At 48.6% G+C, this 70341-nt stretch overlaps 6 protein-coding genes across 13 annotated transcripts in view; 4 read left to right on the top strand and 2 right to left on the bottom strand.

The window, feature by feature from the left end:
- Window positions 1-3072, top strand: part of LOC122372442 (forkhead box protein E1-like) — an 11825-nt gene extending 8753 nt beyond the window's left edge. For both annotated transcript variants that reach the window (XM_043349608.1, XM_043349609.1), the window contains exons 7-8: window positions 1-132; window positions 2046-3072. The exon at window positions 1-132 is cut by the window's left edge and continues 988 nt beyond it. The gene's annotated coding sequence lies outside the window, so the exon portion shown is untranslated. The remainder of the gene's footprint in view (window positions 133-2045) is intronic.
- A 15333-nt stretch (window positions 3073-18405) lies between these two features.
- On the bottom strand, window positions 18406-38407 carry LOC122372433. 3 transcript variants are annotated; one of them, XM_043349586.1, is made up of 2 exons: window positions 38399-38407; window positions 18406-19746 (listed from the first exon to the last, which is right to left on the bottom strand). In XM_043349586.1, exon 2 carries the CDS (start codon window positions 19696-19698, stop codon window positions 18652-18654), a length of 1047 nt encoding a protein of 348 aa, XP_043205521.1. In that variant the 5' UTR covers window positions 19699-19746; window positions 38399-38407; the 3' UTR covers window positions 18406-18651. The 3 variants fall into 3 exon arrangements, with proteins under 3 accessions (XP_043205521.1, XP_043205522.1, XP_043205520.1); XM_043349587.1 differs by lacking the exon at window positions 38399-38407 and adding an exon at window positions 19924-19981; XM_043349585.1 differs by lacking the exon at window positions 38399-38407 and adding an exon at window positions 19877-19952.
- Window positions 38408-42398: 3991 nt separating this feature from the next.
- On the bottom strand, window positions 42399-51953 carry LOC122372440 (40S ribosomal protein S15a). Of its 5 annotated transcripts, XM_043349605.1 has the most exons (5): window positions 51942-51953; window positions 47871-47872; window positions 43537-43688; window positions 42953-43118; window positions 42399-42551 (listed from the first exon to the last, which is right to left on the bottom strand). In XM_043349605.1, the coding sequence occupies exons 3-5, from the start codon at window positions 43667-43669 to the stop codon at window positions 42458-42460; spliced, it is 393 nt and encodes a 130-aa protein (XP_043205540.1). In that variant the 5' UTR covers window positions 43670-43688; window positions 47871-47872; window positions 51942-51953; the 3' UTR covers window positions 42399-42457. The 5 variants fall into 5 exon arrangements, with proteins under 5 accessions (XP_043205540.1, XP_043205541.1, XP_043205538.1 ...); XM_043349606.1 differs by lacking the exon at window positions 47871-47872; XM_043349603.1 differs by lacking the exons at window positions 47871-47872; window positions 51942-51953 and adding an exon at window positions 45734-45767.
- On the top strand, window positions 50334-51959 carry LOC122372434 (nose resistant to fluoxetine protein 6-like). The gene has a single exon (XM_043349589.1). The coding sequence runs from the start codon at window positions 50334-50336 to the stop codon at window positions 51765-51767; it is 1434 nt and encodes a 477-aa protein (XP_043205524.1). The 3' UTR covers window positions 51768-51959.
- Window positions 51960-55908: 3949 nt separating this feature from the next.
- LOC122372439 (E3 ubiquitin-protein ligase RBBP6-like) lies at window positions 55909-68091 on the top strand. The gene is made up of 2 exons (XM_043349602.1): window positions 55909-56162; window positions 67281-68091. Exons 1-2 carry the CDS (start codon window positions 56087-56089, stop codon window positions 67964-67966), a joined length of 762 nt encoding a protein of 253 aa, XP_043205537.1. The 5' UTR covers window positions 55909-56086; the 3' UTR covers window positions 67967-68091.
- A 1298-nt stretch (window positions 68092-69389) lies between these two features.
- LOC122372438 (probable low-specificity L-threonine aldolase 2) overlaps window positions 69390-70341 on the top strand; it is a 15009-nt gene continuing 14057 nt past the window's right edge. Inside the window, exon 1 of the mRNA XM_043349601.1 lies at window positions 69390-69483. The gene's annotated coding sequence lies outside the window, so the exon portion shown is untranslated. The remainder of the gene's footprint in view (window positions 69484-70341) is intronic.

The following is a 70341-nucleotide window of genomic DNA, read 5'->3' as shown; positions in this document are numbered from 1 at the left end:
AGCCTGACTTCCTCCTCCGCCTGTGGTCTCCCGTGGTCTCTGAGGCCGCCGTGTCTGTCATCAAGAAGAGAGGCATCTGGGGAGGTCTCACACCGTCAGCCAGCCGACCGACTTGCATCTTCATTGAAACAGGTGAGGAGGGAAGCGGTGGGTATGGCCACGTCAGTCTGGAAGGAAGCACGATTGGCTTACGTGATGCTAGTTAGAGGGTGGGGTCTATTGTGTGCTGGCACACATACCGTCAATATAAGATTATATGATATCCTCGCCATTCAATCCTTAGTGGTTGTGATTTGATGGATAGCTGTGAAAGGGGAAATCGTGCCCATTTTTTCTTATGGTCTACTTTAAACACGCGAGGTTGTACATTATTGCAAAGTTGTGTAGCCAATCCATGGTCAGTTGCATTCAGTTAAAATGGTGATATTCGCGAACCACTACCAATCGCGTTGATGGCTAAAAGGTTTCACTGGAATTTCTATGTGATACACGCTCACTACAACGCCGTCCGAAAAGAATTAATGAACTGAGTTACGTAGGTCTCAGTCCCTATGGAGCGGGCGCAGTGATAATATTTAGTCTGAAATGGTTTGTACCTAACTTTAGCCGGCCAACCTCAGCACATGATACTGCGGTGAAGGATGAGTTGGGTTACCTGCGTTGTGTATTAGCTTTATAAAACGTTGTGTTCGGCGGTTGGGGCCAAGATTGTTGGGGCTATGTCCAAGTCACACAAAGCGGATGGCACTGCTACTGACATTCTTGGTATATAATTTGATGATTGTTTTTGCTATCCCGTCCCTGAACTGGCTAGTTTGCGTTTGCTGGCGATTAGCCGTGACCCAACAGTGCGTGGGAGACTCGGGTGGTCACAACATCTCCAAACCGCTAAATGAAGGTTCGGGTTGCAAACAATGTCCCGAACCTATATGTCAAGTTTCGAGTCACAGACTATTGGCTAGCATCATTTACTACACGCTGCAGCAAGCGCTGCGTAGTTGAGCTCTGACGGTGTAGTCAAATGTTTCCAGCTAAAACCACAGAACCATGGTCCCACGCTGAAACACAAGTGTTGTTATCCAGCCTTTATATCTGTGTGAGAAACCCAACGCCTCTTTATTGTTTTTCTTTCTTTATTTTGCCTCGTTGTTGATGCCTATACGCTCACGTCATTCCAGTGAATCTCATCGTGTCCTTGCTTCTATTCACAGATATTTTGGCTTTGTGTTTATCCTGAACTGCCGTTCTAATTCAAGGTACTTTGCTCGAGCACCTTTGTGAAATTAATTGTTGGACCTTTAAATTATGTTTATCGAAAGGATGTCGCAACGACCACGCTAAAGCAAATCGTAAAAAGTAACCGCAACACTATTTATGTGCATTAGAACGAGTTTATGCATGGGTCTGCACTAGCGTGGTGCTGCTCGGAGTCAGTTGTCCTTCCGCCAGCGGTTAGCTTGGGAATTCCTACACGATTGCGAAAAGAGCAGTTCTTTATTCATCCCTGTAATTTCCCAAACCACACTGGCCTGATTGTACTGTGTGAAAATTGCCGGGGTGAACTTTAATAACAGTGTGATAATATTGTCGAGGAGGAATTTGTACAATTTGTATTTATCGCTACCCTTGGAATCACATAACTGCCCCTCCAGTGAAAGTGAATGGCTGCTTCTTGCAGATTATAAACGCGTTACCCATGGAAACATGTTAAAAATGACACAAATGATGGATGTAGTGGAGTTTTGACTCAGTCCTGTATACCTTCACATACATGAAGGTTTCATGAATGTCACGATTCGTATTTCGTCAGTATTTCAGCATTTTACGCTGAATATTTGAGCGACCGATATCCAATGAAGCGTATAATGCAAAACTTCTCTAAATGTGGCCGTCGGGCGAAAATATTCTATTAATTCATAGCTTCGATGCTTTCTCGCTTTTTATCTCTATCAACATTGCATTTTTTTAACGATTTTCAGTGTGTGATATGAAAGCGGCGCATGTTGGTCGTGCTCGATGCTGACGATTATTTTCTCATGTTTCAGTTACATCATCACCCGGCCTCGTCAACTCGACTCAAAAGCTATGCGAGCATCATCAACACCATCTGTAGAACACTCGGGAATAGTGGCCAAGAAGATCAGCAGCATGCGGTGACGTCGGCATGCCTTCCCATTGGCTGCCTGGGGCGACACGCTGCGGTCACAAGTGGGGATGGCAGACGGGGGTTCCTCTCTCAGTCGACGGAGCGACACGCTGCGGTCACGGGTGGTGACGGCAGACGGGGGTTCCCCTTTCAGTCTTCGAAACACCGTGGTCGGAACTTGTTGGCGGGCACCGACATCTTGTGCCATGCTAAAAACAGCGACTGGAGGTTGTTCAGGTGAACATATCTCTTTCCTAATAATCTTGAGGTACTTTAATGAAACAGTACTGAATATCGACTGGCGTTTTTGGCGGATGTTAACTTAATTGTCGGCATATGGTCGGAGGCAGGAGTTTACGGGCAGAAAGTCATCAGAAAGTCAACCTTAGAATGGCTGGTGACCTGGCGAATGACTGAAGACGATACGCGGCTAGTGGCATCACCCATTTCCCATATCAATAGCTAGCGTGTGCTTGTCTGTTACTACCCTTTTGTGTGGTAGAGAGGGGCAGGTGTTTTGGGCGCCAGTCAAAACACAGGGGCAGGGCAGGCGTCAGCCGAATATGTGGGCTATCGGATCTCACCCCACACAATTCGCCCAATGTGAGCTTCCACCACGTAGGCCCGTCTTTCACCCCTCTGCGGGCCGAACGGGGTCAGATCTGGGGTCAGAGGTCACTCTGGAATATGTCCCGGGGCGCTGCACTGAGAAGTCGCTGTGTGGCGACCTTTCACCTGTTATCGGCTAGCGTGCAATCGTGTGTTTGTGTGATCCAGCGTGTGCGTATGTGTGTGTATTGTTATGACATCATGTTACTCAGCGATGCCCGATGGTGTTATGCTTGTGGGAGGAACAATTTATACGGCAACTGATAGGCCATTTTGCCGAAATGTTGCGCCGTTTTGCAATACAAAGCATGTTATGATGACGACTTATGAGTTACCAGAACGTTGAAGTTGTGTGACATCTTTTGGTTACTAATTCTCGTAAGATAACTTGCACTGGAGCCTAACTTATCTTGGAAGCGCATCCACCACTGAATAGATTATCGATCTGTAGGAAGTAAAGATGGCACATATCGATAGCGGGGCCTTGTGCCAGTTCAGTTTTGCACATCCTTGCGCGATTGTTCTCTAAGCTCGCCTTGTATGGAGTGATGGCATTCTAGCTCCCCTCTATAGTTTGACAGGTCTCTGTTGGACAGGCTTTATCCGTGTCAAGTTCTCGGCTCGGCACACGCCAAGGTCGGGTCTTCCTGTATTTGACGCCAAAGGTCATTGAATGTCATTGTCTATTCATTGACAGGGGACTGGGTACTTTGGTTACATCACGCCCGTAAATAGGTCGAATGACTTGCTTGTGTTGAGCTAGCGTACCCAAAACATACACACACCATATGAAGCTTCAGAATCTAGCACTCGGAACTAAAACTAGCTAAACACTCCGCTGGCATATCAAGGTCCGCTATTAGCACTGCAAACCGGACGTGGAACTCCAGCTCCGGATATAATCGTATTATAATCGTATTGGCGACACCGGCAGCTAAAATCCCTGCGATGCGGGCGGAGGGGACACTGCCATTGACGGCTGCGGCCTTGGTTCCCGTCGACCGCTCCTGCCGGTCTGTCGTGTTGTACCGTTTCCGACTTCTGTTGGTTTGGGGCGGCGGCCTGGGTCGTGGTGTGCGATAGACGGTCGCGTTTGCTACGTTGGCCGTCTAACGCTATTGTTAAGTCATTAGGGAAAATCGGGCAGTAATGTGTCTGAACCCTGATGTTAGTTGAGCGTGAGAGTGAGGGGATCCGACGATCTAGAAACGTTCCGGCGAAGGGGGAAGCGAGCGATGACTGAGGAGAGCCTCTACTCGACAAGGGCTAGCCGATGTTGACTTATGAATAACTACGTTCTGCACAAATGCTGAATAGAGTTTTTAACAATGTGAGCACGGGAGAAGATTGTGAAAACCGGAATGCGGATTCATCAAAGCTAATCCAGAACGGATGAAGGGCAGTCACGATACCAGCTCAGCTTTAGATAACGGAGTAGTTTCATTTGAAACTGGGGGTACTCTGTTTTCTGGCATGCGCCGCGGTGCAAAGTGGCTTTATCCGGATCTGTAATCTGAAGAACAGTTGGGCAAATCTACCTACTCTCTTCGGGGAGATTAGGAAGATCCGTAAACGTTAGAGCGCTGCCTTATGCATAATTCTGTGGTGTGGAGTGGTCTTTTGCTCGAGTGGAGAGGAAACTTCTTTTGATTTTGGTTTACAGTGACTTGAAGTGAATAACCGTGCAAATCAGATTCATCAATGCCCGTGTAGGCGTTTTTGCCCGCATGGCAAAGGAGCGTCGATTGAGTGATACTGACGTATCCGCCGACCTACGCTATTTTGACTCAGCGACTAACATTTACGGCCAAAAAAAGTGCGCCACGTAGGCGTATGGTAGGTTGAATGTACCTATTCACCCGCAACCCAACCTTTCAGGCCATAAAACGCCACGCCTGTCGTTCGCCTACGCAATCGGCAATCACTGAGTGCATGGTTATTGCAGTTACACCCTGTTCCGCCCTGTAGCTCGGCTAAAATTAACGCCCGGACCACAGCCCCATTCCAGAGGTGTGTTGCACCAAGGTTACTAATTTCAGCTGACGGACAATTGGCGCTGTAATTGGCCGTTCGGCTCTGATGCCTACAGGTCTAGGTGACTAACAATCTGACTGTAGGCATATGCGCAGCGGTAGGCGGCCGTTGTATGGGAGAGCCAGAACAGTGAACACTTCCGTTTGTGATGTGAGTGGACCGACGGGATCACTATAGGTGGCGAGATGTTGCTTCTTGCTGCAGCGGTGGGGGGGGGGGGGGGGGGTCTGCTATAGGTGGCGTGAGCCGTGACCTTACAGTTTACGGGGGTCATGGCATGAGGGACTCCGCCACGGTTTCAGGATCGGTGGTCCAACCCAAAAATTGACACCCTTTATACATTAGCATGCCTTACGGAAGTGAAATCGTTGGGGTGTCCGAACCCCCGCAGTCCCCTTAATTCCCCCGTTGGCGGAGCTCCTAGTCAATGGAGATCAGCAGGCTCTCCGCAAGGATCCGATAAAACGGGAGGGATACCCGCAGAAGCTGACCGTTCGTTTGCGTTTTTAACCGCCCTCCCCTTCAGCCATCGCATCACTGTCCTCATTGCATCAGTGTTTTGTCAGACATGCTGAATAATGACTTTGCACTGGGACCCGCCTTACCGCCCAGCTCTAGTACAAGCATGGATCAGCAGTCGCTCAGCACTCAGCAGGGCGTCTCTGATGGCTCAGCAGTCAGCACTCAGCACGGCGTCTCCGATGAATCAGCTGCCGGCAATACTCACCACTCACCAGTCAGTAAGACGTCTCTGATGGCTTTGCAGTCAGCAGGGAGCCTCTGATTGCTAGTCGCCTTTGATGGCTCATCATCATCGCGCCTCCACTGCCGGTGTGACCTTGACCGAGTGTTCCGCACCCCCACCCTCCGCCCTCTACCCTCCGTCCCTCCCCCCTCTGTCCCCGACCCATGACAACAGCCCCCCCCCCCCCGTCGGCGACCTTCCGCTGCAGCCCGGCGCGGTCCCACAGTCGATATAAGCTCCGCACGCCGGCCGGACGGCACAGCCGCCCCGACACCACTGGTGCCGCACCATGGCCCGCCGCGCCGCTCTGCTCTCCGCCCTGGTGATGGTGATGGTGATCGCCGCGCTCACCACTCCTGGTGGTGCAATGCCGTGTGCAATCTGCAAGGACGGCTGCCCGAAGCTCAACTGTCCTCACGGTATCGGGCTGAGACCCAATCCGTGTGACTGCTGCCCTCCGTGTGCGCTGCCGGAGGGAAAAGCGTGCAAGAATCGGTTCGCCTGTGCCGCCGGACTGGTCTGCCTGCCATCTAGCGACAAGAAAAAGAAGCAGAAGGTCTGCCAGAGGTTGGGTAGAGTGCGCCACGGGAGGAGTTTGCCGGTGTTCTAGTGAGCTGATGCCCGTGTTTTAGTGAGCATGAGCTGGTGCCCGCCGTTCGGATCACTGTAATCGGACGGTGTGGAGGTTTTCCTGGCTGCTTTTTGCAGCCCTCTACGAGCTTACTGACATGTGTCGTGTGTTATTGTAACGTGCAACTTGTGCAACTGTTCATCACCCGCCCATGTCCTATCCTGGTCCCACTGATCCCGGGATTACGGACTGTCGCCCGTGACTGAGTGCATTTCATTTGGTCTCAACTGGTCTCAATACATCCATACAGCACTGTGCAAAACGGACCATGAATTCTAAGGATCAGGTGCTATTTTCGTACCTGGGGCATTCCACGATAGATAGATCGCACCAGGCCCGTCACCCTCATCTCTCAGATTTGAATGAAAATTGGTACAAGGGGTAATCATAGGCTCCAAAAACAGCTGCTAAAATATCAGACTTCTCAGATGAAAACTTTTTGAGTTATATTGCATAATATTTTCTAAACTTCAGATTGTAAGGGTGAGTTTGATGAGCTATAACTCAAAAACGAGCTAAGCAAGCAACAAACGGTAAACAGCTTTGAACTAACGATGAATCAAAGATTAATACAGTATTTTTAAGATTGGAAAGAAAGGCTTTGCATATTGAAAAAAGTCGTAGTATTTTTTAAATTGTCTATAATAGCCCTTGGGACCAAAATTTTTGCCATTTTTATTTCTTCAAAATAAACCTCAGGTCCTTTAAAATCGATTTGCAAAAATTAGAAAGGTATTCTTTCTAAAAGTTCCTCATTTAAATGTATACAAAATGGGTTTCCGGGGGGTCGGTACGACCCCAGCTCGCTGTTTCGCCTCTAATGGAGCTAGAACCTTGCGGAAAAACGAGCATGTGCGCCGTTACAAGATGCATCAAATGATACCACATTTTAAGGTCTCGGGTTCATTGGTGACCCCTGAGGTCATTTCAAGTGACCAAAATTACGGGTCCGGTTTTTGATAGATAACTTCGCAACAAATGGTCGCAGAGCCGCGATTTTAGCATCTTTGTGTTTGCCTAGCTCCGGCGCGTCGAATGGTATACTGCTTTGTTCTTGTGAAGTCAGCTTAAAGGTAGTGTCTGTGTGCCACCTTCGAATGATTTCCCATTTTATTTTTCCTAGGATAAGAAGCTTCTGTTTTTACCTAATATCGAAAAAAAAATCAAAAATGGGCCTAAAATAGTGCTTTTTTCGCCTAAAAGTTTATCGGTTTTTCTATATGTATAACAACTGTAGTGGGCTGACCTGCAAACAGGCGTCGGCAACAATCACGAATGCGGCGCACATGTGACAATAAGCAAAGGTCATTATCGAGTTACGACGTACGGGAATGAGTTATCAGCTGTCTAATCGTAGACAACACAATGTCGAATTTAAACTGTAAGCCTGTATTGGTATTGCTTCTTTAATTTGGCTGTCGAACATTAATTTATGGTTTGAAATATTATTTTATGTAAAATAATTGATATGAAACAGCCGTCTCTAAAGTTATGACCCCATCTCACCACATGAAAGTGGCAAAAATGACAATGATCAGCTGACGCATTTTTCTTGGCCGAAGTCAGAGCGCGCGGCCCGACGCACCACCACCGCACCACAAAGTGTAGACTGCGCCCAAAGCCAGGGCCCCGGTAAAGTGAGGTAGCCGAGTCGGGGCAGCGTGCGCTGACCCAAGCCGGGGCCGCGGCTTTGGGCGCGGTCTACCGCATCCCCGCGGGCAGCCCCGGGCTATCACATGACACCGGGAGGACGCGCGGCCCCGGCTTGGGTCAGCGCACGCTGCCCCGACTCGGCTACCTCACGTTACCGGGGCCCTGGCTTTGGGCGCGGTCTACCGCACCACCTAACAGGCGTGTTCGAAACCGCAGGAGATGATGATGAACGGGTTTATCGAAACTTGATTGGATGAGCCTATCGGTAATAGCGATTTCAGTGCGTGCATTTATTGTTCATAGTGGTGTGAAATGTGGTTGGGGTACGACCGACAACCCATCGGGGCGAAATTCGCACTGGGGTACTCAAAATTTGAAGAATTTAAGACGTTTCCATGAGTTTTGAAGGTATGGATAAGTTCTAAAAATCCGGTTCTCCTTATCTGGGCCATTAACTCCATACGGTCCAGGAAAGCTGACACACTACCTTTAAATCGCTGACCTCGGGTCAGCACACTGCCTTGTATTTGGCTCCGCGCCCCGACCGGGCGGCCCAGCCGGCAGCCAGCCCCCGGGCATCACGTGACCGCCCGAGTCCGCGGCAAAGCCAACCAGCGCGGCGCTGGACAAACAGCGCAGCTACAGAGATGGTTAACAGTCGGGTCAGGCCACGAAGCTGGGTGAATGAGATCATATTGCACATCATTCGATTCGCAAGGTCTTCCCGAGTCCATTGGTAGCTTTCCCGTCTCTCTAGCTCAATTTGATCGAGAGTTATTGACGAAAAACTATTATGACCCTAGTGACGTACGAATGACGTCACGCAAGGTCAACAATGCAAAAGTGAGGCAAAAATGACTTCAATTGAACTTTCAGTAACCAGTGACGTTACTAGGCAGCTTTACCACACCATTTGTAGGCTCTCTTCCGAAATCATAATTCGAGACCATTACGGTGACGCAAAATAAGTACATTTATAGAAAGAACACCTTCCTAATTTTTTGCATACTACTTAGAAATGATCCAAAAATGTTTTTAAGCAAATAAAAATTCCAAAAAATTTGGTCCCAAAGGCATAAAAATGCAAATGAAAGGAAACTCGAGGTGTTATATATCAAAAATAGTATGCATTTCAAAATTTTAAAAATGCATATTATTCTTTGATTCAATGCAAGTTCAATGCCGTTTGGCATTTGGCATTTGGTTTATCCGTCTTAGAGTTACAGCCCGCCAAACTTGGCGCTGCAACGCAAGATCCAAAACATGTTATACACCTTAACCAAAAAACCACTCATCTGATAAGCCTGAAATTGTTACAGGAGGATTCAGAGCCCCTGCTTACCCCTTAGACCAATTATCGTTAAAATCCGCGAGATGAGGGTGTCAAATTGGAGAAAAGTGGTACGATCTATCGTGGAATGCCCCACCTACAGAGACGTTTTGAATCCTCAAAATTTCTTTCACGACTGCATGCAAAGTTCATCAAGCTTACATATCGGGGAGGAACGCAATGCAAATACGATTATACTGAGCTCCTCTAGTCGGCCAAGAAAGAACTGCTGCATTACCTTTGGTTTCGTTAACACGCGCACCGACGGGGGGGGGGGGGCGGATATCTACGATTTAAATCTTGAAACATAATCGGAATCCTCAAATTCTCTTCTTTCGTTTAACATCCATTTTTGCCGGTTTTATGCGTCCTGTGGTCCTCTGCAGCACTTACTTTGAGATCACTACACATGTGCCGGTTTTTGCCTTTGACCTTGACCTCTGACCTTGAAAACCGACCTAATGTCAAAAACTTTAGGTGCTTTAGAATCTCCCCGTAAAGAACATTCGTTTGGTACCGCTTTTGTTTCCGTAGCTTCCTTATTTACGGAGTTAGACGGGGGGGGGAGCGTCCCCCTCGGGCTGCTGTGGTTCGCGGATTATACCCACCCAGCCCGGCCGGGTTAATGGCGCTGTATATATGGTACACAGCTTTTCATTTGCCAGGGTGTGGCCCCGTCTGTATGGGAATTAATGGGGTGAGGGGTGTCGGGCGACGTCACGTTCGTTGGCTTGTGAAGACATCCATAGAACTTCTCTTTGCCCTACTTTTACAATCAAACGACGCCTTCACGTGCTTCAGAGAGGCAAGGGTCAATGACTTTCAATCATTTCCAGTGTCTTGCTTATTCAGGCAACACCCATTCGTTGTTTTAGCAGAGTGCTGCATAGAGGACAGTAGTGTCCTTACATATTCATCGATTTTTGTGTCTATCTAAAACAAGCTGTTTCATCGCTAATGTAACGTTCTTAAGATATCAGATAACGTAAGACGATGATATGTATTCAGTAATGTCAGATAGTCAGATATACAGTACTGACCAACCCTAGCTCGGGTGTCTAACTCTACAACCGTCTGGCTGCCGCGCCCTCACTTGCCATCAACCACGAGTTCGCTTTTCTGCCGTTCGATGACAGCACGTCTCAGGACACTACACATTACAATACGCCACATCCCTTCTCCTGCGACAATGAGATATCGAGATCACGGACATGCTGGTGTCCGTACACGAACACACATGTGCAATGCACCACATCAAATGCTACGCAAAGCTACTGTGCGACGAAGCTATACCGCGGCACTGAAGGACTGAGCACTGTAACACAACTGGTAATCGCAAAACAGTATAAAGCACAACAAAATATTTACATTGCATACCTCTCATGACGCTTGGTCATTCTACCGTTTGCTGATAAGTATGCAGCCACATCCAGCACGCATTGACACGAACTGACAAGAACAGTGAACACGAACTGAACTGACGCGAACAGTGATTCATCTAACGTAATCGGACAGATAGGCGGGCGGGCGCCTTTCGCGCTGGGGACGGCGACTTATGACCGGCGGTGAGCCTGCCCCGGTCAGTGGTGCGTAAGGCGCATGGACGGGGGACGGCGGGAGCGGAGGAGATGACGGCACATCCATCCACGGTTCGCCAGGAGGCACGGGCGGGACGACGAGCGGGCGCACGCCCGTGCCGGTGGCGACGGGAGGAGTCTGAGGCGGCTCTGGTAACGCGGTGGGTTCCCGTGGCGGACCGAGCAGGTCTGGGTCCGAGTGATCACTCTGTACAGGCAGAGGGTCATTGGTGGCTAACAACTGGCGGCGGTTGCGACGATAGGTCACTTCATTCACGCGCACCCAGTAAGATCGCGGCCCAGCTATTCCTGTACAGACGCCAGGGGTCCATGTGCGCTGTCCAGGGAGGCGCATCCGAATGGGCTGACCCACGACCAGAGGGGTCAGGGGCTGCGTCCGACGATTGTAATATTTCGCCTGGCGCAGTTTATTGTCAGCGAGAACACTCGGGAGAGGAGTCGGGTACGCGGGAAGCAAGTTTGACCTGGGAGTAGGCAAAAACGTCCGACAGGCACGTCCAAACATTTTCTGTGCCGGCGACATGTCTGACCCTTCACTGGGCGAATTACGCCACGTCATCAGCGCCCAAAGGAAGTTTTCACCGGAGGCGATAGCCTTACGCATTAAACTCTTCGCCGTTTTCACGGCGTTCTCAGCCTTGCCATTCGACTGCGGATAGCCTGGGCTGGAGGTAACATGATCAATATCCAGCGAACGCAGAAATGCTTTGAACTCACAGCTGCTGAACGGTGGGCCGTTGTCACTAACCAGCGTTTCTGGAATGCCATAGCGAGCGAACTGGGTCGCTAGAGCTGAGGTCACATGTGTCACAGTAGTCCGAGTCAGGCGGTCAATCTCCATGAAGTTGGAGTAATAATCTACCAGCACGAGGTACATTGACCCATTAAGTTCAAAAATGTCCGTTCCCAGTTTCGCCCATGGACGGGAGGGGACCTCATGCGACAATAGCGGCTCGGCCGTCTGAGCCGGGCGATGGGCTAGGCAGGTTGGGCACTTCAGAATCGCTTCTTTTAGCTGGCTGGTCATTCCGATCCAAAACACGTTCTGCCGAGCAAGTCGCAGTATCGATGACAAACCAATATGAGTACGGTGCAGGCGCGAGATAAGGTCCTGCTGAAGAGCGCTGGGAATGACCACACACCTGCCTTTGTACAGCAGTCCGTCCTGTGTGAAAAGTTCGTCATGAAAGCCATGATACGGCCGGAGTGCGTCTGGCAACTGGCGCCGATGCTTCGGCCACCCTGCCAGTACCTGTTTGACGACCCGTGGGAGGACCAGATCCGACTGATACGCGGCCCGTATGGCTTCTAGACGCTCTGGAGACACCGCGATCCCACTGGACAACTCTAGGGATTCGGTCTCCATTGCGAACAGTGAGGATGGTTGCTGAGTTGGAGCACGACTAAGCGCATCAGCAACAGGAATCTCTGATCCTGGTCGGTACACAATGTGAAAGTTGTACCTCTGCAGTGTGAGAAGCATTCTCTGCAAGCGAAGTGGTGCGTCACTGAGTGGTTTGTTGTGTATCGCGACCAATGGCTTATGGTCAGTCTCGACTGTCACTGGCCTACCGTACAGATATTGGTCCAGGCGAGTGAGCGCAAAAGTAATGGCCAATAGCTCCTTCTCAATTTGCGAGTAGGCTCGCTCCGCTACCGTAAGGGAGCGCGAGCAGTACATGACTGGGTTTCCCCGCTGCAGAAGGACAGCGCCGAGGCCATGGCTCGATGCATCGCACTGCACTGTAGCCTCGTCATGTGGGTCATAGTATTTGAGCACTGGCGCTGTTGTAAGCAGCTGCTGAATGGTTTTGAATGCTGTCTCACACTGGGGGCTCCAGTACCAGTCGAAGCTGGCCTGTGTGAGCTGACGGAGAGGTGATACAGTCTGTGACAGGTTGGGGATGTAGCGGGCCAAAAAACTGACCATCCCCAGGAAGCGTTTGAGACTGGGCACATCCGTGGGGGGCGGATAGTCACGCACCGCAGACACTTTAGCTGGGTCTGGTTTCAAGCCGTCAGCCGACAGGACGTGACCCATCCATTTCAGTTCTGTCACTTTGTACCTGAATTTATCCGGGTTCAGACGAAGGTTCCTCTCACGTGCCCTGGCTAGAAATGCCGCTAGATTGCGGTCATGATCCTGTTCGGCCTGCGCACGCGTGTTGCCGCGACCAAAAACTACAAAATCATCAGCTATGACCTCCACACCCTCAAGACCCCTGATGAGCTCATGCATCATTCTCTGCCAAATTTCGGAGCTGCACTTCACGCCATATGGCAGCCTGTTCCAGATATAGCGTCCAAATGGCGTGTGGAAGCAGCACAGGCGCGCCGACCTAGCTGATAGCCCAATCTGCCAAAATGCACAGGATGCATCCACGAGACTGAATACTTTGGCTCCCGTGAGCCGGGCGGTTACCTCGTCCACAGTGGGTGTGGGATAGTGTTCTCTCCTCACAGCTCGATTTAGGAAACGGGGGTCTATGCATAGGCGAATATCCCCGTTCGGTTTATCCACTATCACAGGATTTGAGACCCAGTCAGTTGGCTCAGTGATGTGAGAAATGACGCCTAGCGTCTCGAGATCGTCCAGTTTTTTCTTAAGTTTCTCACGCACGTGCACTCTCACTCTGCGGGGAGCTTCCACTACCGGGATAGCGGACGGATCTGTCACAATTTCATAGTTGTCCGCCACAAGTCCCACGCTACTTTTGTCAAACACGTCATGATACTCAGCTTTGATGCGCGACTGACCGTCAGTCACACACCCCGACCGCGGTGGCCCGGGCGAGGGACGAGCTCCGGGAGGGCCATGACCCGGTTCGGTAGCGAGGTCACCCCCTGGGGTCACGGCCGGCGGGGGCGGGGCAGGGACATAGTCCAGTGGGTCACAGTCGCGGACGTCAATCAGGCCCAGCTGGACTGACGTGTTCAGGCTCAGTATGGAAGAGATAGCACTGTTCACAACTTTACACTGAAGGATGTGCCTACTCCGAGACACGGGATTAGTAAAGCACAGGGACCGTTTCCCCTCACATGACACGAGAGCGCCGTCATACATGCGCAGAACGGTATGGCACGGTCTCAAACATGCGCCCTGTGGATCGTCCGTGATACGCACGTAGTCTGTCCATGTCAACACGTCACACTCGGAGCCGGAATCTATCAGAAACGTTACCGATTTTCCCGAGGCGGTCAAAGTTTTGTGTGCTTTTGTGGGTGTCTCACCGGAATGGCCAGCTGTCGACAAAACGTCCCAGTGCTCATGTTGATGTGCACCTGACGCGCCGGGAGGCGGGTCGCGGCGCTGGCCGGCTGGCGGAGTCGCAGTCAGCTGATCGCGGCCGGCTGGCGGAGTCGCAGTCAGCTGATCGCGGCCGGCGGCGGCGGCGCCCACGGTGGCGGCGAGAGACAGCGGCCGGGCCGCTGGCTGGCGAACTGGTCCGCGCCCGCCAGAGCCGGGCGGGGGACGCCGGGAGCCGCAGATAGTACTGCATGCGAAATGGTTGGCCTGCCCGCAGACGAGGCAGGCTTTGCCCCATGCAGGGCAGCGAGATCGAACCATTGGGTGATCACGGCCGCAGAACTTGCACTTGCGGGTCGGTTGGGACCGGTTGTGTCCAGAGACGGCGGCCAAGTTGTCTGTTTGCTCACTGTGGGACTCAGTTCCAAACACCTTGAGATCACGATTGGCGGCTTCTTCGGATAGCGCTATGTCGATTGCCATCTGAAGGGTCAAATCAGCTCGCTTCAGCAGCGCTGCTTGTATTTTCTGGTCACGGAGGCCGATGCATATTCTGTCTCTTAGCATGTTGTCCCCGTCTGGGAAATCACACGTTGCTGCCAGAGATCGAAGGGCCGATAGATATTGGCTGACCGACTCGTCTGGCTTCTGACCGCGAGTGTAGAAATTGTACCGTTCACGGACAACATTCTGGCGGGGCACACAGAACGCCTCGAAGCGTGACACTAGCTCATCCAACCCTTGTTCTGCAGACCACCCAGAGAAATGAGAGGCGACTTCTTGTGCTTCACCACCTGCACAGTTGAGAAAAACGGCCACTTGGACGGCCTGGGGCTTGCCAGCGAGTTCGACAGCCACAGCGTAATTCTCCCATTCACGCCGCCAGGTCCGCCATCTTGTTGCTAATTGCGGTGATGAAATCTCGAGCTCTGCCGGTGGGCGAAGATTCGACAGCATCGTCGGCACCTTTGTGTTACGTTAACTTCTGACACCATGTAACGTTCTTAAGATATCAGATAACGTAAGACGATGATATGTATTCAGTAATGTCAGATAGTCAGATATACAGTACTGACCAACCCTAGCTCGGGTGTCTAACTCTACAACCGTCTGGCTGCCGCGCCCTCACTTGCCATCAACCACGAGTTCGCTTTTCTGCCGTTCGATGACAGCACGTCTCAGGACACTACACATTACAATACGCCACAGCTAAATTCATTATTCATTATCAAATAGCGCTGAGCAAAACTACAACCTTTGAAAACAAACGTCACGAAAAAAGAGGTCTAGAGGCAATTATCATGTTTCTGCGCGGACTTATGCTCTTTTGGATGTTTTGGGTGAGGCAGGCAGCTGTTTATGAAGTTTTATGCGCTGCTGTTGGCTGCTGCAGATCAGATCTTCCCAAGTACAGTTTGGCTGATATAAGCTACGTTCCCGCGTACAGAAGGTTTGGATTTCAAGTATCAGAAAAGCGCGAACAAAAAGAAGCTGATCACCGATTCATAAAAGGAGGAAATGATCCGGGAGTATCAAGAAAGTTATGGCCAGTACTGAAAAATATGTCGCTACAGGAAAGACTATCGAAGCTCAGCCTAAAGAAGGGTGGTGAGATCCCGCCTAATAACGGCAGTGGCGCACCTTTGCTCCTACCGCGGTCTGGCTCAGCGAATGAAACACAAAATACCACGGATGTCCCTGACGCGAACTCCACCTATCCCGAGTACGAGTACGGCTACTTTGGACCAGTGCAAGACCCCGAAACTGGCTGCGGATTCTACGAGATGTCTTATCGGGGGAATTGTTACTACGTCTCTAAGGAAGTGGCTCCCGGCTACCGCGCTGGCATTGTTTGTGCCAAAGAGGCTCCTGGCGGCGCGTGGGCGAAAGTTAATTACTACGAGCTTCATGTCGAGAGTTACTTCTTCGTCGAGTGGTTAAACGTTAAGAGTGACAAGACCCCTGACCAATATTTCTATAATGTTTACATTGACATTGACAGCAGGGAACGCAACTTCTACCACCCAGAAGGGAATAAAGAAATCTTGTTAAAAAAGTTATACTGCAATGACGGCTCCTGCCGTTGCACCGTGCTAAACTGGCTGTCTGGATTTTGGCACAGCCGAATGTGCAACACTCGTCACCACATCTACTGTGAGCGCCCACAGAAGATGCATCATGAGCTGGAGCATGACCATCACGAGGAGGAGCATGTCTCGACAGAGTCGTCCGTGGTGGCTGTGTTCCAGCAGGCCAGTGCTGGGACGCCCGCGGCCACGCTCGGCGCGACATTTGTGACGCTGCTGTCCATCCAGCTGGTGTTGGTGTTTGCTTTTCGTTCGTGAAACACTTGTTGTTGTGTTTGTCGTGTTCCTTGATTTATATGTATAGAGCGGTGATATAGCTGTAAACTCCAATCCCTTCTGTTTTGTCAATGATGGTGTGATTTGATGTGTTATGGAAGGGAAATACACCTACTTACATACCAGTTAAGGTAACGGTTACTACTTACAACCAATGGCTCCGCCACGGATTCCTTACGTGATTAACCCTCGCCCGCACTGATCTTTTGCCAGCTGCGAACGTATAGGGGGGGGGGGGGCACGTTAAGGCCCTTGCCGTTTCGCCCCTGATCGAGCTAGAGCTTAGCGGAAAAACGAGCGTGCTGCCCGTGACGAGAGGAAGCCGATGATACCTAATTTTAAGGTCCTTGGTCATTGGCTGATCTTCCAGGTCAGGTCAATGACCCAAAATTCGGGAAAATCGGGACCTGTTAGAACGTCCTAAAGTGTGGCTGCTTTGTTTTTTTTTTCGGGATGCTGATCACGAATATCATGTTAGTTTTGATCAAAGATGATGGCTTCATGTATTTGGGCCAGGTCAGGTCAGGTCAGGTCCCCTATACGGGCGAAGGTTAACCCTCACCCGTATAGGGGGGGGGGTCGAACGGACCCCCCCTCGGTTTTTCGCGAATAACTCGCGTAAAAAACGGCTGATCGCGACGAAATTTTCAGTACCCTCGCGTTCATCAATTTTACACCTACCCTAAAATTTTCATGACCCTGACCTTAATGACCTTTGACCTGTGACCTACTTTTCGAAACCATGTTTGGCCGGAATCGCGATTCGGCGTATGTCACGCGCGTTTGCAATCTTTTCGTGGTTTTAAGCGTTCAAACATGGGATATGATGTTGCTCCCATGCATTAGGGTGAGTGTCAAGGTCACCGGAAGGTCAGGTCAGGTCATTGATCTTTGATGACCTCGGTTCACTTTTTCGAGTTTTACATGTTTCCTGGCCAGTTTTTGGAGCTGAATTCAAATTCAACAACCACATGAACATTTACGAAGTAGTTTTGGTGCCTTCGTAACATGTTACGAAGCTGTCAGAGGTGGTTGCTACCTACTACGAATACCCTTACTGGTTGACCTGACCTGACCTGACCTGGCCTAAATGCATGAAGACATCATCTGTGATCAAAACTAACATGATATTCGTGATCAGCACCCCGAAAACCCAAAGCAGCCACGCTTTACGACTTTCTAACAGGTCCCGATTTTCCCGACTTTTGGGTCATTGACCTGACCTGGAAGGTCAACCGATGACCTAGGACCTTAAAATTGGGTATCATCGGCTTCCTCTCGTAACACACTCGTTTTTTTCCGCGAAGCTCTAGCTCGATCAGGGGCGAAACGGCAAGGGGGGTCCAACGGACCCCCTTATACGTTCGCGGCTGGAAAAACACCAATACGGGCGAGGGTTAACGGAAATTTCTGAGTATGAGCGGCCGGCCGTGGTCTCGCTTCTGCGAGGCTTACCTCTCAGCAACCACTTGACTGATTTACATGCGGTAATTTTTGTAGGGTAGCTTCATTCCTTCTTCTACCAAGCATTGGACTATTCCCGATGCCTTATGCAAGTGCCACGTGTAAAACGAAAGGTGTCAGTTTTGTAACAATTGCAACATCTGGGTAACTACTGGACCGATTGCGCTGAAAGTTGGCATGTATGTAGGCAGTAGGCAGTAGGCACCAACTAGGTAATGCATTTTTATGTGCCACAGTTGGGGTGCTGCTGCACCTGCGCACGTGCAGGGATCGATTCCAGATCTCTAGAACGGCTGAACCGATTGCTCTCAAATTTGGTACATGGTTAGGGATCGGTTAGAAGAGTGCCTTGCAAAAGTCAGTTAAAACCCATTTTGCACGTGCGCACGTGCAGGGTGCCGCTTCCGAACGGCTAGGCCGAGTGTGCTCAAATTTGGCACATCACTAGGGACCGGTTAGTAGGGTGCAGTGTACAAGTAAGTTAGAGGTATCCCCTCGCAATTTCGCACGTTCAATGCCCACCCTTTCGCTCGCTCCGTTGGTCGCCCCAAAAGGCGTTCTACTGGTTAGTTATATAGTAAGTAAGCAGGTGAATGTCCACTTTATAACGCATCAAATCGAACTGATACTAACAAAATAAAGGTATTGAGCACGTAAAAGGCACCAGTTACCACAGCGAATGAGAGCACAACACAACGAGGTAACGACGATAGACGGACGTATTAATTAGCTAGTAATCCGCTTCTTGAGACTTAGAAAAGGTAAAATACCGACACAGCTAAACCAGCACTGACAGAAGCCGCAAATCGCACCTACTTGTCAGCAAGTGTTTCACGAACGAAAAGCAAACACCAACACCAGCTGGATGGACAGCAGCGTCACAAATGTCGCGCCGAGCGTGGCCGCGGGCGTCCCAGCACTGGCCTGCTGGAACACAGCCACCAAGGACGACTCTGTCGAGACGCGCACCTTTTCGTGATGGTCATGGGGCATCTTCTGTGGGCGCACACAATAGATGTGGTGGCGAGTGTTGCACATTCGACTGTGCCAATGTCCGTACAGCCAGTTTAGCACGGTGCAACGGCAGGAGCCGTCGCGACAGAGAAACTGTTTCAGCCAAAATGCTTTTTCCGACTCTGGATGATACCAGTTTAACTCTCTGTTATCGATATCAATGTAAACATTGTAGTAATATTGGTCAGGGGTCTTGCCACTATTTATGTTTAACCAATGTGCGAAGTAAAAGCTCTCTCTCTGCAGCTGAAAGTGGTCAATTTTCGCCCACTCGCCGCCAGGAGCCTCTTTGGCACAAACAATGCCAGCGCGGTAGCCGGGAGCCACTTCCTTAGAGACGTAGTAGCAGCCCCCGTCGTAAGACATCTCGTAGTATCCACAGCCAGTGTCGGGCAGTTGGTTCGGTCCATAATGTCCTAGCGCCTTGTAAGAGCTCACGTACTCTGTAGTTGTGGAGTTCACGTCAGGGACATCCGTGGTATTTTGTGTTTCATTCGCTGAGCCGGACCGCGGTAGGAGCAAAGGTGCGCCACTGCCGTTATTAGGCGGGATCTCACCACCCTTCTTTGGGCCGAGCTTCGATAGTCTTTCCTGTAGCGACATATTTTTCCTTACTGGCCATAACTTTCTTGATACTTTCCGTACATTTTCTCCTCTTATAAATCGGGGATCGGCTTCTTTTGGTTCGCGTTTTTCTGATGCTTGAAATCCAAACCTTCTGTATGCAGGAACATAGCTCATATCAGCCAAACTGTACTTGGGAAGATCTGATCTGCAGCAGACAACAGCAGCGCATAAAACTTCATAAACAGCTGCCTGCCTTACCCAAAACATCCAAAAGAGCATAAGTCCGCGCAGAAACATGCTAGACGTGCTTCTATTGCCTTTGAAAATGACACTCAGCAGACCTCTCTGAAAAACAGGTATCCAAATCAGGACTCCATTTCCGTAAAGGTGAGTACGTTTACAGTTTCTTATAAGTTATGTTCTGCGATGCTAATTAATCGATCAATGCATTTATTCAAAAAGCTTCTTTAATTACGTACGACATATTGGCCCAGATACATAGGGTCAAGCATACGGCTTCACCTGAAACACCTTTGAGCAAGTACAAAGATTGCAAATAAGCTTGGCAAACAAGATTGCAAAATGCAAATATCGATTCAGGAAATGACATTCGGAAAGTCTGGAACCTTGCTGTCTAGAAAGCACGTGGAAGAGTGATGAGAGAAACTCTATTTACGGAGCGAGCGAAGCGAGCGGAGCTTTACGTAGAATAACAACCAGTAACACGCCTTTTGGGTGAAGAACGAGCGAGCGAGGTAGTGAGTCCTGCACGTGCGGAAGGGCGAGAGGGTGCTTCCAACGGGCTTGCGCAAAGCACCCTTCTAACTGGTCACTAGCGGTGTGCCAAATTTGAACGCAATCGGCCCAGCCGTTCCTGAGATCTGGAAGTGGCATGCTGCACGTGCGCACGTGCAAACGGGGTCCAAAATGACTTTTGCACGGCACCCTACTAACTGGTCCCCAACCGTGTGCCAAATTTGAGCGCAATCGGCCCAGCCATTCTCGAGATCTGGAAACGCCCCCTGCACGTGCGCACGTGCAGTAGCACCCTAACCGCAACACATGGGAATGCATTGCCTGGTGGGTGCCTACCTGTATGCCAAGTTTCAGCGAAATCGCCCCAGTAATTACCGAGTTACTGAAATGGGAACAAATTTGGCACCTCTTATCGTTGTATTTTGCACGTGCACTGGGGGTGACCCACATGCATCGAGAGTAGGGGAGAGCGGGGCCAGTTGAAACACGGGGTCAGATGAAACATGGCTTTATTTTCAACAGTATGCAACATATGGCGTTGCCGACACCACTGCGCATCCGCGCTCGACCACTTCCTTTGTCAACGGCGTTTGGGCGGCAAACGGACGGTAATTTTGATTTGACACTTGTTTTTGTGTTTTTGAGGGACGTTTGGGAGAAATCGTTTTTATGGATATTTTGTGATATCTCATATACCTTTGTTTGCTGAAAGAAGAACTCCTGGCTCCGGAATAACACCTTATTTGGCCCTTCCTTCAGCATGATGCCGTCCCTTCAGCTCGTTTGACATGTGCTTTACGGCGCGTGCGAGATGGCGGGAGCGGATGGGGTCAATTGAAACAGGGCCACAGGCCGTTTCAATGGACCCCGGTGACCTTTGCAATGGTTATTGTTCAGAGGCTGTAAACATTAAAGGAAATAGTCCACCTTTGAAATGAGCTTTTAAACTGAAATAGTAGTTTAATACGGCTCAATTTTTAACCCCTTTTCTCCAGCCTTTTGCTTGAAAGCACACTATAGCCTGAGATATTTCTCATTTTCCTCATCCACCCATTTTACCATAGTCTATGTACTTTATGTCACCTATTATGAGGAACTTTGCACTTTTAGCTTCCCAACGACCTATTGAATGTAGCATTTGGAAAAGTAAACCGGACAAAATATATCCGTAAGAAAGTGGCCTTGAAGAGGAAAACATCCCATTGTTAAGGATAGGTGCAATTGACCCCATGGGCTGGTTCAATTGACCCTCGCATCGGGGTCATTTGAAACGGGCGTAGAGCTCTTTTATAAGCATGCGTTTGGCAGCAAAATTTGTTTGAAACATAATTTTACATATCTTAAAATAAAGCCAAAAGAACATATTTTTTCATGGTATTGTGCATTTTTCGATATGACAACTAGATCTCGCTGTGCATGTCAATATATAAAAAGTGGTTCAACTGGCCCCGCTCTCCCCTATCCTATTTTGGGTAGAAGGGATGCTGCTACCCTACAAAAATTTCCGCAAGTCAATCGCCCAAGCGGCTGCTGAGATATGAGCCTCTCAAAATCACTACTTTTGCAAAACAGCTTGAACACCCTTGACTTTTCACGTGGCACGTGCCACGACGTTCACTGAGATGTATCAAAAGTAGTCAATTACGGGGTAGAAGGGATGGGGCTACCCAACAAAAAAGACCGCAGGCCAATCGGTCCAGCGGTTGCTGAGATATAAGCCTCTCAAAAGCGTTACAGGCCGGGCCGGGCCGGGCCGGGCCGCTCATACTGAGATTTTTTCCGCTATGTTGAAAAGACTCACTTCGCTCGTTGCGCTCGCTCGTTCGTAAAAACGGAAATTTCTGAGTGTGAGCGGCCTAACGATTTTTGACACGATTTTGCGACGCTTATATCTCAGCAACCACTTGACCGATTTACATGCGGTAATTTTTGTATGGTAGCTTCATTCTTTCTTCCAGGTATTGATCTATTCCCGATGCATGTGGGTGACCCCTTATGCACGTGCCACGTGCAAAACGAACAGGTGTCACTTTTGTAATAGTTCCAATATTTCGGTAACTACTGGGCCGATTGTGCTGAAAGTTGGCCGAAAAATCCAAAAAAGCTTTTTGAATTTCGAAAAAAACGGAATATGAGTGATAGTCCCTACCGCCTTCTATTCACATACCAAATTTGAGATCGATTCCTTTTTTTGCCAAGTTATAGCGAGAAAAAAACTGTTCAAAATTGATGACGCCAAATTTTCAAACTAAATTTTTAGCAATTCTAGACCTCGTAGCGCAAGACAAAGACCACCATTAGACTCCCCGTGACGAGCTGCAAACCGCATTTTTGGGTCATGTCAGGTCACTGACCTATGACGTCATAAGTGAACCTCTGCACGGTCTTCAGATGTCGCAACTTCGCAACGCCCTCACTGCCAGAGGAGATGTCACAGGGAAATGAAACTTGCAGGATCTAGTATCCATTATGAGTCTCACAACTTGTATATCTCGGATTTTTCCTAAAGGTCATATGAGGTCAGGTCATTTTCGTGACCTCACCATTTTAAGTCAATGGGGAAAAATGAAAACTGCTATTCTGGCGCCGGGAACGATCTCCAACTATCTCACGCACACAGAATCTCGTGATTTGATGCACTCCTTGCAAGGTTAGATGCGTCACTTTTGCAATGTTGACCTTGCGTGACGTCATTTATGACGTCATCAAGGTCATATTAGTTTTTCGTCAATAACTCCCGATCAAATTGAGCTAGCGAGTCGAGAAAGCCACCAATGGACTCAGGAAGACCTGCCGAATCGAATGATATGCGACATGACCTCTTTCGACCAGCTTCGTGACCTGGGGGTGCTGACCTGACCTTGACCTGAGGTCAACACCCTAAGTTGACCTGACCCGAACAAAAAGTATATCATTCGACGCGCCTGAGCGAGGCGAACACGATGCTGCCAAAATCGGCTCTGCGGCCGTTTGTTGCGAAGTTATTCACCAAAAACTGAACCGTACCCTGGGGCACTTGACCTGACCTCAGAGGTCACCGGTTGACCTAGGACCTTTAAATCGGGTACCAATCTCTGCGTCTCGTAACGGCGCACACGCTCGTTTTTTCCGCGACGCGCTAGCTCCACCAGGGGCGAAACGGCGAGGGGGGGGGGGTCGTACCCGCCCCCCCCCCCCTCGGCCGGCGCGTATGTAGAAAACCAATAGGTCCGGCGAGGGTTAACAATATAACACACACATGACACTGCAATAAAGGCCATTTCTACCATACGACACATTACGCTTCTGCCCCACGCGGCGCCCCGCACCGCTTCACGAATCACGAGTACGATCGTCTCGCTGGAGCGATGCCCCAGGCAATCCGCCGTGCCCGAGGCTCTTCATCCTACTTTGTTGCTTTCTGCGCCTTCCTGATTCCCCAGAAACATTTATTGACGCAGCCAAATATATCAATATTTTTGGGTCATGCAGAGGCTTACGCATGATCTTATAGGTAATCGGTTAGTGACCTGACCCAGCCTGACGATAAGATAGGTGCAACTCCGGCTTAAATAAATGTTCAGAGTCCAAGAGTCCATCTATTTTTCCTTCTACGGCCGGTTCCATTCCAATAGATCCTACCTTGATTCTGATCATTCTGAATATTCTGAGCTGGTTCGACGTTTAAATACCAAAATAAGGAGAAGAGGACACCAAATGCCCTCGAACGGATCATTTTTGGCTTTCGTCCCGAAACAACTTTGCCAGCTTCAGTTGTCTTCAGCATGTGGTCCCGCTGCGACCTGTCCGCGGTGCTGACACCGACTGAAGCGGCATAGACCCATCACGGTCACGGCTAGTGGGCGGAGCCAAGTTGAGCACGGCGTAACGTGATTGGACAGCGCTCCTATCCAATGCGGTGCGGTAGCGAGCGAGCCTCTATCCGGGTGCCAAAACTGATTAACATTACGAGCCAACGACAAGTGCTCTAAATTTTGATATTTTGTTAAGAGACCATATTGACAAAAATTGGCGCTTGAGCTGAAATGTCGTCTGCCAAAATTTCAAGCTAATTGGACAGAAATTGAAGAAATTATCGCCGAAAAACAGGGTCTCATGGGGTCTGAAATGCATAGTAGGTCATCGGTTGACCTTCCAGGTCAGGTCAATGACCCAAAAGTCGGGAAAATCGGGACCTGTTAGAAAGTCGTAAAGCGTGGCTGCTATAGAGTTTTTCGGGGTGCTGATCACATCATGTTGGTTTTGATCACAGATGATGTCTTCATACATTTAGGCCAGGTCGGGTCAGGTCAGGTCAGGTCAACTAGTAAGGGTATTCGTAGTAGGTGGCAACCGCCTCTGACAGCTTCGTGACATGTTACGAAGGCACCAAAACTACTTCGTAAATGTTCAAATGGTTGCTAAATTCGAATTCAGCTGCAAAAACTGGCCTAGAAACATGTAAAACTCGAAAAAGTGAACCGAGGTCACCAAAGGTCAATGACCTGACCTGACCTGACCTTCAGGTGACCTTGACACCCACCCTCATGCATGGGAGCAACATCATTACGGAGCGAGCGAAGCGAGCGGAGTCTCATACTGAATTAAGGGAAAATCCTGAGTATGAGCGGCCGGCCGGCCGGCCGGCCGTGGGGACGCTCTTCAAAAGCTAATATCTTAGGAACGTGACATCCGATTGACAAGCGGTCTTCTTTACTGAATGTCACTTGGACGTAAAAGTTCTGTGGTGTGATGGCCACCATGCTTTCTTGCCAACCACCGCACGTGGCGCGTGGTAAAGTTGGACATTTTGTAAGAACCCCCAAAATTGCAACCTCAATAACGGCACAACGGTTGGGCCGATTGAATTGAAACTCGGTACACAGTTAGGTCTCCATCAGATAATTCATCTGCATGTGTTAAGGTTGGGGTGCTACAGCACGTGCGCACGTGCAGGGGGCGCTCCCAGATCTCGAGAACGGCTGGGCCGATTGCGCTCAAATTTGATACACGGTTGGGGACCAGTTAGTAGGGTGCCGTGCAAAAGTCAGTTTGGACCCCGCTTGCACGTGCGCACGTGCAGTGTTCCGCTTCCAGATCTCGAGAACGGCTAGGCCGATTGCGCTGAAATTTGGCACACCGCTAAAGACCGGTTAGTAGGGTGCAGTGCACAAGTTCGTTGGAGGTACCCCCTCGCAATTTCGCATGTGCAAGGCCCATCCTCTCGCTCGCTCCGTTGGTCGCCCAAAAGGCGTTTTACTGATATCCCATGTTTGAACGCAACCACGAAAAGACTGCAAACGCGCTGGTAATGCGAGCCGACATACGCCGAATCGCGATTCCGGCCAAACATGGTCTCGAAAAGTAGGTCACAGGTCAAAGGTCATTAGGGTCAGGGTCATGAAAATTTCAGGGTAGGTAGGTGTAAAATTGATCAACGCGAGGGTACTGAAAGTTTTGTCGCAATCGGCCGCTTTTTACGCGGGTTATTCGCGAAAAACCGAGGGGGGGGGGGTCCGTTCGACCCCCCCCCCCCCTGTACGGGCGAGGGTTAAAGGGACCCTCCCACCTTAACATTAGTTTTGAGTTGAGATAGCCAAATTGGTGGCCATGGCCTGCAAATACCGGTTTGGGCACTCACAACATCGAGAAATGCTTTAATTCGAAGATATGGAATTTCAAACTTGCAGTTTTCGGATTCTAAGGGGCTAATGCATTGGTATGCCCCCTTAGAATTTGTGACGTCAGCGGAGATCTAACGATTTTTAAATCTTAGACTAAAACCATCGTTAACACGTGGTGCTATACGCTGCTTTGCGCGCAACGTCTGCCGCACTTTAAGGCTGCCAAATTATTGCTTCCAAATAAAGTCGCTAGTAACAGGGAGATCCCAAAAAGTAAACGAAAGTAAAAGCCTAATATCTTGAAAACCAGTGAATATTTTTCGGTGAAATTTGGTAGATATTCGTTTTCGCTCTTTCTGAACCAAGGGACATCACTTTCATGCCAATTCATTAACTTTTTTGAAGGTGGGAGGGTCCCTTTAAACGGTTGTTTCTCTATGTGGCGGTCATTTATGAAGCACGCTTCACTTACCTAGTTACCAACAACGAGCGATATCATAATAGCTCCATTTTTGCCAGTAGGTATACTGGCTGCGGCCGAGTGCGACGGTGCACCGCCGACTACCCGCGTCCCACGGGGGGGGGGGGCTATTAGCCCCTCCTTATTATTTATTATCTATTATTAGCCCCTTCTTCCAAAGCGCTTGACGTATCGACGCCAAACTTGCAGTACCTTCCACAGTAAACATGCCGACGTCGGCCGACGTCGGGGTGACGTCGGCATCTCGGCATCGGCATGCCGACGTCGGTCTAACCTCGGCACGACGTCGGCTGGATGTCGGATATGCCCGCATGCACCGACGTCCAGCCGAGGTCCAGCCGACGTCGGACCGAGATCAATTGCTGAGGTCCAGCCGACGTCAGGGCGACGTCGGACCGACATCGGCCGCTGTTTTGACCGTTAAAATAATATAAATACATGTTTCATGTTTCATAAAGAGCTTCTGTATTCAAAATATCCTCAGGAAACTCAAATCTTCCTCCACGCCGCAACCCCCTGATCCGGACTGGACGGGAAACTTTATCCCATTACTACATACACTTGCACTTGATACTACACTTGCACAGCTGTTTTCGAGTAGATTGTAGAAGGATTGGCTGAATTCCACGGGGAAACGGGGTCACATATCAAGAAGCGGTTTTTAACCCGCGCCGGGCCGGTGCTCTGAGATTCCGCGCCGGCCGGGGCGGGGGGGGGGGGGGGGTCTGAACACCCCCTTCTAACTCGACTCCTGGGCCACGTAGCGACACGCGGTATGCTGCAATCGAAAGAACGTCCAAAATAATGACGAAAAAGCTTCGGTCAATTTTTGGGTCAGGTCAAAGGTCAGGTCACCAAAGGTAAAATGTTGACTATTTCAACATTTTGAAAACTGCCTACGGCTATCTCGGGAACCGATAGAGCTACAGCGCCGCGGAAAAGCGCATTCGATAGCCCTTTCACTGACCTTTCTGTATAATGTTCTCAGATTTGACCTCAGGTCAACGGTTTAGCCTCCAGAGGGCAAAAACTAAAAAAAGCCGTTTTTACGAAAAACGCTTTTTCGGCAATAACTTTTGACTAAAAAAAGCCAAGACATTACTTTTGCCAGCAACGTGTTCCTCTTGTCGAGACGCGTCGAACAAACTATAATTTGACCTTGAAAGGTCAACTTTTAAAATTTGACCTAAGGTCAAGGTCATGACCTGACTGGAAAAGGTCATGTTGCATATCAGTCGATCCGCAACGTCGAGCCGAACACATCTAAGGCGTTTTCAGCGCTCTAGCACGCCTCTATCAGAAGTTATTAGCAAAAAATTGTTAGATTCTGTTCGTGACCCGAGATGACCTCGGGGACATAACAAGGGGTCACAGTTGCCATTTTCCGGTTCAGTGTGTCAATCTTACCTACATTACGATGTTTTAGAGTGTCTAGAATAGCGTTCGTGCAAAACAGACGCTTTTCAATTTTCTCCCATTGACATAATAATGGAGAGGCCGCAAAATTGACCTGACCTTAGGTCACGGATACCTATCAAAATTCCGAGATACACATTTTATAGATGTTTCTCTTATCAATCGCTGAAAGATTCAAGGCAACCGATCAATCGTTGTAGCAATGACGAGCATTCTTATTTTTTCTGAGGTGAGGTCACTTGGCGTGACCTGGGCCTCGTTTCATAAAAGGAATTACTTACGGCGTTGCGTCAATTATGCCAGATTTGGCGTATTTGATGCCAATTCGGTTTCATAAAGCCGGAGACCGGAGTAATTCACGCCATCGAAATTACGGAGCTTCATTTATGGGTTTCATAAAACGACGTAATTAACGCCAAATATTTTATCAAGTTCTTGATAACCGCAGGTTGTTTGAAGTAGACAAACACTATTCGTTAGAATTGTGTTTTTCTATTGAAAAACAACCGGAGCGGTCCTTCTCCGGGCTATGTTTTGCAAGTCTGGCAGCGAATTGGGGCAAGTTGAGCCTCTCCTAAACGAATCCCTCAATCTTCGTAAAAATTTCAGGGTATGGGCTCCCGCAGGCGATCTACCTGATGGCACCGGTCGCTACTCGCTTAAAACCTCGTGGCACGTGGCACGTGCGATTCCATTTTCCCCATGTTAAGTCAACGGGGTTTTGGACACTTTTTGCGCGATCGGGAATAGCGGAAAAAATCGCGGATCAAGGTATGGCTTGCTGCCCACCATTTTATGACCGACACGTTCAGGTACACGCCATTGTGTGCCGTATACCCGTCAGAATTCGTTAACTTGAGTTGCACGAGTTTGAAGTTGAAGTTTTTTTGCTCCCCATGTTAAGTCAATGGGCGTTTTTGCAGAGACATTTTCATTTGTTCATTGTACAAAACTATATGATACGATTTTGTTTAAACTGTCAGGACCTGTTGAGAAACGACCATAGAACATGCTGTTATGCTTCGTTAAGCTCTCAGAATTCGTTTGGTCTTTTTAAGCTCGTTTAGAAATGAAAAATTTTAACATGGAAAGTCAATGGGGGCGTCTTTGGTGCTTAATAACTTTGTACGTTGAAGATATATTTAAGTGAAAAGTTGATAGGATATATAACCGCAGGTTGTTTGAAGTAGACAAACACTATTCGTTAGAATTGTGTTTTTCTATTGAAAAACAACCGGAGCGGTCCTTCTCCGGGCTATGTTTTGCAAGTCTGGCAGCGAATTGGGGCAAGTTGAGCCTCTCCTAAACGAATCCCTCAATCTTCGTAAAAATTTCAGGGTATGGGCTCCCGCAGGCGATCTACCTGATGGCACCGGTCGCTACTCGCTTAAAACCTCGTGGCACGTGGCACGTGCGATTCCATTTTCCCCATGTTAAGTCAACGGGGTTTTGGACACTTTTTGCGCGATCGGGAATAGCGGAAAAAATCGCGGATCAAGGTATGGCTTGCTGCCCACCATTTTATGACCGACACGTTCAGGTACACGCCATTGTGTGCCGTATACCCGTCAGAATTCGTTAACTTGAGTTGCACGAGTTTGAAGTTGAAGTTTTTTTGCTCCCCATGTTAAGTCAATGGGCGTTTTTGCAGAGACATTTTCATTTGTTCATTGTACAAAACTATATGATACGATTTTGTTTAAACCAGGGATGCGGAGCCGGAGCCGGAGTCGGAGCCGGAGCCGCCGGAGCCGGCATATTTTGCCCGGAGCCGGAGCCGGAGCCGGAGCCGTGAAACAATATAGCCCGGAGCCGGAGCCGGAGCCGGAGCCGCCAAAAAAGGGGGCGACTCCGGCTCCTTTTTATTTTTTGAAGAGGAAAAAAATAATTGACCTAGTTCGGTTTGACAGTACAAGGCAGTAAAACATATGGTACTTACGTCATGGGCCATCAAGTGAATGAAAAAATCCGAATGTCCCCAGTATCCCACAGTACGCAAACAACTTCCTGTTTGCTCTTCCCCCCCCCCACGTCTACTGCATCCCCAGAACATGAGGACCAGTCATCAGGTGACAGCCATTGTTTTCAAACCAGTGCAGTGGACTGCGACTCCCAGCACCGTCTCATCCCACACCCCCCCCCCCCCACCCCTCACCCCCCAATGCAGCCGAGACGGGTGTCAGCTTACGATGGTTCACTGAACTCCGATTCGCGGCGACTGCGTTTCCAATGCCATGCTTCCTAGCCCTTTGTTCTGCCAGTTCTCTCCGAGGTGCGTTTGCGCGGGGACGCGGTGAGCCGGTCATGGCAAAGAGTAACGCGTATAACCAATCCAATTTTTCTTCCACCCGTACTTAATTGATTGCGTAGGGGATGTACTGAGTCGGAGCCGGAGCCGCCGGAGCCGGAGCCGCCGGAGCCGGACCATTTTACTCGGAGCCGGAGCCGGAGCCGGAGCCGCCATAACATTTCACCCGGAGCCGGAGCCGGAGCCGGAGCCGATTTTTTTCTCCGGAGCCGGAGCCGGAGCCGGAGCCGTCTGCAATTTCCACGGCTCCGCATCCCTGGTTTAAACTGTCAGGACCTGTTGAGAAACGACCATAGAACATGCTGTTATGCTTCGTTAAGCTCTCAGAATTCGTTTGGTCTTTTTAAGCTCGTTTAGAAATGAAAAATTTTAACATGGAAAGCAGGGATGCGGAGCCGTGGAAATTTCAGACGGCTCCGGCTCCGGCTCCGGCTCCGGAGAAAAAAACGGCTCCGGCTCCGGCTCCGGCTCCGGGTGAAATGTTGTGGCGGCTCCGGCTCCGGCTCCGGCTCCGAGTAAAATGGTCCGGCTCCGGCGGCTCCGGCTCCGGCGGCTCCGGCTCCGACTCAGTACATCCCCTATGCAATCAATTAAATACGGGTGGAAGAAAAATTGGATTGGTTATACGCGTTACTCCTTACCATGACCGGCTCACCGCGTCCCCGCGCAAACACACCTCGGAGAGAACTGGCAGAACAAAGGACTAGGAAGCGATGGCATTGGAAACGCAGTCGCCGCGAATTGGAGTTCACTGAACCATCGTAAGCTGACACCAGTCTCGGGTGCATTGGGGGGTGGGAGTGGGGGGGGGGAGGGGAAGAGACGGTGCTGGGAGTCGCAGTCCACTGCACTGGCTTGAAAACAATGGCCGTCACCTGATGACCGGTCCTCTCCTCATGCTCTGGGGATGCAGTAGACGTGGGGGGGGGGGGAGGAGCAGACAAGAAGTTGATTGCGTACTGTGGGATACTGGGGATATTCGGCTTTTTTCATTCACTTGATGGCCCATGACGTAAGTAAAGTACCATATGTTTTACTGCCTTGTACTGTCAAACCGAACTAGGTCAATTATTTTTTTCCTCTTCAAAAAATAAAAAGGAGCCGGAGTCGCCCCCTTTTTTGGCGGCTCCGGCTCCGGCTCCGGCTCCGGGCTATATTGTTCCACGGCTCCGGCTCCGGCTCCGGCTCCGGGCAAAATATGCCGGCTCCGGCGGCTCCGGCTCCGACTCCGGCTCCGGCTCCGCATCCCTGATGGAAAGTCTTTGGTGCTTAATAACTTTGTACGTTGAAGATATATTTAAGTGAAAAGTTGATAGGATATACAACTTTTGATGCTCTTTCCAATGATATATAGAGCATTATTGCACGTTGTGCCGTTTTTGATAAATTTAGTAAAAAAGCACGACATTACCGAGATTTGAGCTCACACCTATATATGGTCTTGCTCAGACAGTATACGAACAGGTGACGGGGATACCTCCCATTGAAGGATGCGATTTAATGCTAAATATTAGCGGCCGGCCTCCGTGGGGACGTTTTTGCACGACTTATATCTCCGCAAGCAGGGGACCGATAGACTTGCAGTTTTTTGTAAGGGGTAGCGTATACCCTTCTTACAAGTACTTTACTATGGACGATGCATGCGGGTGACCCCTATTGCACGTGACACGTGTAAAACGGAGAGGTGTCAGTTTTGTAATAAGTGCAATAACTCGGTAATTACTGGGCCGATTGCGCTGAAACTTGGTATGGAGGTAGTCACCTACTAGGCGATCCATTTTTATGTGCCACGGTAGGGGTGCCGCTGCACGTGCGCACGTGCAGGGTGACGCTTCCAGATCTCGTGACCGGCCGGGCCGATTGAGTTCAAATTTGGTACACCGCTAGAGACCGGTTAGTAGGGTGCCGTGCGGAGGTCAGTAAGGACCAATCTTGCACGTGCGCACGTGCAGGGTGAGGCTTTCAGATCTCAGGAACGGCCGGGACGATTGAACTCAAATTCGGCACACTTCTAGGGACCGATCAGTAGGGTGCCGTGCACAAGTCAGTTAGTATGTATTTCCATGTGCCCAGACTGGGGTGCAGCTGCACGTGCGCACGTGCAGGGTGACGTTTTCAGATCTCGAGAACGGCCAGGCCGGATGAGCTCAAATTTGGTACACCGCTAGAGACCGGCGAATAGGGTGCCGTGCAAAAGTCAGATGGGACCATTTTGCACGTGCGCACGTGCAGGGTGTCGCTTCCAGATCTCGAAAACGGCCGGGTCGATTGCACTCAAATTTGGCACACCGCTAGAGACCGGTTAGTTGAGTGCAGTGCACGTCAGTTCGTAGCACACCCACTCCGATCTGCACGTGCAAGGCTCATCCTCTCGTTTGGCGGCGGGAGTTTTTGCTGCGTTTTCAAAGGTGCTTGCTCAAACAACCTGCGGTCCCGCGATGCGGAGCCCAGCATCGCAGATGCTGGTAACCGCAGGTTGTTTGAAAAGACAAACACTATTCGTTAGAATTGTGTTTTTCTATTGAAAAACAACCGGAGCGGTCGTTCTCCGGGCTATGTTTTGCATGGTTGGCAGCGAATCAGTACATTTTGGGTCAGGCCTAAACGAATCGCTCAATCTTCGTAAAAAGTTCAGGGTATGGGCTCCCGCAGGCGATCTACCTGATGGCATCGGTCGCTACTCGCTCAGAATTCTTTTGCGCGTGGCACGTGCGATTCCATTTTCCCCATGTTAAGTCAACGGGGTTTTGAACACTTTTTGCGCGATCGCGAATGGCGGAAAAAATCGCGGATCAAGGTATGGTTTGCTGCACACCATTTTATGACCGACACGTTCAGGTACACGCCCGTGTGCGCCGTATACCCGTCAGAATTCGTTAACTTGAGTTGCACGAGTTTGAAGTTGAACTTTTTTTGCTCCCCATGCTAAGTCAATGGACGTTTTTGCAGAGACATTTTCATTCGTTCATTAAACAAAATTATATGATACGATTTTGTTTAAACTTTCAGGACCTGTTGAGAAACGACCATAGAACATGTTGTTATGCTTCGTTATGCAATATAATGGCCCGTTTTGGGGTAATCGGCACGTGCATTTTCCCATAGGGTTAACATGGGAAAAAATTATAATGCTATTTGCGAAAAATTTCGTCAATTATATTTGCTGATATTTTTAGGGTCGGATCTCGGGCTGGCATCCCAACTGACGGTGGTAATTATTTAAAATATAATTGACAAAATTTCGGGTAATCGTCACAAACAGTTACCCCATGTTAAGCTATGGCGAATTCGAAAAATTATTCTCAAATCGATTTTGCAAAAAATTTCCACGTTAGATTTTGAAAATGTTCCAATATGTTGTGCCCCGGGGTGTCGGCTACCACATGGTATGGGCCAGATATGGGGCGATTGAAAAGCACGTGCCACGTGCAAACGTGTTTGATGGGGTAACCTCCGGGAAAATCCGACATTGGCCAACTGGGGGTCCTATGGCGTGGAAACGACTTCAACTAGCGACACCAAATCAGTGCAGCCGGTGAGCAGATGAGTCAAGCTTGTCGCACTAGTGGTCACATGGCGCACGTGCTATTGCACGTGCCGTGGCACGGGGTCAATTTTGGTGCTTAAATATACTAGCATTGTGAAATGCAAGGAGTGGGGGAAATAGCCGTCAGGTCGTCAGTTTTTATGATAGGGTGGATCTGAAAACGGGTTTAGGCACAGAATGAAGGGGGCTAAAAAACTGCTATCTCGGATTTTTCGTCAAATGAAAAATTTAAAGTTCTGGGGAAATTATATATTCGAAAGGTGAAATTTCCCTAAATTTTCCCGTTTTTCGCGTTTAGCCGTCCACTGTTCAGAGACAGTGACACCGGCCGGGGTCATCTTTTACATGCTGATGGCCACGTCGATGGGTCATCACGTGGCGTGAACGGTGAAGCTATCAGAGGTCCGGCACGTGCCACGTGGCCACGTGTTTGAGTCGCGTACCTCCCAGATTATCGTGTGTTTGCCGATTTGTGGCCTTATATCACGAAAACAGCACAAGCCAGGAACACTGAAATGGTGCAATCAGTGAGGGGACAAGTCCTGCTTACACTACCGGCGGTCACGTGGCACACGTGCAAATTTGGGCACCTCCGTTGCGGAGATATTGTATAGTGAAATATTCAAATGAACATAACTTTGTCAGTTTAAGTCCAATTGGGCTAGACTTTGGTGGGCGGATAAAATTGTTAAGCGACAGGAACGAATGCGCCACGTTTGTCGCAGTGCGCCACGTTTGTCTCAAAGCGCCATTTTTTCCGCAAATCACAGAATGTGCGTAACTTTATCGAACATGGGACGATTAGGATGCGCTTTGATTGAGGGATGGCTGCTTAAACGGCAGATATGAATACACCACACTTGCCGCAGGGCGCCATATTTGTCTTAATGCGTCAGTGTTTGCGTTTTGCCTACGGCGGACGTTTTTGCGGCGGTGTTTGCGTTTTTTCGGTGTTTGCGTTTGGCGGCGGGCGGCCGTTTTTGCGTTTTTTTTGCGGTGTTTTCGTTTGGCGGCGGGCGGCCGTTTTTTTGCGGCGTTTTGCGGTTGGCGGCGGGCGGGCGTGCGTTGCGGGCGTTTTTTTGCGGCGGTGTTTGCGTTTTTTGCGGTGTTTGCGTTTGGCTGCGGGCGGCGGTTTCTTGCGGCGGCTTGCGGCGGGCGGCAGCCGGCCGTTTTTTTTTGCGGCGATTTGCGGTTACCGGCGACCGACCGTTATTTGCGGTGTTGCTGTTTGCGGCGGGCGGCCGTTTATTTGCGGCGTTGCGCGGTTGGTGGCGGGCGACGCGGTTTTTTTTTTGCGGCGGCGGCGGTGTTTGCGTTTTGCGGCGGACGGGCGTTTTTTTGCGGCGTTTTTTTTTTTGCTTTTTTCTGCGGTTTTCGGCGGGCGGGCGATTGTTTTTTTTTTGCGAGGTCTGCGTTAGCGTTTTGGGCGTGCGTTTTGCGCGGACGCGCGTTTTTGCAGCGTTTTTTGCGTTTTTTTTCTGCGGGCGGTTTACAGAGGTGCTTGCTCAAACAACCTGCGGTCCCGCGATGCGGAGCCCAGCATCGCAGATGCTGGTAACCGCAGGTTGTTTCTTCATTGACAAACACTATTCGTTAGAATTGTGTTTTTCTATTGAAAAACAACCGGAGCGGTCCTTCTCCGGGCTATGGTTTGCATACTTGGCCTGAGATTGGGGCAACTTGGGTAACCGCAGGTTGTTTCTTCATTGACAAACACTATTCGTTAGAATTGTGTTTTTCTATTGAAAAACAACCGGAGCGGTCCTTCTCCGGGCTATGGTTTGCATACTTGGCCTGAGATTGGGGCAACTTGGGTCAGGCCTAGACGAATCGCTCAATTTCCGTAAAAAGTTCAGGGTATAGGCTCCCGGGGGCGATCTACCTGATGGCACCGGTCGCTACTCGCTCAGAATTCTTTTGCGCGTGGCACGTGCGATTCCATTTTCCCCATGTTAAAGGGACCCTCCCACCTTCAAAAAAGTTAATGAATTGGCACGAAAGTGATGTCGCTCGGTTCAGAAAGTGCGAAAACGAATATCTACCAAATTTCATCGAAAAATATTCACCGGTTTTCAAGATATTAGACTTTTACTTTTGTTTACTTTTTGGGATCTCCGCTGTTCCTAGCGACTTTATTTGAAAGTGCGGCATTTGTTGCGCGCAAAGCAGCATATACCACCGCGTGCTACCAAACGTTTTAGTAAAAGATTTAAAAATCGTTAGATCTCCGCTGACGTCACAAATTCTAAGGGGGCATACCAATGCACTAGCCCCTTAGAATCCGAAAACTGCAAGTTTGAAATTCCATATCTTCGAATTAAAGCATTTGTCGATGTTGTGAGTGTCCAAACCGGTATTTGCAGGCCATGGCCACCAACTTGGCTATCTCAACTCAAAACTAATGTTAAGGTGGGAGTGTCCCTTTAAGTCAACGGGGTTTTGGACACTTTTTGCGCGATCGCGTATTGCGGAAAAAATCGCGGATCAAGGTATGGTTTGCTGCACACCATTTTATGACCGACACGTTCAGGTACACGCCCGTGTGCGCCGTATACCCGTCAGAATTCGTTAACTTGAGTTGCACGAGTTTGAAGTTGAACTTTTTTTGCTCCCCATGCTAAGTCAATGGACGTTTTTGCAGAGACATTTTCATTCGTTCATTGCACAAAATTATATGATACGATTTTGTTTAAACTTTCAGGACCTGTTGAGAAACGACCATAGAACATGTTGTTATGCTTCATTATGAAATATAATGGGTATAATGGGCCCGTTTTGGGGTAATCGGCACGTGCATTTTCCCATAGGGTTAACATGGGGAAAATTTAAAATGCGATTTGCGAAAAATTTCGTCAATTATATTTGCTGATATTTTTAGGGTCGGATCTCGGGCTGGCACCCCAACTGACGGTGGTAATTATTTGAAATATAATTGACAAAATTTCGGGTAATCGTCACGAACAGTTACCCCATGTTGAGCCTATGGCGATTTCGAAATATTATTTTCAAATCGATTTTGTCAAAAATTTCCACGTTAGATTTTGAAAATGTTCCAATATGTTGTGCCCCGGGGTGTCGGCTACCACATGGTATGGGTCAGATATGGGGCGATTGAAAAGCACGTGCCACGTGCAAACGTGTTTGATGGGGTAACCTCCGGGAAAATCCGACATTGGCCTACTCGGGGTCCTATGGCGTGGAAACGACTTCAACTAGCGACACCAAATCAGTGCAGCCGGTGAGCAGATGAGTCCAGCTTGTCGCACTAGTGGTCACGTGTCGCACGTGCTATTGCACGTGCCGTGGCACGGGGTCAATTTTGGTGCTTAAACATACTAGCATTGTGAAATGCAAGGAGTGGGGGAAATAGCCGTCAGGCCGTCAGTTTTTATGATAGGGTCGATCTGAAAATGGGTTTAGGCACAGAATGAAGGGGGCTACAAAACTGCTATCTCGGATTTTTTGTAAAATGAAAAATTTAAAATTCTGGGGAAATTATATATTCGGAAGGTGAAATTTCCCTAAATTTTCCCGTTTTTCGAGTTTAGCCGTCCACTGTTCAGAGATGGTGACACCGGCCGGGGTCATCTTTTACATGCTGATGGCCACGTCGATGGGTAATCACGTGGCGTGAACGGTGAAACTATCAGAGGTCCGGCACGTGCCACGTGGCCACGTGTTTGAGTCGCGTACCTCCCAGATTATCGTGTATTTGCCGATTTGTGGCCTTATAGCACGAAAACTGCACAAGCCAGGAACACTGAAATGGTGCAATCAGTGAGGGGACAAGTCCTGCTTACACCACCGGCGGTCACTAGGCACACGTGCAGATTTGGGCACCTCCGTTGCGGAGATATTTTATTGTGAAATATTCAAATGAACATAACTTTGTCAGTTTAAGTCCAATTGGGCTAGATTTTAGTGGGTGGATAAAATTGTTAAGTGACAGGAACGAATGCGCCACGTTTGTCGCAGTGCGCCACGTTTGTCTCAAAGCGCCATTTTTGCCGCAAATCACAGAATGTGCGTAACTTTATCGAACATGGGACGATTAGGATGCGCTTTGATTGAGGGATGGCTGCCTAAACGGCAGATATGAATACACCACACTTGCCGCAAGGCGCCATATTTGTCTTAATGCGTCAGTGTTTACGTTTAACGGACGGTATTTTCATGTGCCACGGTTGGGGTGCAGCTGCACGTGCGCACGTGTAGGGGTCGCTTCAAGATAGCACACCGACTCCGGTCTGCACGTGCAAGGCTCATCCTCTCGTTTGGCGGCGGGCGTTTTTGCTGCGTTTACAAAGGTGCTTGCTCAAACAACCTGCGGTCCCGCGATGCGGAGCCCAGCATCGCAGATGCTGGTATCAGTGGTGTAAACTACGCACAAAAATGTTGCGTGAATTTGAATTAATGTGAAGATTCGAAGCTAATTTTTAATATACTTTATAATGTTGAGCCCGGTGAGGAAGAAAGAACAGCCAAAATGAGAAAAACAAACTGCAAATCTTCTGTACCAGTCGCTTTTTGTGGCCACCATCGGAATTTTGTTTATTCGCCGCGCCGCGCCACTTTCGTAGTTAGGCACTTGTGCTTAGCTGGCTTTCTGCTGTTTTCAATATATTGATTTAATAAAGAATGGTCATCAATATCAATTTTGTTTTTTTCATAAATAATTTTTAAGATTTAAATTAAACATAATTGTTTTATAATTTCTCGTAAAAAAGTAAGTGTTGACATGAAATTGTAATTTGTAGGACGCTTGATAAATTACGGTAACCAGGCAAATGTGCTTAGTTACGGAGGTGTTAACAATTCCAGGGCCTCGTTTCATAAAACTCTGCCGTAACTTACACCTTTCCGTAATTCACACCCTTTCAAATTACGGAGCGCAAATGAAGCCGTTTCACAAAGCCACAACTGGAATTGTTTACACCTCCGTAACTAAGCACATTTGCGTAGTTACCGTAATTTATCAAGCGTCCTACAAATTACAATTTCATGTCAACACTTACTTTTTTACGAGAAATTATAAAACAATTATGTTTAATTTAAATCTTAAAAATTATTTATGAAAAAACAAAATTGATATTGATGGCAATCCTTTATTAAATCATTATATTGAACACAGCAGAAAGCCAGCTAAGCAGAAGTGCCTAACTACGAAAGTGGCGCGGCGCGGCGAATAAACAAAATTCCGGTAGTGGCCACAAAAAGCGACTGGTACAGAAGATTTGCAGTTTCTTTTTCTCATTTTGGCTGTTCTTGGTTATTTCTTCCTCGCCGGGCTCAACATTATAAAATATATTAAAAATTAGCTTCGAATCTTCACATTAGTTCAAATTCACGCAACATTTTTGTGCGTAGTTTACAGTACACCACTGATATCAAGAACTTGATAAAATATTTGGCGTTAATTACGTCGTTTTATGAAACCCAAATGGCATCAATTGGTACGGAATCGAGCATTTGCCGTAAATGAAGCTCCGTAATTTCGATGGCGTGAATTACTCCGGTCTCCGGCTTTATGAAACCGAATTGGCATCAAATACGCCAAATCTGGCATAATTGACGCAACGCCGTAAGTAATTCCTTTTATGAAACGAGGCCCAGTTGTGGCTTTGTGAAACGGCTTCATTTGCGCTCCGTAGTTTGAAAGAGTGTGAATTACGGAAAGGTGTAAGTTACGGCAGAGCTTTATGAAACGAGGCCCTGGTGACCTGACCTAAGGCGACCTGGGTCTGAAATTTTCACAACATGTGCGGAAAAGATGCACGAATAAGTGTGCCAAAAACGGCGCGCTCCGCGCCGCCGTTTTTGAAATATCTGCGAAAAACCGCAGGGTAGGGGGGGGGGGTTCAATCACCCCCCCGGCCCGGCGCGGGGAAAGTTACTACGGCCTATGTGATTTGATTTGGAATTCTGTCAATCCCTCTACTCGAAAACTGCTGTGCAAGTGTATTTTCGACATGGCCCACAAATGACCTTAGGTCATCGCATGACCTTGAGAGGTCAAATGGGTGTTGGGAAAGTAAGATTAGATGCTGGCGAGTCGATTGGTGCCATTTTTAGCGCTCTAGCTCTACTGGGTGGGCCACAAACTGCTATGCAAATTTGGGCCACGTGACCTTTGCTGAACTCTGTAGGTCAAAAACGGCTGGGAGTGCCGCCGAATGACTAAGACTGTGGATTGGGCATTTCAGGACCGACATTGTGTTGTACCTACGAATTTCAGCTTGATCGGAGGTGTTCCGAATCTGGGCTGAATATGGGCCGTCTTGATCATTATGATCAACATCGTTGCCTAACGGCTTTTAACCCGCGCCCGGCTGGGGGTCCTGGATTTCCACGCCCTGCTGGGGGGGGGGGGTTGAACACCCCCCCCCCCCTGTAACTCGGCTCCTGGGCCACGTAGCGATACGCGAAAGGCGGCGTTCGAAAGAGCGTCAAAAATAATGACGATATCACTTCGGTCAATTTTTTGGTCAGGTCAAAGGTCAGGTCACCAGAGGTCATTGAAGGCAAAATTTCGCCGATTTCCAGGTCGAATGTCGAAAATTTCCAAGAAGCCAACGCATAACTCGGGAACCAATAGAGCTACAGCGCCACAGAAAAGCGCATTCGATAGCCCTATTAGCGCCCTTTCTGAGTGATTCTCTCAGATTTGACCTAACGTCAACGGTTTTGCCCGCAGGGGGCAAAAACTGCAAAAATAGCCGATTTTTTCGGAAAGTTTTTTCTGCAATAACTTTTAACCCAAGCCTTGTACGAGCTTACTTTCACCGGCATCGTGTTCCTCTCGTCAAGACGCATCAAATGAACTATAACTTGACCTGGAAAGGTCAACTTGAAAATTTGACCTCCGGTCAAGGTCATGACCTGACCGGAAAGGGTCATGTTGCATATCAGTCGATCCGTATCGTCAAGCTGAACACATCTAAGGCGTTTTCATCGCTCTAGCATGCCTCTATCAAAAGTTATTTGCGAAAAACTGTTAGATACCATTCGTGACCTAAGATGACCTCAGGGCATAAACAAGGGTCACGGACACTATTTTCATGTTCAGTGTGTCTAAACCACTTGTAATTCGGTGTTTGGGAGTGTTTATAATGTCTTTCGTCCAAAAGAGGCGCATTTCAATTTTCTCCCATTGACTTACCTATAATGGGGAGGTCGCAAAATTGACCTGACCTTAGGTCATCGATATCAAAATTCTGAGATATACATTTTGTACATGCTATTGCTCTTAGCAATCGCTGAAAGTTTCAAAGCGATCGGTCACTCGGTGTAGCTATGACAGACATTGAAACTTTTTATGAGGTGAGGTCACTTCAAGTGACCTGGTGACCTGACCTTGAATGGCCTTGGTCTGAAATTTTCACAACCTGTGTAGAATTGATGTATGATAAGGTGTACCAAAAACGCCGGCGCTCCGCGCCGCCGTTTTTGAGATATTCACGAAAAACCACAAGGGGGGGGGTGTTCAAACACCCCCCAGCAGGGCGCGGGTTAAATCTGTTGAGTGTTGATGCAGTGTGCTCAGCATAAGGGCATACGCCGAATCCGAGAAATAGGTAGCTGGTTACTATCGCCGACATCGCAGCCACCAGGGGACGTTGTCCGCCAGCACTGACCCACATAGCTCCGCCACTGCCAATGTCAGGCACGCACATGGTTCCCGGCAGCAACGACCTTGACATCCGCATAGCACATCGGAAATGACTCGCTACCGGTGGCTCTGTATAAAGCGTGATGCGGAGTTGAGTTCCGCTTCCCGATCCATGCGGAGTGAATAAGAGTGGATGCGGAGACCGGTGTGGGAGTGATACACTGTACACGCTTACAAACTTCCGTGTTAGACAAATTTCACTAACCCAAAGCCGGTTGAAATGAGATCTCACTATCCCAAAGCGTGTTCACTTCAAACCAATGCAATGATTTGGGTTAAGGTTAGTGAGATTTGGGGTCAAAATGGCGGTAACCATTTTGACCCCATGACCATGTGATGTCCAGTTGCTGTTACGCCTTGGATATTGGTGTCGCTGTTTAAATTTGTGCAACTCTCCAGAAAATATGCACGATGTATATGACTGAGACGAAAGAGTGTGGATCATGTAATGTCTGGCATATAATTCATCTTCATAAATAATAAATATACGAATATCACAGCTCATTATAAACCATTTGTAGAAAAACCTACTGTGTAAAAAATCCCAGTATCACAGCAGCTCTAACCGTCCCACCCACCCGGTTCAGCTACCCATATCACAGCCTTCCCTTCGTCTCCCACTCTCTCCGCAGTTCCTCCCGTTTCCGTCTCTCCTCTCACTCAAAGAGCGGGCGCTGGTCGCGCGCAGTCCGTCCAGGCCACACCCCTTCACACCACACCGCCGCCCCCTGCGCGGAGGAGTGACGCTGGCATTCTTACCACCCGCGGCCGGAGCCTGTAGCGGCTCACCGGCGGGACTTGGTGTGGACCCCGCGAGCCGCCACCGACACACCGCAACAGGCTGATATCTTGGCCAAGGAAGGAACATCACTTGGTGTCCTGTTGAAATATAGAAGTCTGGGCAGCTGTTCGTAAAAAAAACGCACTGGAAAAATATTTACAGAACAAAATGAAAGCCAAACCAGAGTCGGAAGCTTTCCAATCGTCTTTCTCCGACGAAATTTTCAATCAGCTGTCCTTAACCGAGTATAAATTTAGTACCATCTGCCGTGCTGAGCCACCCTCCAGACCAGTCCCACTCAGACCAGTCTGGCGCTCGACTCAGCACGGCAGCGGAGGTAAGCGGCTGTGTCCTTCTCGTGTCGGTGCGGCGCGCAGGGCCCCTGGTGGTAAGGTGTGCCCATCGGGACGCGCGCGGGCGCGGCGCCGCGTATCACTGCGCCCAGTCTGTGTGTATTTGTACGTCAGGCAGGGCACAATGGCGCGGGGCACGGTTTTAGAAGAAGAAGCCGAGGATCTTGCCGCCGAGATGTTTCCGCCGGGCCTCGTCGTGGTCCATGATACCGCCCGATGTGGTCATCACGATGTAACTGTGAAGGGAGACGCAGACACGGGTCAGCCTACAGGGCAGCCAGTCACACCACACACGAATGGGAAGGTCGGTCTAGCTAGAATAGCGGTCTGCTTCCGGCAAATGCAGTTATTACAACAGCACACATAGATGACTGTGCAGGAACATGCTACGGCATGACTGCGTTAGCCATTCACTGGACTTCAATATTTCGAAGTTAATATTTCAATGTTGAATGCTCAAAGTTGAAGACATCATTCAATATTCAAAACTGTGAGCTTCACTTGACACTTGAAATGCAATTGCCAGGAATTTAGCCACTGCATCTGGTTGAATCTTTCTAATTGACACGAGTGACGAGACTGTCACATAATCCGTACGCAGCCCGCCGCTCCCCTGCCGCCGTCCCAGTGCGCTCACCCAAACTGTCTGGAGGGCAGCAGGTTGTTGCACCACTTCTCCATGTCGGTCAGCTTGATGTCGAAGCGGGGAGAGATGACTCCGCACTTGTTGAGCCGACCCGTCAGGTTCACTACGATCTTGCCGGCGCGGTGGTCGTCAATGATCTCGAACTCACCGATGTAGCCTGAGGGCGAACAGGGAAAGGTTGATATTCGGCCGAAAGGAGGCTGATCTAACACAACAGTAACATCTGAGCTCCAAAAGTCCACAATTGTCTATTCAAGACAGGTTTCCCTGACGCTAACAGACGGCAGACGCAGATCTCAAACGCTAACAGACTACAAGCAAATTAGCAATTTTCAAGTGCACAATGCCGACGGGCACGGAACTTCCGTCATCCACAAATCACTGGGAGGGCAACTAAAACAATGACTCAGTGATGGCTACTTGATCAGATCAAAGCTTGTACAGAACACGTCAGAAATCCTGTGAAACAAGGTACACAACAGTAAAAACAACTTAACAATGAACGGGAGCAAACAAATAACCTCAGCCAGTGGCCAGCTAACTACCAACCCAGTACCCTGCCCGCCGCCACTTACCGTGCTTCATCATCACGGTGAGGAAGCGGACCACCACCTTGGAGCAGGGCCGCAGCAGCACCTGGCGCTTGCCGCGGCGCTCGGCATTGTTGATGGCGTTCAGCGCGTCTGCGAGGGCGTTCATGCGCACCATGATGGCGGCAGGAGGTTATCTGAAAAAGAGGGAGAGAATGTGTCAGGGAGGGTGCACGTATGATAGGTACATACCTAGGTCTTTATAGGTTCAGACAAATGCAATGACCTTGACATTTGACAAAGCTTGCTGCAATTTTGAGGCATGCATTCAGTCAATACTGCATCTCAATTTGAATAACGCTAAGATGGACATAATATTCCGGGTTGGAGTTAGTCAGACAATTTAAGGAACTTGTGAAATCACTCGCACCAATCACCGTGCGCTCAGCTATTTACACTAGTGTAACGCCTGTTAGACGTGTCTGGACAAAATTCCATAAATTTTTTCGTTCCACCATTTTTGTCGTCGGACTGTTTTTCCTCGGACTTTTTTTGTCGGTACATTTCTTCGTCTGTACATTTTTTTGTCCGGACATTTTCCCGTCAAAATATTTTTGTCCGGACATTTTTTTCATCCAATACATTTCACGTTTATGCACCCAATGTCACAACTCCACTCCAAAGTTGAGTGAAAACATACTACGATGCTATGAAACTGAGGCAAGTTACATAGTAATACTCGGGGCAAAGAAGTGTGCCAAAGGCAATGCTTTAGGAGAGCTTACAGGCAATGGTAAGTCAAATATTTTTTGGTTATGTGGTTGTGTATCGGCTTCAGACCGAAGCCTGATACCTACTGGATAGTGTTCTCTGGGGAGCAATTTTTCCACTGTATCAAGATGTATGACCAATACATAATGTGCTAATGACAAATTCAAGCTGATAGAAAAACTGGCAAAGATTATCTTATAGACCAACCTTCACCAGGTTGTAAAGCTGTGTTTTGTCCCAGTTTCTCAGCTCACAGGACTTCCTTAATATTGGTTTCAAAGGTCTCCCTATTTTCTGTTAACTGTCATTTGCTGGTATAACTAGGCCTGGCATCCCAGGAAGATGCCAGATACCGTTGTAACTTGTAGGTTGTAGTACCTACTACTCAGGTTTCTAGGGTGAGTTGTAAGTTTGTAGATTTGTAGGTTGTAAGTAAGGTAAGGTCAGAACAGGTTAGGTCTGTTTTGGTCTATACATCTGGGTCATCCCAATCTGGCATCTTCCTGGGAAGCCAGGCTTACTAATACCCATTTGCTCACCTATCCATGAAAACTAGCAAGCATATGCTGGCAAATGGCAGCTGTTTTTTCTTTGAAATACAGGTACATACTTTTTGATAATTTAATGGAAAAACATGCAAAAATAATATTTCATATTAGAATTAAGATTACTTAGATTTACATCATGCACCAAAAACTGCCACAACTATCATATCGCGCAAGCATGCAGTCTGCAGATTTTGAAAAAATAGTTAACAGCTCTGAACTTTGATCTGTACTCATAGATGGCGGAACGGGGTGGGCACCGTGCCCCCCTTTCATTTTTGCATTTCTACATTAGCCCTACGGGCATTGCATGGAAAGAATGGGACCACAAGTTGGCAGTGCCTCTTAATTGAAGGTGTTCAGCCACTTCTGTCTGTACTGAGAATTCTGGCTATTTTAACTTTTCAGGGACTGAACATCCATACATCCAGTGATTTTCCAACTAAATATAAATGTCCCATAGGGTTAATGACCCATTATACTTCCTTTCAGCTCAAAATATATGAATACCCACTTCTCACGCAACACACAATCAAACGCAGGACACGTGCCAACTCTTCCATGATTTGTCATGCATGGTCATGGCGTAACGTAACCTCGGCATTGTGATTATCCCAACACAAGATTTGTCAAGTTGAGATTGATTTGTCTGACACAACAAATAATAGATTAGCATGGTGACTCGCATAACCATTGAAAGGACCCAAACGTACGTTATCCGAGGCTGGAACCGGCGATCTGGGAAGCAATGAGCCTGCCTCAACATTTCATTAATCTCTTACTGCGTTTAATGACCGAATGTTTTAAGTAACGGTCCAAAAAAGAGCTTAGTGAAAACCCCACTGAAAAGAAAGCCAATGACCGACATTTCAAGACAATGACAATGAAAACAAAACGGAAAGACAGAAATATTGCACGACACTCACCACCGTCAGGGCAAAAAGGGAAGTTGACGAGCTAGAGGTGAATATCTTGATGATTTTAGAAATAAAGATCATGGTACTCTTATATCTTAACAATTTCTGTAATTAAAAGGTAATATTTATTGAAGTTAAATCAATATAAGAACAAATAATATTTTTAAAGATTTAAATGTACAGTAAGCTCTAATTAAACACACCAATCATCTGCTAGTCTTGTAACATCACTTTTTCTAGAGGGCGCAGCAAACATGTAGGTATACGTGTGAGTAGATGTCGCGGCAGTCGCGGATGTTCATCAAGGCAGCATAACAGCCACTTATCTCTTATCCCGGGCCCGGCGGCCGCTGGGCCTCCGCGCCAGCCGCCGCGCCGGCCGCTGTGTGTGTGTGTGGGGGGGGGGAGGGACATATTCAGCTGCCCCCCTTTACTGCGACGATATCGTCGCAACCAGAAGAGATAGAGAAGGGAAACTTTGCACACATCTTCCTGAATACCTACTCCTAGCCGAGGTTGTGTCCAACAGGGACGTAGCCAGGGGGGGGGGGGCGGAAGGGGCGCCCGCCCCTCCCTTGGGGCTTTAGGAGGCCCCCGGATGGAATCTGGTCAACTTCGGCCCACGTTGGCCAAAATCACGTCGGAGGCGAGCGAAATTCACGCGGGAATCTAAAAAATTACGTCAGAACAATCTGGGCCCTCTGACCAGGTCACCAGCCTGACAGCTATGAGCTAGGGTCCTTCTCATATCCTGTGAATAACCACTAGTGTCTGTGTCTGACCGCTAGGGCCCCTCTGACTCCTCAGTAGAGAGGAGGCCCTCTGTGGGTAGGAGGCCCTCTGTAGAGAGGAGGCCCGCCCTTAGAGGAGAAACCCTGTGGAGAGGAGGCCCTCTGCAAAAAGGAGGCCCTTTGTAGAGAGCAGGCCTTCTGTAAAGAGGAAACCGTCTGAAACCAGAAGACACTTTGAAGAGAGGAGGCCCTCTAGTCTGTAGAGAGGAGATCCTCTGAAGAGAGGAGGCTCTCTGTTGAGGAAGACCTTAGACTCCTCAGTAGCAAGTAGATCCTCTGTAGGTAGGAGGCCCTCTGTATAATGTAGGCCCTCTGAAGAGAGGAGGCCCTTTGCAGAGATGAGGTCCTCTGTATAGAGGAGGTCCTGTGTAGAGACGAGACTCTTTGAAGAGAGGAGGCCCTTTATAGATAGGAAGCCCTCTGTAGAGAGGAGGTCCCTGTAGACTTAGAGACTAGAGAGGAGGCCCTCTGTAGAGAGGATGCCCTCTGCAAAGGAGGCCCTCTGAAGAGAAAGACACCCTCAGCAGAGAGGAGGACCTCTGTAGATAAGAGGCGAGAGGCCCTCTGTGGTCAGGAGGCCCCCGGTAGTCAAAAACAGCGTCGTATATTAACCCGCGCGGGGCTGGGGTCTCCAGCCGAACGCGCGGGGCTGGGGGGGGGTAAATTTTACCCCCCCCCCCTGTTATCTCCCGAACTAATGGTCCGATTTGGAAAATTCAAACGCCAATCGAAAGCTCTCATCACGAACTACTAAAAACATGTACTTTATTTAAAGTTTGAGGTCAAGGTCAAGGTCAGGTCAAGGGTACAAATTGCAAGTTTCTACAGTATCGGCCTTGCACCGTAGTTGCCGAAGAATGGAGTCATGGACTGAGACTAATCGCCCAAAACGTGTTCTTAGGCTACCAAGACAATATTCGTTGCATACAATATCATTGAGAGGTCAAGGTCAAGGTCAGGTCAGGTCAGGTCAGGTCAGGTCACCAAAAAACAAAATATAGAAAAGGGCATGTGCGACACATGTTTTATGGGTCATTTTATTCATAGAATTCAATAGGCACACTCAATAAGTGATATGGACCACCTCTGGATGAATTTCAGGTCGAGGTCAGGTCAAGGTCAGGTCAAGTGAGGTCAAATTTTGAAGTTTGTTCTTAAGGCCTAAAAAGGTGTCTATCTGATGCAGTTTTTCACGGCGAATCGAATGGTGCTATTTTGGTTTCCGTACGAGGTCTAGAACTTCCAAAAAAGTCATTTTTCAAAAAATTTGTGTGTCGTGACGTCATAAAATTTTGAATAACTCCCACATTGTTGAACCGATTCTTCTAAAATTTGGTATGTAGGTGCACATAGACCACTTCTCTGACATATATTCCGGTTTTTTCGATAGACTCAAAATTCTGGATTTTATAATGATTTTCCCAAAAAAGTCAGTTTTTTGAAAAAAAAAATTTAGGCCAAAATCCAAAATTTTCAAAAAACCGAGATGGCCATTTGATAGACAAAGTAAAATTACGTATAACCTTTTTTGTTACGTCTTGATTCCTTTAAAAATGAAGATGTTAGCGGCGTTTGAACTTTTGCCGTTTTTGAGGCGAAAATGGCGAACATGACGTCACTAAAACGTCAATTTCTCAAAAATTTTCCGACAGATTTCGCTCAAATTTTCAGGGAACGTGTCAAATTGATGTAAGAAAAGGTACTGAAAGTTTGGCGGCGCTGCGCGCCGCCGTTTTTGAGATATCGCAAAAATTCGCGAGGGGGGGGGGGGATAAAATTTACCCCCCCAGCCCCGCGCGGGTTAAGTATATAGAGTGGAGGCCCACTGTAAGCAAATTACCTTCTGGCTTCTGGTCCCTGCTACTCTCTAGCGAGAACTGAGAACTCAGGAAACTGTACAGAATAGACTCCCAACCGCGTCACCGCCCACTGTAGGAAGGGACAGGGGCTCTGTAAGGAGGAGGTCCTCTGTAAACAGAAGGCCCTATGTAGACAAATTAGTTGTATAAACGCCCTCAGACAAATCATGCCGGATGCCGTCAACGGTTCTGCCGTCAACGGTTTTACCTGCAGTGGGCAAAAACTGCCAAAATAAAGATATTTTCCGGAAACCAGTTTTCGGCAATAACTTTTGTCTCAAAATTTGCACGAACTTTCATTTACCAGTATTGTGTTCCTCTCGTAAAGACGCGTCGAATGAACTATCACTTGACCTTGAAACGTCAACGTGAAAATTTGGCGTCAGGTCAAGGTCATGACCTTGACCTGATAAGGGCTAAGATAAGGGCTAAGCTTCATATCAGTCGATCCGTATCGTCGAGCCAAACACAACTAACTTGTTTTCATCGCTCTAGCATGCATCTATCAAAAGTTATTCGCAAAAAAACAGTCAGATACCATTGGTGACCTGAGATGACCTCAGGGTTATAAAAAGGGGTCACGGGTGCCATTTTCATGTTCAGTGTGTCAAAGCTCAAATATACTAGTAATTCAGTGTTTTAGAGTGTTTATAATTACTTCCGTCTAAAAAGGCGACTTTCAATTTTCTCCCATTGACTTACAATGGGGAGGTCGCAAAATTGACCTGACCTTATGTCATCGATACCTATCAAAATTCCAAGACATGCATTTTGTACATTTTGTCGCTCTTATCAATCTCTGAAAGTTTCAAAGCGTTTGGTCACTCGGTGTATAGCTCTGGCAGACATTGAAACCTTTTATGTAGTGAGTTCATTTGATCTGACCTAGTGACCTGACCTTGAGCGACCTGGGTCTGAAATTTTCACAACATATGTAGAAATGATGTAGGATAAAGTGTGCCGCGCCGCCGTTTTTAGATATTCACGGAAAACCGCAAGAGGGTGTTTAAACACCCTCCAGCAGGGCGCGGGTTAATACATAAGCACAGCAGCCCATTTCTGTAATAATAAATATATGCCTGTGGCTGTGTTGGTATTTTACGATGGATGCAATTACCCCAACCATTTATCAGATCGTGGTGATATTCCCATAGCCATGCTTTACACAACTCATAATAATTTATTTGACCGGAAAATTAATATATATCCATCAATTGTTTGTTTTATCTACCGCGTTAGTGAAGCAAACCACCTGGCCCTAGGAAAATTTACTAACGAAACCATGTTTTACTTACAGCAAGTAAACGGGCAAGTAAAAACAATAAAGGGCCCCACTTGGGAAGGCTGGCTGGGATGTTATTAACCGCCTATCATGAATGTTGCACCGGTCTTCTGTTCCCTTTTCAACATCAGCCAAATTTTGTGGGGGCAAAAACATAGTCTTGCCCCCACGGCCTCCTGCCAGTGGGGGCAGTCTGCCCCCACTGCCCCCACGCTGGCGCCGCCCTTGTATGGTTTTACTCTAGCCATCATCCAATCTGCACCTATAGGTGCAGATGTTTCTATACCTATATAGAAACAGGGACAATAAGGTAAGTACCTACCTATAGCTTATTTTGTGACTTAATTAGTTAAACACAAATAAATACGCAATAGCCTAGTGCCTATGTGCAAGTTTTGAACTTGTCACTGTTGAAAGTACGACGCTTTTTATCTCTTTTCCTTCACCGAGCAGCTCATCACGGATAATGAACCTATCCATCAAATAAGTGAGCACCTATGTCCTTTATCTCCCCTGGGCAGCGGGCGGACCGCCCCTCCCACCTCTCTCGTCAGACCGTCTGTCCGTTCCTGCCGTAATTACTCTCACGTGTTCACCCCCACCTGACCTGTGGCTGTCCACCTGCCGGGGAGGGGAGGGGGGACCTCCGCCGGCCTCCCGCCTTCAGTCGCGCCCCGATGGTGCGCTACTACGAGCTGACCTCGCGGGACGAGCCGCCCGCCATGGAGGCTCCGCCCGCTGACGGGTCGCCGCCTCTGTCTGGACGCCTGAGGCGACTTCTGACCGCCTTCAGCCTGCGGCGCAACGCTGCGAAAATCCTGGACACGCGGACCGTGCCCGGAGACATCGGCTGTATGTACGGCATCCGCGCGCTCAGTGTGATGTGGATCACCCTGCTGCATAGTGACAACATGGCCAGCGTGGAGCATCCCTTCATGATGACGCTGTCCGAGCTGCGCTGGTGGCCACTGACGATCCTGGGGCCGACGCTGGTGCCGGACACCTTCCTCCTGCTCAGCGCCACCCTCGTCTCCTACAATCACTTCCGCGGCGTGGCGCGGGCGGGCGCGGGCGCTCCGCGCGGCGCCGGCTTCTGGGTGAAGCGGCTGGTGAAGCGGTACTGGCGGCTGACTCCCCCACACATGGCCGTGGTCTGGGTGCTGGCCGTCGGCCTCAGCTGGCACTACGGCAGCTCTCCGTTCTGGCCGACGGACCGCCGCGCAGGCCTCGAGCCCGGCTGTGATCCGTTCTGGTGGCGCAATCTCCTCCTCGTCCACAACCTGTTCCCGCACGCCGAGATGTGCATTGACCAGACCTGGTACCTGGCCGTCGAGTGGCAGCTGTTCCTGGTGACGCCGCCGCTGCTCGTGCTGCTGGAGCGCTCGGTGACCGCCGGCACGCTCCTGCTGACCGCCCTGATGGCCTCGGCAGCCGGACTGAACCTGGCGCTTGCCATCTGGTACGACTTCGTCGGCGAGATGCTGGCAGTGCTGCAGTCCGGGATCCCGGCCAACAACCAGGCCTTCCGCGACGTCACCTACGACAAGCCGTACATCCGTTCGGTGGGCTACCTGCTGGGCCTCCTGCTCGGGAGGCTCCTCTGTCACCTACAGCACGAGGCGGCGCCCGACTCCCGCCTCCGCCGGGTCTCGGACGCACTGTCTGCACGTCGCGGTCTCGCCGCCGCATCCACAGCCATCGCGCTGCTGCTGATGGCACTGGGGATGGGTCTCCTGCCAACCACCGGCCTCGTGCCACGGGCGCTCGTGTTTGTCCACATCGGCGTGGCGCGCTCTCTGTGGTGCCTCGGCGTGGCGTGGATCATCCTCTCGGGTGCGCGAGGCTTCGGCGGCGTCGTGGACCGCTTCCTCAGCTGGGGGTTCTTCAAGCCGCTGGGTCGGCTCACGTACTGCATGTATCTACTACACCCGCTACTACTGGCCATGTTTTGGTCGAACCTGGAGACGCAGAGCTACCCGAGCGCCAGTCTGATGGTGGCGGTGGTGATCGCGGCCAGCGTGGTCAGCTTCGGCGCCGCCTTCCTCTGGTCGCTGCTGTTCGAGATGCCGCACTTGGAGCTGATGAGAATGCTGGTCGACGGCAAGTGGTAGGTGATGGTGGAAGCTGATGTCGGCGTCGGTGCTGGAATAACGTAGATTGGATAGAGGAGGAACAAGGCGGAATAACGGCGATAGATGTGCATAGATGCCGTAATACCGGGACTGCGATCGACTATCTCGAGAATGAGTCAAGCAGCAGGCTGGGCTGGATGTTCTTGGTGGAACAGAACGGAAGAGGCAGCCATAGGACCTCTATCTTCTGGAGATAAGACGGTCCAATAAGAAGCTGGAAAGTGTGTCGAGACCACCGTTGATGCTAGGTGACTGCATTCAGCATGACTATTCAGCATTCCTTGACAGTGCACATCACTGCACAGTGCTGGTTGGTTGACTGCTCGGAGACTGCATAATTATTAATTAATGCTGAATGTGCGGAACGGGAGCATAACTGCGTGTGCGACAGTCGAAAGAGGTCAAGAAATGAGGCTTGTTTCCTCAGGAATGGTGATTGAACCCCATGTTTCTATTATGATGAGTGACAGGAACTCATATAGTGACACCACTGAGTGTCTCATAGAAATAGCAGTCTGTGAAGTTAATCGACCTCTGTCGTTTTTGATCGTGTGTCAGTGAATGGCCCCTGAGTGAACAGACCGGACTGCCACTTGGTGACAACAGATGCCATATCCTCATTACCGGTCTAATTACCAACAGGTGCGAACAGCGGGGTACCTACCTATCGGTCTCCTTCCGAGAACGCACAGTTGACATGTCGAAAGTATTAAATAAAAACGAGGCAATACAGACACTGCAGAGATCTGCGTAGAGCCGAGAGTTCGATCCATTATTATGGATCTCAAGACAAAATTGCAAGTCGGATATATGATCATATTTAATCTCATGTAAGATAAGGGCCATTCAATATCACTACTTACTTCTCCATGGATCTGTGGATGAAAAGTAAAACAAAAGGCTTATTTGAGAAATATAGCTGCGTCATGCCTATTGCTTAATTGACATTTTGTGATAGACTACCTACTGGTGTTCAAGCAAACAGCTACTGAAACTTGCCAAAGACTCAACTCAGTCCTCGTCGGACCAATCGCTTTCTTCACACGCCTCAGGTCAACTCGAAATAATGTTTTTAACATGTTGTATTTTCTATCTATATATCATATTTGATCTAATCAAACACCGCCGATTCCTATAATCGTAAATCGCTTCCTCCCTCCCGTACGTACCTATGTAGCATTTTACTAGTTCGTGGGCTACAAACTATTATTGATCAATTCCTTTACAGCACCGCCGTCAATTGTCACCTTGTCAGTTGAAATGTCAACGCTCACCAAACCTCCTGAAAATATACACCACTCTCAATTGTTTTTTTCCATCTGCCTCTGGCGCGGTAACGACGTAAAAATCAGCGAGACTTGGTGTAATGACGTCATGACTTTAGACGAGACCGGACTAGCGTCACTGACCGACCCGAGACTGACAAAGCGCGGGGCAAAAGGTCATGGATACTGCGCACCGAGCCACCTTAGTGGGGTGACCTCGTGTTTCTGTCCTCTCCCCCCGACTGCGACCCAAACGGTGGCGTCAATTTTGATAGTTCTTGTGCATAGCGTTGAATCAATGTCGAGCCCTTTGTTAGGTAAATGTCACCTCCTTAGTCAGCCTTATGAGTGACATAAATGAAATTCATTTGAGACATATTAAAACTGCTTAAAACCGAATACATGCAGAGGGCAGGATGAAATGCAATGTGGATTTTAGTGATCACTGATCATGCCAACCATTGACCTCATAGGTCAGCGCAACGAACCAAAACTCGAGTTTTTTTGTAAATTACTTCTGAAAAAGCGGCTTGAATGAAAAATCAGGATGCCAACAGGAATGTCTCGTCTATAGCGTTGAAACATTTTTTGGAAAAGGTCCATGTCAAGGGTGACCCCAGGTGACCTCAGATGACCTTTCATGACGTAAACGCATGACGATTTATGAATGAACGATTTATGAATGTAGTACATAGGGGTTGATCACAAACCCGAGATACATTTTGCAGTCTTACCAATAATGAGACTCCGGAGATCCCAAAAGTAATGACCCGGCAGGCGGTGGGCCTCCCGGCCACCTTACGCGCGGTGGGGGGGGGGCATTTTTGCCACCCCCCCGTATCTCCGAAACTACTGGACGGATCCGGAAAATTCAAACGGCGTTCGATAGCCCTGTCAAATTTGTCGAAGGAAACCAAACTTCATTGACCTCGGGGTCACCGATGACGTCACAGGTCAGGTCAAAGATAAAATGTTTCACCGTTCACGGGGCTTCTAGGGAAAGCGCTATAACACCGACTCATCACCGAGTAAAACGCATTTTGTCGAAAATCAGCGATAAGGCGTCAGTTGTCTAGTACATATGTTGCTATTAGAGGTCACTGGTCATACCAGGTCAGGTCACAGATCAGGTCACCAAAGGTCACCAAGGGTCACCACATGAGCCCAACTTTACTAAGGTTGTGCGATGCATGTTTTATGGCCAGTTTTTCATTTCCAACTCAATGGTGTTGGTTATAAGACCATTAGGTACGGTTTAGGTCACTTTCTGGCAGACATGGGCGCGGATCCCAGACGACCAAACACGAAAATAAAGATGACCACTAGATAAGTGATCTTTAAGCATGGAATTATTGTGGAAAACATGGCTAATAGATGCCTCTCAACGAACCAACTATTTTGCATTCCCTCAGAGATTACAGTTTTCAGAAAATCCCTCAAGATCCATCTCGGATCCATGATCAGGAATCATGGATCCGAGATGGATCTTGAGGGATTTACATAAAACTGTGAACTCTGAAGGAATGCAAAATAGTTGGTTTATTGAGAGGCTTCTATTAGCTATGTTTGCCACCATAATTTCATGCTTGAAGACCGTCAATCTATTGGCCATCTCGATTTCCGTGATTGGTTGTCTGGGATCCGTGCCCATGTCTGCTTTCTGGTGGAGGTCAGGTCAAGGTCAGGTCAAAAAAGGTCAAATTTCAAAGTGGATATTTTTGCATAAAATGGGTATTGATTCGATGCAGCTCGATGCAGCTCGTCACGGGGAGTCTAATGGTGGTCTTCGTTTGCGCTACGAGGTCTAGAATTGCTAAATATTGAGTTTGAAAATTTGACCTCATCAATTTTGAACCATTTTTTTCGCTATAACTTGGCCAAAAAAGAGGTATCGATCTCAAATTTGGTATGTAGATAGAAGGCGGTAGGGACTATCACATATATTCCGTTTTTTTTTTAAATTCAAAAAAGTTTTTGGATTTCTCGGCTATTACATTCAAAAAATATATTTTTTGATTTTGGGGGTCAAAATCCAAAAAAAAAATCAAAAATCCGTGATGGCGGTTTTGTAGCCCTCTTGATACTACACCTTTTATGTCTGAAACACTTTTCTGTATCTCTAAAGCTGTATGCCTGACAGCTCTTCTCGCGAAGCCTTTTTTTTTGGTCGAAAATGGCAGAAATGACGTCACTGTGACGTCATTTGCAGCCAACCTATCATAGCCTTTGGAAAATTTTGTGTCACAATGTGCAATAGCTACTCCCGGGAGGGTACTGAAAGTTTGGTGACGATCGGCGCGGCGGTTCTCGAGATATATCGAAAAAACTAAAGGGGGGCAAAAAAATGCCCCCCACCGCCTGGAAGGTTAATCGGTTGTTAAATTAAAAACCTTCACACATTTCACTTTCCAGTCTATCTTTTTTCAAACGCTCCCAGGCGTTGTTTCATTGACTCAGATAAGCTGCAAGCATTTGCTAACACTGGAATTCTTAAATATTATACGTCTTATAGAAGACTAGAAGCACAGCATTTGATAAAATTGAGCCCAGGGCCACGTAGCGACAAGCGGGCAGCTACATTTGAAAGATGCTCGAATTCTAGATAGATGCAGTCATTCTTTAGATAAGGGCAAAGTTGAAGCTAGGGCAGCAACAAAATTTGCAGCGTAGTGTTTTAACCTTTTTGGATAAATTGCCCCATTATTCAAGAACTATTGTAAAGCCTAGCAACAGAAAGCGCGGGGAAAAATCACGTCCTTAGACGCGGCTGTAACAGACTACATGACATACTGATCACAATCCACCACAAATCAAATCACTCCGCCGTCGCCCTCTCTGCCAGCGCGTGATGTCACGTCTCGGTGGCATCTGATGACAGCCCGCCGGCCGTGACAGTTTGTCGGCCATGACAGTGCCACCCGGAACCGGTCGCCGGTGGGGTCACGAGGGGTCGCTGACAGCTGGGGCTGAGCCGGTATAAAGTCGGGGTCGACGGTTGGACAGCCACAGCCACTGCCGTGAGCCGGAGACACCATGGCACGTCTGCGCTGGTTGCAGCCGCTGCTGCTGCTGGCGGTGTGGGTGGCAATCTCTGACGCCGCTCCAGCCGGTGAGAAACATCAGCTCTGTCTTTGTCAAGCAGTACTGGAGTGATGCGCTTGAATAATTAAATTCCGCAATTGCTGTGCAAATGCATGATAAAGTAAACCTAGAAACTGACTGAAAACAACAATGCTTGCAGCTTTGAATATAGAAGGTGTTAGGTGCACATACATCCTAGCAAAAAAAACTTGGTTTTCCGTAAACTGGACGAGTAAATAATAATTGGCTCTTGCCTGCATATGACTTTAAATACAAGTTTTCATGTGTCATCTGTAGCGGCCTAGTACCTATCGCTTCTTGTCGAAGAAAGCATTTCTTAGCTCTCGTCTCTGCAACATAATCTTTTGAAACAGACGAAAGCTCTTTTCCTGTCGGTTATTATCACTGACAACCAAAACGATTCTCTATTCCCTTTGATCATGGTGTGTCATGCTCCTATAACTCTGCCGTTTTCCTGGCGGAATGCCCTTAAGATACTCAAATGATTCCTCAAATGATTCCTTTTAAGCATATCAGGGGTTTTGGTCTAAAACAACACCCTGATCATTTTCTTCGAACATACCCAAACTATACCCTCATTCTTTAAATACCTCCCTTGAATTCTTCTAATATACCCTAGTGTACAGTCTCTGCCGCTACTGTCAGATACCGTACAGTATGTCTAAAAAGAATGTACCGTCGCCACTACGTGGCGCTGGTGTCGCGAGCCGGTAGTTGGCTGAATCCGCACCAGACCACACATTCCCAAGCGCTAGGTGACGGCTGCGCAGCGGCCGGTAGTAGCGATAAGCCCGAACCTTCGTGACACGACCCCGGGGGGGGGGGGGGGGAGAGGGAGGGGATCGGGCGGGACAGCGCGTGTGGGGAGGGGTGCTCCGGCAAGCTGGCAGTTGTCGCGGCCAAAGGTCAAGGGGTCACACACCAAGCGAACGGACGCTGATGTGGGTTCGTGGGGATCGTGAACTTGTGTGTGGTAGGTGCGTCTTGTGATGCACGGGTGATACGCCATGGGTCTAAGCCAAATGATTCAGGGGAGAGCTGAAGAAAAAGACCTGGTCAACTATGGCGAATAATGGTGCTGAAAAATGGAAAGTATGGGTCAATGCAAGCCTTCATGATTATAAACAACTTTTCTGAGGACGCAAAGGCCAGCATTGAATAACTATATCCGGATCGAAATTAGCAATGATTTATAATTACATGCCAAACTAATAGCGCTGCAAAGCCCACCTACTAAATTGTCAAGTCGGATTCATACCGACTTGAATTGCAAAACCCACCTAGTAAATTGTCAAGTCGGATTCATACCGAGTTGAATTAAACTATCCTAAATTAAATTGCAAATTAACTTTCTAACACTGACGTTCTTAATCATATGATAAGTATGGGCAGCTGCCGGACATTGGTCACGTGACCACATTTTCCGTTTGACCTTGAGTTGGCACCAGATTTTGTCGACAGATGTGGCGCAGCTTATTTTACTGCAATATTTTAGATACTAAATATTTAGACGTGTGGTAGTAAATGATACCCTACAAATAATATTGAATTATCGGTGACATAGTTACCATTGAAACTCGAATAGCATCAATTAAATACAATTAAACTATTATTACTCTTCCATTGAGTTTATTGTGTTTGCAGGCATAGGTAGAAACTGAAGAGCTGAGCCTACAGCTTACAGTTGTTTTAACTTCTATAACTCTTGATGCATAAATCAAGGCTAACTGAGGGCCGCAAATTTGTTTCACTTATCTTTAATATCTTATACCCTACCTTCATCAACCATTATCTGTAAGAATCTTGCATCAATCATCACCAGACATATTAGTTTTTTACATACCTACCGCGAGAGTGGGCGGGTACGACTCCCTTGCCCTAATTGAGCTAGCCTCGCGGGAAAAACAAGCATGTGTGCCGTTACGGGACCGGGGACGCAGCGATTGATGCACGGTTTAAAAGTCTCAGGTCAACTGGTGGCCTCTGAGGGTCAGGTCAAGTGCCCCGAGGGCCAAAATACGATTTCGGGTTTTGATAAATAACTTTGCCAAAAAACGGCGCAGAGTCGCGATTTTAGTACCATCATGTTTGTCATGCTCCGGTGCGTCAAATGGTACACTTTTATCTAGGTGGAGTCAACATAAGGTGTTCACATCGGGTCAGTCAGGTTAGAGGCACTCAGGTCACGAAGTTGGTCGCAGGAGGTTATAATATATCGCATATCATTCGATTCGATAGGTCTTCCCGAGTCCATTGGCGACTTTTCCGACTTGCCAGTTCAATTTTATCAGGAGTTATTGACGGAAAAACTTGCGACCTATGACGTCCCGCTAAGTTAAAGATGCAAAAGTGAAGCATTGGTCATTGCAAGAAGTGCATGAAATTGCGATTCCATGTGCTTGAGCTAGGTTTGGATCATTCTCGGCGTCAAAATCACAGTTTCCATATTTTACCCATTGACTTGTAATGGTGACGTCACGCGATCGGCCTGACCTCATGTGACCTCCAGGAGAAATCCAAGATATGCAAGTTTTGAGACTCCTAGAGGATACTAGGTCCTGTATCATCTCGCTGTGACAGCTCCTCTGGCACCGAGGGGATTGCGAAGTTTCGGTATTTTGGGACTATTGCAGAGGTTCACGTGTGACGTCATAAGTCAGTGATCTGACCTGAGACGGAAATGCAATTGGTTTCCAAAGATGCGTATGGAAGCAAAGATAAGGTGTGCCAAATAGCAGCCCTCTAGCTGTAAGGTGTTTTGAGCTACCGCCAAAAGTCGTAAGTGGAGCGCTACTGACTCCTCCGGTCGGCCGCCGGGGGTTAGGAGGCGTGCAGGGTATCGGAAAACCACCTGGTACTTTGCGAATTTTTCCGATAAAAATACGTTTCTTATGCCGACTTATAGCCAAAAGACGACTGAATCTCAAACCAGTCGTATCCTTGCACTAAATTGCCTGGTTTAGACACGATAGGTCTGAAAAGAAAAGGTCCCATGTATTCTCTATGGGCGCCGCGAGGCCGTTGGCACCAGAGTTTCGGGAAGTGCCCTCGCCACAACCGCACGTGCAGATTTGGTCACGTGACCAAGCGCATTTGCCGCCACTGTATTTATATACACTGTGAGTATGGGGTTAACCAAGATTCAGCATCTTCCGCGCTCAAACAATCACCCGTAAGGTTAGAACATTAATGGCCAGGGAAAAACAAAGTCGGGATTTGATTAACCTCGCAAAAAGGTCACAGGGGAAGGCCGCTCGGTGGTATTACGTTTGTCATGCTCAGCCGCGCCAAATAGTAGAAATATGCACAGTGTATACAAAAAATATATACATTTTTCCGGGCAAGACCATTGTGAGGCCCTAGGGTCAACTTATAAGACAAAACCCTTTTGGCTCATCTGTTTTTTATCAATAACTCCCGATCAACTAAAGCTACCGAGTCGATAAAGCCACTAATGGACATGGAAAGACCTGCCGAATCAATTGATATGCAATATGACCTCATTTGACCAGCTTCGTGACCTGACGGGCTGTGACCTGACCTTGACCCAAAGTTAACACCTTAAGTTGATCTCACCCGAAGAAAAAGTATACCATTCGACACGCCTGAGCTAAACAAACACGATGCTGCTAAAATCGCGGATCTGCGATCATTTTTAGCGAAGTTATTTACCAAAAACCGAACCTGTGCCTTGGACCACTTGACCTGACCTCAGAAGTCATCGGCTGACCCTAGTCCTTGAAATCGGAGACCAATCGCTGCATTTCGTAACGACGGTCGACGGACACGATCGTTTCTTTCGTGAGGCTCTAGCTCAATTAGGGGCGAATCGGCGAAGGGAAGTTCCCTCACTTCCAACCCCCCCCAACGCCCCCTCGGTATTCAGAAAACCTGAAACCTGGTGAGGGTTAAAACGTTGCTCCTGAACGACGAAGAAATGTAAAAGTCAAAGCTCTATAGACGTCCTGTAAAAATGGCCATAATTAATAAATTAGTAAGAGATAAGATGTTTTTTTTTTAACGACTTCCTCATATTAAAATCGGGTGCTGGGACCAATCTCATGAACGCTTTAGAATGGACAGGGCGTCACTGGCTAAAGTTTGGGTGCAGAAAACGGCTATTAAATGCAAAATGGTTTTCACGCATTTCAGTCAATTGTATATTAACGGTCCCAGTGGCCGAACTAAAAAAGTTCGGTAGTGTTTTGCATCTGTTACCTAAGAAACTACACCATCTGTTGAAGTGGGCGGCCTTATTTGAATGGGAGGGCGCATTATGCACCAATCGTGTGCTCCCGTTTGTTTTGGACTGCATTTTACCACATCCACTGCTGTGGTAAAATGCAGTGAATACGACATTATCTAATGCCGTGAATACGACAGCATTTCATTTATAAGATTGGGGCAATGGAGTCGCGCCCCGCGAGCTCGGTTTTCCGCTCGGCCGCTACGGGCCGAGGAAGTCGATCTTCGCCTGAGGGCAGGACGGAGGTCAGCGAGGGAGCGCGGGGTCAGCCAGGTATCGCCCAGTGCCGAGCGGATGCCGCTCCCTCCCCTCTCTTCCCCTCTTCTCCCCTCCCCACCTCGGTATAGATGGGGAGGGACCGAACTGCCAATGACATGCGAGCGGTCAAGGCCGCTCGCGCAGCAGCGACCCTGGCGGCCGGGTGCCGCAACTGGGATTCAGCCAAGTTACCGATTCGCCTCCTGTGGGAGAGCCAAACCAGGGGACGTACTTTTTAGATATACTGTACAGTAGGTCTACTAAAAAAGTCCCCCGCTCCAGAGGCGGCCGGCCGGCCGAACCCCCGGATTCCAGCCCCGACTCTATTGCGCAGGCCGCGGCAGTGACACGGGTCAGGTCGCGGCGCCCGGCGAGTGGGTCAGTTGGCGGCGGCCGGCCGTGGAGTGAGGACGCCGTGTGTGGGGCGCAGAGATGCCGCAGTGCAGAGGAGGGGAAGATAATGACTCTGCACGATGCCGGAAATGATGCCTTTGTGATCTAAATTAAACACCTGCACTGCAGTGCAAATCCTCCCTTGCCCCATTCCTATTATATCATAATACTTCAATAATCCGTAATGACCATTCAACGCAAGCAAGCAAACAAAACAACCCGTTTAGCGGCGACATCATCTTGGATAAAAAAGCGACAGTGATGATTAGAATTGACTTAGCGCGAGGGCAAATCGTGGGGTAGGGTGAATAGGTCAAAAACGCCCCCATTAAGCGCGAAACCTTCGGACACTCAACCCAACCCAGATTACTCAAACCTTTGGGCACCATCATGTAGCTCATTCTTTTTACTACGCTTTGAGACCAAGAAAAGACACTTGCGTGTGGTATTTAACCCCCCAAAAAGGTTTCCGCATACCCTTACAAAAGGGCGTTTTGCCCCACACCCTGGGTAATACGCCCACACCCATGTGCAAAGCGCCCCCACCCCATCCATCAACAGAAAATGATGAACATGGCAGAACTTGACGTCATTATGACGTCATTTGTGGTCAACATATCATAGCCTTTGGAATAAAATGTTGTTGCAATGTGTAAAATGGATGCCCGGAGGAGTCCTGAAAGTTTGGTAACGATATCTGCAGTCGTTTAGGATATATCAGCAAAAAAGGACAGGGAGAGGCCTTTTCGGCCCCGACCTACAGGGCGCTACCCTGCACTCTCACCACCGTGCAAAACGCCCCCCTTTCAGAAAACTGGGGGCGTCTTGCCCCATGCATCGAGTAGGCGTCTTTCCCCATCCACTCCATTTCCGGTCAACAAAATATTGACAAAAAACGCGCCACTAACGCCGCAGCATAATAAATTCAACAGAATGACAATAAAACGCAGTTTTGAGTGATGTGCACAATAGCAAGTTTTGTGATATAAAGAGGGCATCAAAAGCTTAGGAATCTTCTGTAAAAACAACAAAAACAACACCCAAAACCAACATCAGCACCTACCCACGCTGCTCCTCAAGACGCAGAACCGGAAATAGAGAACTACGTAAACAAGCAACTGACTGTTCTGAAAGACAGGATAAAACACCTATCCGCCGATAAGATCTACGATTTTTTTAGGGGAGGCGTTTAACCCAGGGGTGCGTTTTCCCCACAGTTACCCTATATATGTAATATGTATCATATGCCGAGTATTTTATTCCCATCTAGCAAATTAAGATTGGGGATCTTGTCCAACAAGTCAGCGGCCGTTCTAGACACAGATAAATGCTTTGTTTTCGGTCGCATCATTATCTGCAATAATTCGAAGCGAGGTTTAACCCTCGCCGGCCGAGAAGAGGGGATGGATGCCGCCACCATGTATTTTTTGCGGTAGCTCAAAGCACACTGATGATAGAAGGCTGACATTTCATATGCCTTATATTTGATTCAAGCCGGATCATTTGAAATCAACCACGTTTCCATGTCAGGTCACTTAACTATGACGTCTTAAGTAAACCTCTGCAGACTGCACGGTTGTCGGTTATAAAATGATGCAAATCCGTAACGCACTTAGTGTCATATAAGCATAATGGGAAAATATGGAAACTGTTAATTTGGCGTCGGAAATGACCTAAAAACTATACCTCAAGCACAAGAAATCGTGACTTCATACATTCTTGGCAAGGTTTAATGCTTCACTTTTGCATTGTTCACCTTGCGTGACGGAGTGCTCGTCAATAGGAGTGCTTCGTCAATAACTCCCGATCAAAATGAGCTAGCCAGTCGGGACAGCCATCAATGGACTCTGCAAGACTTGCCGAATCAAATGTTATGCAACATGTCCTCCTTTCAACAGCTTCGTGACCTGTGTTGCCCTAACATGACATTGACCTAAGCATCCTAAATTGCTTCACCTAAGCAAAAAAGCATATAAATCGACGCGTCTGAGAACAGAAAACACGATTGTATCGAAATGACGATAATACGACCATTTTTTGGCGAAGTTATTCACCAAAAACCGATCCAATGCCTTGGGGCCCTTGACCTGCCCTAAGAGGTCACTGCTATTTTAAAATGGGGTAACAGTCGCTGCGTCACGTAACGACGCAAGCGCTCGTTTTTTTCCGCGAGGCTCTAGCAGTTAGCTCAATTATAGGAGCTAAACATGGGGTTGGGGAATCGCTCCCTTCTCACTCACTATTTGGCCGGGATAGTGCTTGCAATTATTGTTAAAATTTAACATTTTAAGATTTCAAATGACCCATTTTTTTCGCCTAAGTCAAGTCATTCAAGGTCATAGCACCAGGTCACGTTAAGTGACCTTACCTCAAGGAAAGTTCTTGTGCTCATCATATCTAAATACATCGACTAACCGATCGCTTTAGAACCTTCAGCGATTTCAATGGGCAACAGTATATGTATTTGAAACGTTTTTTTTTTTGCAAGTTTGACATTGCTGACAGAAAGGTCGGGTCAATTTTGAGATCGCTGAAGTCAATGGGAGAAAGTTGAACTGCGCTTTTTTGGACGGAACGCATAATAAACACTCTGAAAACATGTGGTGCCTGATGAGATGCAAAACTGAATGCTAAAATTGTTTGTTTTGTTGGGACTTGGGAGCCATCTTTTTTGGTCTGAGAAGGCCCTTGCAGAGCTCTATGACATAACTATGCTCTGGTGTAGTAATTTGGTTGTGCGAGCCAGCGACAGTGATCTGCGGAAGCGTGACTGTTCCCGTGGGACGATTGCCCTGTCGGGGCGGTCCAGCCGTCTCCCCAACGGTCACCCGAAGAGGATTATGTGTCCTGGAATGGAACCGACATCAACTACAGGTTGGCTGGTGGGGTGACCTCCAGTCCAGAGAGGGAAGCATGAAGACTAGGGGCGATGCGGATTGGTTTTTCCTGAGGATAGCGAGGACGGAAGGAATCTAGCACCCTTGACCCCGGGTAACTTTTAAAGGGGGGAAAAGCGGAATTTCCCCCCTTCGAAAATTCCGCTCCCCTTTCAAATTGTGCGTGAACGGCTAGGGAGGGAAGGGGGAATTTCCCCCTTTCAAATTTATTTTTGAGCCCATTTTCAATCAATTCGCTACTCAGATTCTATAATCATCGTTGATTAGACTCTAGTCATCAATCAACGTTGCTGGCGCTTAGATAATTTTCAATTTGAGGTTCCATCCAACCATTTTACGTTCAGTGCAGCGCAGCGGGAACTACAGATTTGACCCGATACCGATCGGATGGTCGGTGGGACCGTCTCTTGTCTTGTCTCTTCCGTCTCTTCGCAATCACTGACATATCGCTACAGGCGTCGGCGTAGAAACTGGCGAGGGACGGGGGTCATGACCTCTTACATTAACACGCATAACACGCTGCGAACCAGGGGTCTTCCTTCGAACCAGGGTCCTTCAATCGGTCTTGGCCTAGCAAAAATAGTCACGTGTTAACCTCTCTCTATTTAGAAAGGCGCTAATTGATGTTTGGCCAGGGTAATAGGTTGATACTACTGATTGACATTTGCAAGGGCGCAGTCAAGTTGGGACCTCCCCCGCCCCTTACCGCCAAGGTTACCTACGTATATTTTTTAGCTATTTTTTTTTTGGCAACCTTACAATATAAAGTGGCCAGAATCCGGGGAGAGAGTAGGATTTGGGGGTAGGTAAGGTTCTGCAGGTGCCATCCTAACAAAAACCTAATGGCATTGGGCCCCCCTTTCAGATGCCCCTGGATCCGCCCTGGCCCCGAACTTAAATCCCCCTCTCGAGTTCTCCTGTAAAAGTAACCCTAGACTTGACCCTTCCTTATACTGAATGTATCTCAGGCTGTTAAATCTCCTAAGCGTTTTTTTTTTCTCGACATCGTCAGGGTGTCATTAATAAAAATATGAAATCCGGGAGGATAAATTAAATATAGAAATTGTGGCCAACAGAACATTATCAGTTGCGTTCAACATACTCGTAAGCATGATCACACACCCAGCTTACACATGAGCCATGTAATAAATATTTTGATAGACATGCTTAAGTTATGAAATCATCTAAAGTGTTTGTAAAGTTCCACGATACGGATCTAATATCCTGCTATGCATCATGACCATTTCTAGTCAGGTCATGTCTTTGAACATAGGCCAAATTATTCAAATGACCTTTAAAGATCAACTTTTGATTCATTCGAAGCGTTTTGATCAAGTTTTGATAAGAGGAACACGAGGCTGGTAAAATTAATTTCATGCAATTTTAGCTTAAAACTTTTAGTGTTTGTGGAAAAGCAATTGGTTTTCTCATAATACCGATGGTGGCAGACGGCAGTTGCTGTTATTTACGTGCTAAGCCGTTGACCTTAATTAAATCTGACAATATTATTCAGACATAGCGGTAAACAAGCTGCTTGTTGTGTTAGGTTAGGCTTTTTCGGTCGATTTCAGAGTGGGAAGGATGACAGGAATTAGGGGGAGACAGGGGGCCTGGGCGGGAGTTCTGGGCCTCATGCTCCGCTGGGGCCGAGCCCATCACGTGGGTTGGATTGCCCTGACACATGGATAGCCCTGGGCGATGTTTCACGGCCCCGCTCTGCAGCACGCTGCGCTGCGCTGCCATGCATTGTTGCGGCGGTTGATATGAATTCGGCTCCACGCTAGCGTTACGAGCTTCCGAGTCTGTTGATGTTTCCATGGAAATTGGAAACCCAATGCACCGGTGCGCGCAACGCACCCTGTCCAAGCAAAATTTTACCATCGATGACCTCTGGTGACATGATCTTTTGCTCTGACCCGATCTAAAATTGGCTGAAGTATTTTTTTCTGCTTTTTGCTACTTTTGACGCTACTTCGAATACCACTTAAATGCCCAAAGCTGAGTTATAAGAATGATGCTCAATCCCCATTTCCCCTCCAACAGGGCGTGACAGTCTAGGCATTCCTGTGGGCACGGGCTAACAATGACTATCCCATAATCATTGTGGCCATGAATGATTATTCTTTAACACCGGTAACACTGCCATTCTTTAACACCGGTTTCGCTGCGCTGAGCGGTGGCCGTCCCGTTTCAGTTTGTTGGATTCTACGGCTGGCTGGCGGAAAGCGTTACCGGCCGCCCGTCCACCGCCCGCGGGCCGGACCGAGCGGTCCCGCTGACCCTACCTGACCTGAGCCCGGCGCGATATCAATATGGGACGGGCAGACGGGGGTTCGGCTCAGCGAATGCAGCGCCCACTGGTGCTGGGGACTTTTTTAATAGACCTACTGTACCTGTGCCGCTCGGCGCCTCCGGCGGTGACCGGTCGGCGGGCCGGGACTGGCCGGCCGGGCGGGCGAGGAGGACGGGCAGTCGCTCCCTGGACGTGTTGCTGACCACTAACCCGCGCCCCGCTGGGCTATTCAGCCATACGCGCCCTGCTGGGGATAGAACCTTAACCCTCGTTTTGGATGTGTTACGATATATAAAGGGAAATCGGACGAGGGAGCTGAGAGTAATGAGACAGTTTCTGAGCAAGTTCTACGACGAATAGGTATATGTACCTAGGGCATTATTATTTTCCCTTCTGGGTCTATGTGGGGTCTAATGCAAGAATACATTGAGATCAGTGATGGAAATCACAGAATAATACGGGAGTGTTACGTGGTATAATGCGAGTATAGTTTGCAAAATATTCCCCTTATACGCTTAGAAGGAATACTAGAGGTTTCGATGTAAGGGTATTTTGGTAGGTTAAAAGGAGTGTACTGTGGGTATCGCAGGGAATAGAACAGGAATCATATTCCTTTCCTCTTCGGTACTTACTAGGGTATATTAGAAGAATTCAAGGGAGCTATTTAAAGAACAAGGGTATAGTTTGGGTATATTCGAAGAAATGATCAGGGTGTTGTTTTAGACCAAAACCCCTAATATGCTCATAAGGAATCAAAAAGGTTCTCAGTGTAGGGTATATTAGAAGAATTTCAGAGTGATATTCAAAGAAAGTGTATTTGGGGTATATTCGGAGAAATGATCAGGGTGTTGTTTTAGACCAATTCCCCTAATATGCTTAAAAGGAATCAAAACAGCTCTCAGTGATGTCCCTCGCCGGCTTTGTCATGACCCGTCGTCTCTGACTCGCCTGTGTCTTTGATCTAACTGACCCATCTGCTGACCCCACTGACCCGCCGTCTGACCCCACTGACCCCCCCCCCCCCCCGCTGACCGGCAGCCTCGCCCGGCTGTGGTGGTGACCGTTGTCCGCGCAAACGATGCTCGGATCACTCGGGAGGAGGTGGCGGATGTCCAGTTCCACCTCCTCCGCGCCTGAATGACGACCCTTACCAACACTGCCGCTGTCGGACCAAGAGCGGGAAACGTTGCAAGCGCCGGCGCAGGTCACGCTCCAAGTCGCGGTCTAAATCGCGGTCCAAATCGCGGTCTAAATCACGGTCCAAGTCGCGGTCGAGGTCGCGGTCCAAGTGTTTCTGCGAGTGTGACCGTGTGAGGATTGTTGACCAGCAGCCGGCGCGTCCTGTCTTCGTTCCCGTTCCGGTGCCTGTGGGTACCGGTCCCTACCCTGAACCACAGGGCCCTGTCTACCCGGAGCCTCAGCACCCCCCGGTGTACCCAGAGCCTCAGCACCCCCCGGTGGTGTACGAGCCCCCTCAGCAACACAATCCCAAGGTGTACCCCCAGCCGCGTCCCGCACCGATCGTCCTACCCCCCACCTGTGCCGAGGTCTGTCCTGGAAGGTCGTGTTCGCTGGATGACCACGGCAGGCCAGTCTGCCTGGAAATCGTCGAGGAGAGAGGACGACCCAGGAGACGCTGCAAGGGGAGACGCAGGAAGTGCAAGGGAGACAGTTGCTCATCAAGCTCGTGCTCAACCTCGTCGTCCCGGTCAAGGTCAAAGTGAATCAGTCGGAGGTCAGAGTGAATCACCAATCACGAGCGAGAACGCAACAGCCCATATCAAGGCTGTTATAGTTATTGCTGGATTGAGAGCAGCACATTATTCGAAATAAAGAACATGGCATCCAATTCTTGGTTTGGTTTAGCACTAGCAGGCTCTCGACGGTTTTATGGTATAAATAGGTAATATAGGTATAGGTACCAGTACCACGACAGCAATATGTCAACCAAGCGTAGCAAATGGCAAAACCCTCATTTCCTTTAGGTACAGGACTTTTGCGTTTGAAGTATAATGCGACGATGGCTTAACATTTTTTTATATCGTGATCTATCATACAAATCTACTGTGTGCTGATCTGAAGTCTAATTGTTCCTACGATCTTTTATAATCAATGATAATCGATAATTCGCATGATTGTAGGAATAACGTTCCATAAAATTCCTTTCATATGTCATAACCGAAAACTCCTAAAACTAATTTTGCGGTTCTTTTAAAAGACCAAGTCGCCATCCTAAAAATGACTACGTTTTTCGCGCCTCATGGTTCGAACTACGGGCGCGCGCGCGCATCCGTCAGACCGCAGAAGGCCACTCAGAGGTCAAAGGTTGCGTCACGCGGCCGGCAGCACGTGCGGGCACACCTAACCTCTGACACCGCGCACCACACTCGTTGGCGACAGACAGAGGCCGGCCGGCAAATGAAAATAAACATTTGGGACTGGCTGTCTACGTAGTCATACGGGTCGCCAATGTGTTCTGGGCGCTTAAGTGTGCCAGGTCCATGTGTCGCTCTTTTCCTATGGAGAAAGAGTTTCTCTATAGAGAAAGAGCGACACGTGAGTCCCGTTTCCATGGACATCACTGATCCGGATCAGTGCCCCGTAACGGATTAGGCTGCTCATGGAAACACCTGCAATGCCGTACTGGTGATCTCGATTCGAATACCTTGCCGATGGAAACGTGATCATAATGAATGCGGTCCATAAAGAGCGTATTTCCTGCGCCTGTACGGATCGGAGGTTGTGCAATGTGCAATGTGCATGGTCCGCGAAAGGTCAAGGTCACGTAAGGCTACTGGTAATTCAACGTCATGTGTGGATAGCGACAGCTGATCAATGCCACATCTGATCCACGACATATCAAGGTCACGCCTGGTCTCTGATTCAGCCGAGCCACATATGCGCCAGTGTTTTTTTTACATTAAGTTACGGAACCAACAACAGCCTACAAGCATTTCAATGCTGATTCCCTCTATCACTACCAAGACGTGGTTAACATTATCCTGCCAATCACACCTCGCACACACCCACCTCTGGGGCCAATCATACCATACGGCCCTGGTGGCAGACGAGTCCAATGAGTGTTTATTTTCATATCCAAGGTGGCGCTATGCGCGGGGGATCTGGCATCCCAGTTCATCCACCGCCAGACGGGACCAGACTCAGTGTGGGGTAGACTGGCGTCTGTCTCCGTCTCGTGCTGGTTGCGGAGTGGTTGCGCTGATACGACTCAATAGACGAGGTAAGTGCGTTCAAGGGGACGGCATGGGATTGCAAGGAATGTATCGGAAAAAAGCACATCCTATGGTGTAGTGGAGCCTTGAGTGAAGCGGAGCTTAGATGTTGTCCCTTTCAGTGTCCGTGTCACTAGCCCCCTCCCCTGCGGCGTTGCGTCAAGGCCCTACGTGGCGTGTCCCCCCCCCCCCCCCGACTGTCTCGGCGGAGTGAACTTTGACCTCGCCGACCGCCAATCAGCTGATTGTCGCTCCCTTTGCGGGGAGAGGGAAGGGAAGGGCTGGAACCGGTGAACTGGTGTAGCAGAGCAATCGGACCAAAAATGTTCGTGCGAATTGTGTAGGTCACTCATAGTTCGTGTCTGCGTATTCAATCGTCTCGATTCCTAATCCGTAGGACCCAAAAAGTGTTCGTTAATTAATGCATATTTCTTGATTAGGTATACGTTGCGGTGTGAACACAGATCGTAAACGCACGACGCCGGCGCAACGGGAGCCGCGTCGTTGTCGTCGCTAACTGTCGAACCGGCCGGTGGCGGCCGGCCCGGCATGTTGACACATAAATGCTCGCTTTTTGAGGTAACTCATTCTGACCTCAACTGGCTGCAGTCGCCGTTTCAAGTGCAACCATGCGCGATTTGAGACTTTATACATTCGAGCTTCAGGCACCGGGTTTCGAGCTTTAGTTCATGATTCACATAGGTAAAATAGCGTGTCAAATTATGCGATAGGTATTCTATCCTCCGCCTCGGGAGCTCCTCCCGCCTCCGCCCTATATACACCCACTGGGAGAACTGCGTCCGAACAGAAACTGATTGCAGGCTATGCTGCTATTTGCACAATACGACACTGTATGCGTCAACAAA

This window comes from Amphibalanus amphitrite, unplaced genomic scaffold (genome assembly GCF_019059575.1).
Source record: "Amphibalanus amphitrite isolate SeventyFive unplaced genomic scaffold, NRLGWU_Aamphi_draft 001360F_arrow, whole genome shotgun sequence".
Classification (NCBI taxonomy): Eukaryota; Metazoa; Arthropoda; class Thecostraca; order Balanomorpha; family Balanidae; genus Amphibalanus; species Amphibalanus amphitrite.
This window is presented reverse-complemented; position numbering and strand designations above follow the sequence as displayed.

Bases quoted from the DNA above. Each gene is read 5' to 3' on its own strand.
- LOC122372440 (XM_043349605.1), bottom strand. From the start codon at position 43,669: ATGGTGCGCATGAACGCCCTCGCAGACGCGCTGAACGCCATCAACAAT. The intron at 43,119-43,536 runs GTAAGTGGCGGC...GTTCGCCCTCAG, and splicing joins CACCGTGATGATGAAGCACG to GCTACATCGGTGAGTTCGAG. The intron at 42,552-42,952 runs GTGAGCGCACTG...CTCCCTTCACAG, and splicing joins CTGCCCTCCAGACAGTTTGG to TTACATCGTGATGACCACAT.
- LOC122372434 (XM_043349589.1), top strand. From the start codon at position 50,334: ATGGTGCGCTACTACGAGCTGACCTCGCGGGACGAGCCGCCCGCCATG.
- LOC122372439 (XM_043349602.1), top strand. From the start codon at position 56,087: ATGGCACGTCTGCGCTGGTTGCAGCCGCTGCTGCTGCTGGCGGTGTGG. The intron at 56,163-67,280 runs GTGAGAAACATC...GCTGACCGGCAG, and splicing joins CTCTGACGCCGCTCCAGCCG to CCTCGCCCGGCTGTGGTGGT.